The 60,948-nt window shown below is 44.4% G+C and overlaps 1 long non-coding RNA gene across 4 annotated transcripts; it reads left to right on the top strand.

Moving 5' to 3' along the window:
- Nucleotides 1-707: 707 nt before the first annotated feature.
- On the top strand, nt 708-51,189 carry LOC128898860 (uncharacterized). 4 transcript variants are annotated; one of them, XR_008463000.1, is made up of 8 exons: nt 708-920; nt 23,075-23,155; nt 25,549-25,616; nt 26,441-26,636; nt 38,740-38,890; nt 39,748-39,962; nt 41,637-41,755; nt 51,049-51,189. It is a non-coding gene; the product is annotated as an uncharacterized LOC128898860 (long non-coding RNA). The 4 variants fall into 4 exon arrangements; XR_008462998.1 differs by lacking the exon at nt 708-920 and adding an exon at nt 16,461-16,493; XR_008463001.1 differs by lacking the exons at nt 708-920; nt 51,049-51,189 and adding exons at nt 16,461-16,493; nt 45,461-45,481.
- Nucleotides 51,190-60,948: the final 9,759 nt, after the last annotated feature.

Here is a 60,948-nt window from a genome sequence, read left to right as displayed (position 1 = left end):
CTGGTGCCTAGTGTTATCTGAGGGGGGCAGATGAGAAGCTGCTGGTTCAGTTAGTGCTGAATAAACAGCTTAGGGCAGGTGCCTAGCAGCTTGTGATCATCAATGGGGCATTTATTTGGGAGCAGAAAATATACTTACTTGAGCAAGTCTCTCGTCTGTCTTTGGCTTACCACAGACTTGCTGAAATTGGATGGGGTCATTTGCTGTCTAGTTCCAGATAATAAATCAAAGGGCTGAAGAAAGTGCAGGAGAAAGGGCATGAACTGCCCTAACATTTAGCTGATTGTAGTAAGCGTCAGCCCAGCCAAAGTGAAACTTTCCCAGCACATTTTCACTTATCTCAAACCCAGTTATTCCCTGGAGGCAGCTGAGTTGTCTAAGTAAATAGAGGTCACTTTACCTTGACTAAACAATGACTTTGCTATAGTCAGTGCCAGCTATGTCACAGTTACAAAATGTACTTTAAAGGCTCGTTGGTAGCAGGCTGCCAGGCTGAATGAACCAGTCAGTCTGGTCTACTTTGGGCAGGATTTAGGATGCTTAGTTAGATGAAGCTGTGGTCGGATCAGCTGATCCTGTTCTTTGAGTGGGGATATAGTATGCAAACGAGCAGCCGTGTATAAGGAGGAAGCGAACAGGAGCTGGGGGAGTGGAGAAGGGATGACTTTCCTCTGATGTCAAAAATCCCATCATTCAGTGCTCGCAGTGAAAAAGACAAGAGGAGAAGAATGTGGAGAGAGAGAGGGAGAGAGGGAGAAGAAATGAAGGGAAAGGACACAGTCATTTTTCTCCCTAAACCTGTAGGCTAACACTGTCCACCCTAATAGGATGGAGACATGAGCCTGATCCCGAGTGCCAAGTTCTGAACAGCCTTCCAAGCCCCAGGGATTGTTTCACAGCCCCATCCCGATCTGGACTTGGTTAGTACTGTCTTGATATAAATAATCAGGTAGATAAAGATTGTCAAGAAACTTACTGCAGTTTCCTCAGGGCTCTCTTTGTGTTATCTTTTATTTCTGGCAATTTTAATTTTCTGCTCGTTGTCTGTGTTTGTCAGAGGTGTTAGATCTCCAGCTCTCCTAGGATTTCTGCAGTGTTGTGGGGGAAGGACCAGAGCTGACTGCAACTGAATTAGATCGAGCACCAGGCGCAGGGGAGAGCTTGGGGTTGCCTGGAGCTCCGTCCAGGTTGCTAATTCTTCCTTCCGAGGGGGTTGGTTTCGAAAGATGCCAGATTCGTCCTCGGTGCGTTTCGCTGTGTGCTGTTGCCTGTAATCAGTTTCTCAACTGAAAAAGCTTTCTCAACTGGAAAAAGGAAAAAAAAAATGAAGAAGGAGGAAAGAAAGAAAAAGGGGGGGAAAGAGGGGAGGAGAGGGGGAAGCCAAACCCCCTCAACCCCACACATTTTTGGCAAAGGGTTGTTTTTCTAAGCAATTAATTAAGCGCTGATTTTAAAAGAATTTGAATGAATCCTCTTCCACTCTGTGTCAAGCATGGATTTGGTATTAATCACTACTTGCTGACTGAATAAGGACTGGAGGGGGGGGAAATAAAGGAGAGGGGAAAAAAAAAAGATGCATAGAGTAAAAATTTCCTCAGGAAATGAATCAGACAAGGAACCTATGCTTCATCTTGCCTCCTACAAAATGAGGAAAGAGAGGATTTTTGTCAATGGTGGGTCAGTTTACAAATGTGTCCTTTGCAGTGTGAGTCATAAGCAGTGATACATTTCACAGCAATGCAACCACAGATGCAGTTTAAATCCAGGAGCGAATGCCAGCTGAAGATAAATAGAAATGAATCCTCATGCCTGTAATAGTAATGGGAATGAAAATGCAACCTGTCAGATCTGCTTGTATGTCAGCCAGCTCTTGCTGCTTTTTAAACCAGTGTTCAAACTCTCGCTTTCATGGCAGCAGAATAATCCCTTGGGACATGGTCTTGTGATTTCCCTTTGCTGATAAGCAAGACAGAGATGTGGATTACAAGATGGAGATGGTAGAGTACCTACCCTGCTGTGGGCACCTTTGCTACACTGGAGTCTTAAGGAGAGGGGACAGCATTTCTGCAGAGTACAGTCTCCAGCGGAATGTGCATTGCTCCCAGGGAAGCATCACTTCATTGCAGGGAGGGGATAAAGGAATCAGGAGCAGGTGGGAAGCAGTGCTGTCTCTGGAACTGGCTGCAATGTGTTACTAGCACTGAGATCTCCAAAATGCTGGATGAGTTTTTATTTCTTTTTTATTTCCCAAGAGCATCAGCCTTTGTTAGTGTTAGAGCTGTTAAGAGATGTGTAAAAACTGTTGTCATGAAACTACTCTCAAGATTTGTTGTTGTTGTTTTAGCTGTGGGTGAGATAATGAAATTTAGCAGAAAATCTGAGCTGAAATACAGAAATTTGAATAGTTTTCCCTGCTGCCACTTTCCCCAGTGTTTCCTGAGACTAACTCTTGTGTGTTAGCGCTCATATTTTTATTTTGCATTACTTGAGTTTCCTTGTAGTCATCTCTAGCTCACCAGGCTTTAAAATGTTAGGTAAGAGAGAAGACATGGATCAGATTCTTAGTGGGTCCTCCAAAGTCAATGATCCTGTCACAACTGGGTGTCCAGAGAAGGGCCATGAGGATGATTAGAGGTCTGGAGCACCTCTCCTGTGAGGACAGACTGAGGGAGTTGTGGCTGTTCGGTCTGGAGAAAAGAAGCCTCTGATGTTTACCTTCCAGTATCTTAAATGGGCTACAAGAAAGCTGGGGAGGGACCTTCTAGGGTGTCAGGGAGTGATAGGGCTGGGGGGAAGGGAAAAAAAGTAGACATGGGTAGATTCAGATTGGATGTTAGGAAGAAGTTCTTCCCCAGGAGGGTGGTGAGAGACTGGCACAGGTTGCCCAGGGAGGTGGTGGAAGCCACCTGGAGGTTTTGAAAGCCAGGCTGGATGTGGCTGTGAGCAAACTGCTGCAGTGTGAGGTGTCCCTGCCCATGGCAGGGAGATTGGAACTGAATGATCCTTGAGGTCCCTTCCAACTCTAACAATTCTATGATTCTAATTTATTACTAGCCAAGATCCATCCATTGGTGTCCTAAAGTGTGATAAGATGAACAGCTGAGATGCTGGAGGTGTTTCTGTTGTTGTTGTTATTAAAGATAACATCCATCCTTGGAAAGCCCTTTGTATTAAACAAGATTATAGCCACAGATTGTAGTACATTTCTTTATTAGTGTATCTGTAGTCTCTAGGCTCAAAGGCCATCGCAGCTTGCAAATGTTGGCACATTGCTTTGTAAAAGTGATGCCACTGGGGTGGCACCAAAGCATTTTGAAATGGGGTGGAGCGGAGAAGGGCAGACCTGGAGTCAAATTGAAATTTTCTGAGTCACTGGCCAGCACTTTAACCGTAAGATCAGTCCTCTTCTCTTTAGGGTGAAGTGATTCTTCTTACACAAAAAAAAGAGAGAGCCAGAGGCTCTTGATTATCCATGCAAAACAGGCCAGGGCTTTGATTTGTAAGGTTTTGTCTGACACAATTTAAATGGATGAAGCTCAATTTAGATTCCAAAAGAAAAATCTAAATGTGATGGTTGAGCCATAGCCCCACTTTTCTCTCTTATCCTGAGGCACCATTCTCCACCCTTCCCCTTTCCTCCTCCTCCTCCTCCAAAGAAAAAAAAACCCCACCAAAATGATACCGCCTAATGCTTTGAACCAAGAAAGCATATTTCAAGATCAGTGTGGAACAATTAAACCAATGATCTGTATGCTTCAAGGAGAAAACTGAGCTGCAGTAGCTCTGCTTTGACAGGTCTTTGGAGGATTTCAAGGAAGTTACACCCACTTCATTCATGATAATCGGCTGTTTAACGCAGAGCAGCTCAGTGTTATGAATGAAAGGGAGCATGTTTTGGCTTGCAGAACAACTCACAAATCTAATGCTTCACTCATCAAATAACCAACCACATTTAAAAGGGGAAGAAAAAAAAAATCACCAAATAAAATAATTAAATATATCTGACTTCATTCTTGAAATGAAATTAATGAATGCAAGATTCAGTAAAAACCAACTCCCCCCCCCCCCCCAAACACCCCAAAACCAACAAACCACAACCAACCACCCAAAACTGCAGAGAGATCCAGAAACATTTTACCTTTCCCTACTGTCAATTTGTGGGTCACTGTGGCTGGACAAGCTGGGGGGTTTGGTGGGGAGTGTGTGTGAAATATGCAGCCTCTGAATGCAGCTTTTGATCAAGCCAAGACCAGGTCTTGGTGGGTTTTATGCATTTGATTAGAACAGGCTGAATTGCTGAATTTCATAACATTTTGGTGGCAAAGGGGAAACAGAAGGAAATAAAATGTGTATGGAGTATGTGGATCTATAGAAGTAATCTATTTTCATTGGGATGGGGTTGCAGGGGCTCTGTTCTGTGCCTAAATAGCCCTGCTGATCAGAAATCCATTGGTTTCTTACTTACTGAACCCAGCTTTCTGGAATACCATGCTTTTCCTACGTGTCTTGCAGCTGCTGGAGCTGCCCTGCATTCAGATTCATGCTTTCTGGCAGCACTGGGTTTATAGACTCTAGAGAGTCTTGGATGATAGCGGGAATCCTTGGAGGTTACTGTAGGTGAATTTCGTTTAGGATCTCTTGAATTAAAGGCAGGAGCAAAGAAGAGTTAAGGCTGTGTTTCTGCTTTCCAGTGTTCTCAGTTGCTTTGGTAATAAAATAGCTCATTGAAAGAGCAAAGTGCACATCCAGCCCACTGTCTCCTTTACCAGGCCATCATCTGCCTGTGCCTGGGCAGGAAGGAGCACAGTTAGTTGCTTTGATCAAATAAACACCCACAGGAGGTTGCAAAACCTTTGACGTGGAACTAAACTGAATGTTTGTTAATTGTAGTTTTGGAAGAAATGTTTATAATCATTTCCCTTTCTGGTTCTCATCTGGATTGGGGGGGGGAAGTGTCAGATTAATAGAGGTTATTTTGAATGGTATTTTACAAAGCATTAATTGTTTTCACTATCTCTCTCCTGAGGGAAGTATATCATCAAGTTTATCTGAGAAATACATGGTGATATAGGTTGATTAAGTGATTTTACCAAGAATGGGTCAGTGGTAAAGACTGGGATTAACTTTCTAATCCAAAAACCATTACAGCAGATGTGTCTTTTGAGCCTAGGAACATCAAAGCATATCTTAGTGCCTGGGTAGCTCCCAGGTCTGTAGTACTCAGGCACCCCACAGCACTTCATCACCATGAGCTAGGGCAGTGCTTTCTGTTTTACCTTAATAGATGGGGGACTGATACACCAGAAGAGTCCATGCCTTACCCAAAATCTTGGAGAGAGTCTGAGAAGAGGTAGTGTGGCTTTGATGGTCCTTGGATCCACCTGATTTCATGCTGCCCTTTTGTGGTCCAGTGTAGTAGTGATAATTAGTGTCCAAAATTAACAGCAAAAAAAAAAAAAGAAATGGGGAAAACTCCTAGAAAATGGGACAGTCCTGGAGCAGCTTAAAAAACTAAGGCCTGGGTTTCCCCACACTTCCATGTTAATTATTCATAGAGTCATAGAATAGTTTAGGTTGGAAGGGACCTTAATTAGGAGAATAAATGATTTTTCAAGACGTTTAGGAGAGTGGAATGTCTATTTTGGTGTCTGCTGTGCTGTCACTGCTGTGTCATATGGACAGAGATCTTGAGGGACCTCTCTTGCATCTGCAAAAATCCCAGAGAATCAGAACACAGAAGCAGCTGACTGACTTTTAATTATGCATACAGGGCAAGAGGCTGAGAAGGTGCAGTTTGCCTGTAGGTTAGAATGATGGGGGAACCATGCATCCCTTCCTACTTAAATACTCCAAATACTCAAATCCAACTCAGGCACTGAACATTATGCTTCCTTTTCTTGAGCTGACCTTTCTCTGCAAGAGTGAATTTTACTCAAAAGGAAGCTTAAACAAAATCAATGGGAGAAAAGTCAATTCCATGTCTGGACCTTTCAACTTTGTTCAGCAGCAGAGAGTTGCTGCTGGATGGTGGGAAAACAGTTTCTCTCATCCTTTTTAAACCAAAATAATTCCCAGACCAATATTCAGCTAAAGCCAGGATCTCACTAGAGCCCTTTGCATTTAGCAGTACAAAAAAAAAGCAAACCTAAAGCAAATAAAAAAAACAAACCCAACCAAACCTAAAGCAAGGTGCCCCGTGGGGAAAATGGTGAAGGCAGAGCAAGGCAAAGGTGGGTTGGATGGTGCCTAGGTGCCTAGGAAGGGAAAGAGCATGAGGGATCACTTCTTTGTCTGCTGCATACAATAAACTAATGTCCTTCCTTCTTTCTTTTTTTTTCCCCCTTTTTCTGCTCTATAGAGCTGTGTTTGGGGAAATCAAGAACTGAACAGATCCTTTTTTATTTCCACTCATTTTCAGGGTGAGTGAACTCTCTTGTCTTCACTACTGCCATCATGTCCTCTGCAGCTAAGAAGTGTGACTTAAGGTTCAGGGGAAAATCTCTCCTTTTTTAATCTTTGCACTGATAACACTGTGCTTAATTTAGCAGCACTGAGGCAGAACATTTGGATTTTGTCATCCGTTTCCAAAACTATTGTTGGCTTATTTCTTTGTTCCTACCCTACTCCTTGGTTTAGCTTTACATTTTAGTGTAGGTGCCAAAAGATAAGTTATTGCCAGGGTGATGATGAATTAACTAATACTTTCCTCTGTCCTAAGGTGGAAAGCCTTTATCTAAGCAACCTATTAATTATTGTTTTATTTATTACTGCATGGGTACATCTAAATGGATTTCAGTTCTGCCCTCCTGAGAAATTTGGGCAGGAATTTATAGTCACAGGGTGAAAGAGCACCAAAGGAACCTCAAACTTGTTATCAGAAAGTGTGTCTTAATGTTGGGATAATGTTTATCTCTATTTTGCAAGCCCCGAGCAATCTATTAGTGTCGTTGTCAAAAGTGACTGGTAATAGTCCTGAGGCTTTCCAGCATGCTTGGAAATGCAAAAATCAATACAGAGCTTGGTTTTCAAGAGGCTGTGAGAATTGCTCAGGCATTCTAAAGGTATCTCAGCCTAGCTGCCCAAGGTTAGAGACAAGCTGGAGAAAAAGCACTCCTAGGAGACTTCCAGCCTACCTGACCTATGCCATGAGGATACTTTATGTAGGTGTCCTTACCAGGAGCCTCTTCACTGCTAGTAGGTGGTACAAGTGCCTTCTTTCATGAGCTGGTGACTGGCAGCAGACATCTCATCACAAGTTAGTGTCTTTCCAGCAGGAGATTTGGGACTCAAGATGGAGTTCAGAGCTTCCTCTCACTGTGGGAAGCGTTATTCAAAGTGTCATAAATGCAGAGCATTAACAGCAGACCATAGAGGGGAGTAGATGAAGAGGAAGGAGGGAAACAGTTGACCCGGCAATAAATTTATTGGTGGTGAGATTGGTTACCTCATTCTCTTGAAATTAAGGTTAGACAGTAGGAATGAGGTAACTGCTTACTTCATGGCACTGCTGAGAGTCTTGCCTATGGGCAAAAATTAATGCTGTGGAGGTGAGAGATATTGCACACACCAGGAAAAGTTCCCACCCTGAAGAAATGGGAGGACACGATGTAACAGCCAGTGCTTAAGGCTTACAGGAGCACTGTAAGGTGTACATAAAGGTGAACTGACCCAGACAAACCAGTTTGGGGGATTTGACATCCTTCTCTTTGCATTGAGGTTCATCCCCTTCTGCTTCTCCACTTATGTATGTTCTAAAAGATGGAACACATGTCTAATTGATGTCCCCAAGTGCTATTGCAGATTAAATATTCAATGCACACATGCCTGCTATGTAACACAGTGAGTGACACATATTGGTGGAGGTAGCCTGACAATCACAGAACTGCTTTGATTGGAAAAGGCCCAACCATCAACCTAACACCACCATGGCCATTAAAGCATGTCCTCAAGGTGATATGTCCATGTTTCTTGAACACTTTCAGGGATGGTCACTCCAAATTGATGGCTTGCAAACTGCATGCCTCTAGAATAAGCATAGCAGCTTTGTTCTGCTGCTGTTGAATCCTGGGCCCAAATGCCTTCTGCTTTTGGCAAGCATGAATACGTTGGCACCTGTTAAGCTGCCTACATTAGAAGTGTACCAAGCTTTCAGAAGTCTTATAGCTACTCTTGACTTCAGTGGGATTATTCTATTCCTGCATGGGGTGAACAATGGGCTGGGTGGTGGGTAAGGGAGACCAGTAGTGGATTCAGGAACTTATGGCAGAGAAGTCTACCATTTCTCTTCTCCCCAAAAGAAGATCTTTTACAACTACACCATTTTAAACTCATCCTTACCATAATATGTTTGCCTGAGCTTTCACAAAGCAAAATGCAGAGCTTTAAAGACTGGATTTGACAAGATGAAGGAAGAGAGATAGACAGCAGCAGCAGTCATGGTAGCATCTTCATTTCATGGAGTGTCTCAGGAGTTAGTGCAAGCACCTAAGATGTGGGACACCCCGGTTCAGTTACCCTCCCCTGCCTTTGGGAAATTTGAATCACATCCAGCTTGCAGGAATGTGTGCTCAGCTCCAGCCTACCTTAATCCTGTTCCACTTTGCATGAATAACTAAGTATTGAGGGTGGGTATTCACCTTCCTTCCTCCTCCAGTGGTTGTAATGATCTGACTAGTGAATTGCTTTATTTCAGTGACTATTCATATTGAGATTTGAGGACTGTTTGTGTATTTAATTGCTGACTACGTAATACAGAAGGGATATGTAGCCCTTGAAGCAGGGATTGAAGCCCTGCTGAAACTTCTGAGCCCTTTCCTGCACCAGTAGATGGTGAGCAGAACAGCAGTGCTTGGGAGAGATCTTCCACTGTGATTGAGCAAGAAAGTTTCTGTTCTTCCTGGTAGGGAGAAACAACTCCTGTTGCAGGAGTACAAGTACCTCTGTGATGATGTTTTTTGGAGGTATCTAATTCAGGTTTGAGGTGTACTTTTGGGGTGAAGTGGGGATTAATCAGGGAAGGGAAAGCCTGAGGAAGAACTGCTAAGGGGTTTGATCAAAATGTCAGCAGGATCCCATGAGCCTTACCAAAAGGATGAGTCTCACCAAAAGGATGAGTGTTAAAGCAGCCTATTCAATCCACTTCTAATGGAGAAAGCAGACAAAGAGATGGGGCTCCAGAGAGGCTTGCCTTTTTTGAAGGGGTCTTTGACCAGGAGGAAGAGGTGGAGATGGTAGCTTGGGATCCATCTGAGACCTGTCCAAGGTCTACATGCTCTCCTAGGGACTTAATTCTCTTGTAGGAACCTGTTCTCTCTCCCTAGGTCTATGATCTTTCCTACGCACCTATCCTTTGCCCCTAAGCCTGTGCTCTTTCCTAGAAATCTACACTCTGGATTCTTCTCTTGCTGAGGATCAGCTGAGCAGGCTACAGTAGCACAGAGCATCATCACTGTTAGTGTATTTACAACATCAGAGAGAGCAGAGTTACACACTGCAACAGCTATTGAGGCACACAATTATCAGGACATTTGCAGCATCTGAGAGAGGAGGCCTGTGGCTGCAAAAACTGGACAAGACTCAAAGTTATTAGCATCTTAATAGCATCAGAGAGGAAGTTTGGAGACTACAATAGCTGTGGAAGCTCACCATTACCAGCACATTTGCAATATGAGTGAGGCAAGGCTCATGATGTTTATTATATTGCCCATCAGTCCGTGTCCTGATACTGCTCAGTCATGCATGCTAGGAACAGCTTATCCATGGTGCTTAGAGAACAGTATGCTAAAATCCTCTTGTAGTCCATCAGCAAGGCTGTCAGAAGACCTCACAAGGCTGTAAAAGGAACAAAACTATATTAGTACCTGTCTCTCCTTTTCCTTTCCAACAAGTGGGGGTATTCACTGCGATTAAATTGTTGGGGCTTTGTGGGAGGTTAAGAACTTAACAAAGGGACCTTATCACACAAGATGGCCTGTCAGGAGAGATTCCCCAGAGAAGATCTCCCTCTGAGATGTTCACATACCTGTATTCTGGCTGTCACAAGCCCATCACTATACAGTCCTATCCAATGGAAGAAGGAAAAGCACATTAAGTTTGTCAGCAAGTCACATGTGGTTTGGTTTTGGTTTTTAATCTCATTCCTTGCTTGTGGAAATAAGATGAGAGTGCCACACATGAATTTTATGCTCCAGATTTCAGAACAGAATACAGAATACAGAACTAACCAGGTTGGAAAAGACCTTTGAGGTCATCGAGTCCAACCTATCACCCAACACCATCTAATCAACTAAACCATGGCACTAAGGGCCTCATCCAGTCTCTTTCAAGTGAAATAGTCTCTCTGGGCCATGCTTCTGAGCTGTCTGCATGCCATAAACTTTGTGCCTTGCTTGTTTGTCAGTGAGTTTTCCAGTACCCTTTGAGATAGATACTGAGAGGACAAGCACACTTAGTGCAGCAGTCAGGTATGGGTGCGGGACCACAGAGACACTCGCCAATAAAGAGCCTCCAGTTCAGCTGCCTTTCAAATGAAAGACAGACTTCCAGCTTGTGCCTGAACCACAAGACTGAAGGGAGGTGAGAGTGTATGTTTTATTTGAGCCCCTTGTTATGTTGCTGGCAATGCATTGCTAGTTTCCATCCCTATTTTTCTGTTCTCTTAGCAAGCCATTTGCTTTCGCTGCTTTCTTCCTCACTCAGCCGGTAATCAACACACTCCGAAACACAATGGATTCCTTTTTGTGGCGAATCCCCTGCTTGATGCAAACATTTGCTGCCCTCATTTCTTTGGGGTATGTTTCAATGGGAAGAAGAGGGGAAAGTATTCCTTGTTCCTGGTGAAAAATTGCACTGGCAGCCTGGGTTATTTTGTCGGACGTGTGGCTTTAAGTGACGCCTTTGCCATCTGTTCCGTCTGCTAATTATGAATGCAAAACAAACGTAGCCCACAATTGCTTCATTTAGAATAAGGGAGATGGCAGTGACCAAAATAGTTTTATTTTGGTGTCAGATGCTCTTTTTATTTCTCCTGTCTCTTCCTAATCTAAAGCAGGTCTGAAAGCGCTTCTCCCTCTTCCCGTTTGCAGCAACAGGCATCGCTGTGCCGAAGGAGAACATCTTCTCCCTGTTCATCTTTCAGGCCTTTTTAAGGGACAGTTCCACACCAGCAAGGAAAGGGAAAATTCTACATTTCTTCAGCTGTGAGCAATGCTAACAGATTTTTTTTTAATTTTTTTTTAACTTCAATTATGCTGGTCTAAGAACTGCAATTATCTCTAAGAGAGACATCAGGATATCTCCAAAAATTTTGACAGCAGGGTGTGAACCACTCTCTCAGTCTGTTCCATCCCTGTTACCTCTTGTCAGAGGCAAGTTCCACCAACACTGGAGGTGTTTAAGAAGAGACTGGATGAGGCACTTGGTGCCATGGTTTGGTTGATTAGATGGTGTTGGGTGATAGGTTGGACTTGATAATCTTGAAGGGCTTTTCCAATCTGGTCTGGTCTATCCTATCCTATCCTATCCTATCCTATCCTATCCTATCCTATCCTATCCTATCCTATCCTATCCTATCCTATCCTATCCTATCCTATCCTATCCTATCCTATCCTATCCTATCCTATCCTATCCTATCCTATCCTATCCTCATACTGGAATAGCATGGTGGCAATGAATGATGCATTCTCCTATTGCTGTGTCCAGCAGGCAAAGAGGTGAATTCCTTTTGATTGTGGGCCTGAAGGCTTTCCTCCACCAGGAGAGGTTTAGGCTGGATGTTAGGAAGAAGTTCTTCATAGAAAGAGAGATTGGCCTTTGGAATGTGCTGCCCAGGGAGGTGGTGGAGTCACCATCTCTGGTGGTGTTTAGGAAGAGACTGGATGGGGTGCTTGGTGCCATGGTTAAGTTGATTAGATGGTGCTGGGTGATAGGTTGGACTCGATGATCTCAAAGGTCTTATTCCACCTGGTTAATTCTATTGTATTCTATTCTGTTCTGTCCTGTTCTGTTCCTCAAGTGAGCCATGGCTGAACGTAGGTGAACCATCTCCTTCAGTGGCTGTGTGGAGACAAGGTTATAAGAAGACCTCTCCATTTGCTAGTGAGATGCTGCCTAATGTTTGGCATTTCCTAAGTTGCTGCTGACTTACTTCAAGCCAGGGCTGTGGCAAATCACAGACATATCACTAGTAGCACAGCCACAGATTGAGGTGACCTAGATTTAGAAAATGGAGATGAGATAAAATGCTCCCTGCACTCTGTTCTAAGGGGACATGCAGCCAAAAAAGCTGAAGTGCTGGAGCAATTTCTCTTTGAGTTGTCTGAAACTGAAAGAGGTAGGTTTTTTCCCCATTAGGTGGCTCTATGACGTGTGCTAAGCTGTGACCCCATTTGTTTCACTTGTCCTTTCTCTAGTCTCAGGCCAAAGAGGAGATGAACAAGCAGCCATGGGTGTCATGTGTGTGTGTGTCCCACCAGCAAGACTGGCTGCGTTCAGATATACATCTGCTTTGTTTCAAGCCTCCTTGCTTTGATATTGAGCATGTAGACACATGTCTCTCATCCCTCCTCCTTTCCCTCCCCAGCCATCACTCTTGTGGTGATAATCAACATGTTTCATTTTATTTTCTGGCTGCTTCTGTGTTGAAGGGAAATGGGATTACATTGTTGTCATACCTACTGAAAAGCAGTGGTTCTGCATGGTAGTAGTCCTCCCTTCTTCCTCCCTACAAATCTTCTCCAAGAAAACTTGTTGGTTTGGTGCTTAAATATTTTCTTTCCAAGTGATTTTGAAACTCCACTCACTGCTTTCCAGTTTTCCTAAAGTTCTCATCATGTCATTTTTTTCCCCATTTGAGGCTGTCCAGTGGAGGAGAGCACAGGCTCTGAGTGAGAGAGAATTGATCCAGAAAAATCTCTTTCATCATTTTCAGCTCCCAGCAAACTGTCACAGCACAGCTGTGGCAGAAATATGTGGGCTTCCACGTCATGTCCAGGGTGTGAAATGCCCAAGTCAGATATTACAAACAGTGTGGGTTCTCATCCAACAGACAGGGCTCAGGCTCTTTCTCTCTGTCTTTGAACACTGGGCAGTCTGATGAGGATCCTGCCCCAGGCCGGAGGCCACCTCTTCTGCAAAACAATTATTGAAAATTCTTCAGGATCTTACTGCATGGGAATTAAAGACTGTGTTGATGTCCTAGGCCTGAAGGATGATCTTGTGGTTTAAGCATTTGGACTAGACCCAAGAGATGTGAGATAAATTCCAGGCTCTGTTGTGCACTTCCTCTGTCAGCTTCTGAAAACCACTTCTCTCCATGCTCCCATTCTCTGCCTGTAAAACATCACACTCTGCTCTCCCAATTTCACTGGCAAACATGTGACACTGAAAGCTCCTGATTGATGACACAGGTAATGTTCTGAAAGTCCTAACTTCAGGGTTATAACAGTGCTCTGACCCCCATGCACCTACAAGGGGGAATCCATTTGAAATGGGAAAGTAAGGGCACAAAAGCTCAGGCAAGTTTGAAGGACACAATGATTAATGCTATTTACTTAGCCTGATGACAGTGAGGAACAGCCTGGTTCTGAGTGGTTGAGGGGTAGCAAAGCTGGGAAAGGAAGGTAGGGTACATTTATCCCTGGGTTCAATTAGATGTCCATGAGCAACACTAAAAGGCTGGTGAAGAAGAATCACTTTCGTATGCCCACATAGAGATATTTTAGTAAGCTTTAAATGCAGCAGTTCTAATTGTTGGGATCCATTTTTATGGAGAAGTGCTTTGCAAATGGTAGTCACAATCTGAAGGAGAAGCCTGAGATGAAGGTTTATCTCATTGGTACCTGATGGGGAAATATTAAGGGAAGAGGAAATGAAATTACTGGAGACTTCTAGTAGGTGTGTCAATATCTATTATTCTGTGGTCCTGTGATCTATTTTATACTAAATGAATATGTACTTACTTGCAGATTTCTGTATCCAGAGTAACATACAGTTGTCCTGTTTTGAATTCAGCATTTCTTGTTTCAAGCTTTGGAGTCACATAAGCATGACAGCAGCCTTTAACAAATCATCTGTCTCTCACAATTTATATCTGACTTTCAAATCTGATGCCATGCCAGTCAAACTTTTTTTCCTTTGCACTGACCCTCAGAGGGCTGCTTTGCTTGGAGCTCAGTGATTCAGTGGCCAAAGGAATGAGCCTTCCATGGAATAATGCAGAAGGAATGTGTAGGTGTGTGCACTCGTTCTTCCCGGGAGGCACCGGCAGGCAGTGGCAGCTCCTGGTAGGGCTGGGCAGCCTGGGTGAGCTGTATGTGCACCCACTCTGGTCTCAGCACCCTGCACACCTCCTGATCTTAGCTAGGATGTGCTCGGTCCTAAAGAAGATGCTTGTCCAAAGGGCTGTCCATGGACTGACATGTTGTGACTCAATGTAGCTCATTGTCTTCTGTCTTACAGCCCAACCGTGAACCAGTTTCATATACCTCTTTTTTTTTCACTCCTTGGTAGAAACAGAACTCGCTGTGAAAAGTGTTTCCAGTGAAAGCAAATATTTGCACAGATTTTGCTAGAAGGCTCTACCTTGACTACAAGCTAGGAACAACCTGTTGGCCTTCCCAGAGATGTTGTATGGAGAATGTGGGTTTATGGCCATAGCAATGGTTGGACTTGGTGATTTTCAAGGTCTTTTCCAACTGAAACAGTTCTATGATTCTGTTCTCTTCTGCTAGGAATTTATCCTACTCTTTGGATGCTTCCAGTTTCTTTTTCTAGGTGACTTTAACATCTGACTTATAAAAGGTTTGCTTTTCCTTTCCTTGGGGGTGCACTAGTTTGTGCCAAATGGTAGGTATTATCCCAAAATATTTGCTTCAGGGGAAGCAATTCTCAACCCCCCTGTAAGGATTTTATCTCCTCATCTTCAAATTACACAGTTGAAATACACAGATAATGACACATGTAATGACAATGAAATGTAAGTGTGACTGCACAGAGTAACAGTTAAAAATAATGAGATCCCTCTAACTAGGTCTTATAAAAGGAGGTCTTAAATAGCTAGAGAGAAACAGATGCTTTGAGGGACTTGTGGATAAAAATAGTGGCTTCCAGTTTGCAACCAAAACAAAACTGTAGCCCCACTTAGTCAACCTCAGCACCAGAAATTCCGAAAACCTTAGAGCCCAGAACTGGGAGAGCACATGATTCACTAGTTCTGCATCTGCAGATCTTGGCCTCTTCTGCTTTGCCTTACTACTTCAGTTTGTATCCATGTTTGTTCCTTGCAAATGCCCTGTGTCACTGGGCCTGGTGATTTAATAGGTGTCTAGTGGTCTGAGAACTGTGGATTCTGGTTTCTTTGGAGAAACACTGCAGTTGTGTGCAGGTTCTGCATGCAGGGTTTGCTGCTTGGTGGTCAGTATGGATTTGGACAGAAGCAGTGCAGGTACAGTCAGTCACTTTGCTCAATGCTGAGCATGTTCCTTTAGGCAGGGCTGCTTGGGGCTCCATTGTCTACCTCAGTGATGAAAGACTAGCTCAGCCTCAGCAGAGCTGGGTATGTCTGCTCTGCAGTGGAGATTTCCAAAGGCAAGTTACAGATGGCTCCTGGGTTGGTCTCTTCTCCCAGGCAAACCAGCACCAGAACAAGAGGACACAGTCTCAAGCTTCACCAGGGGAGGTTTAGGCTGGAGGTGAGGAGAAAGTTCTTCACATAGTTGTTAGCTGTTGGAATGTGCTGCCCAGGGAGGTGGTGGAGTCACCATCCCTGGAGGTGTTCAAGAGGGGATTGGATGTGGCACGTGATGCCATGGCTTAGTAGTCATGAGGTGTTGGGTGACAGGTTGGACTTGATGATCCTTGAGGTCTCTTCCAACCTTATTGATTCTATGACTTCTATGACTAGGAGAAGGCAAATATCCTCTTCCCAGCTTAACTGCACTGGTTAAAGGTTTGAATGTCTGCAGGCAGCTGTCCCCACTGCAGCTCACCCAGGGCAAAGAAGAGTGTGAGCAGTCCCTAATCTACTGCAGTGACTGGTTAACCATCTCCTTTGCTGGTTTGAAGTTAAAATGACTCATTTTTCAGTGACACTTGTGAGAAGCTGTGGCCTGATCCCTTCTCTTGGCTCTGCTGTAGAAGCAGTAACAGTAAAGGTGCAACATCTTAAACCTCCTTTCAGCCATGTGTAAGGATGTGGACCCTGAAAACTTGGTGTCCTGAAGGCAGCTGCTTCTGCCCTGTATTGCTGGGCTTGGAGCATCTATCTGTACAAAAGAACTGAGCAAGATAGGGAAAGGGAAATCTTTATTTTATGTGCTTTTGTTTAACTCAGAAAAACACCAGTGACTGAGGAAGAATGTTTTTAATGAGGAGTCTTACCTTCTCACTGTCTCCTAGGGCAAAAGCCAAAGCTTTCTCTTAAATTAATAGTTTTAACTTGTTCATTTGGTGTTTCTGTTTCAGGTGGTTCTTCCCAAACAAAGATAAGCAGTCAGGTGAGTGAAATGTTTCACTTCCCAGCAGATGTCTGGGAAAGGGATGAGAAATGATGAGTGGAAGCAATGCCAGACACTTCTGAATTTCAGGGAGTGAAGTTCAGGGTGGCTCTATAGCCAGCTGAGCACTAACCCACTGGGAGGCATTTTTTCAATCCATACCTCACTCTCTAGCTTCTGCACTGTGACTCTGCAGCCACCTGCTTTGGAGCCCAGATTTAGTGATTAGAACTTTGTAATTTTCTCCTCTGTTGGTAATGCCCCCACGCTGTCATTTGGAGCTGCCAGAACTGGCCCCACCAGGTGCCATGATAATAGTCTTATGAGTGAGACTGTCATTAGGTTAAGTGGAAGATACCAGTAGAGTTGTTCTTGATGGCCAGCCTCTGCTTTCTCCACGTGATGCTCGGAATCCAACTGTACCTTTTCTTTCAGATTTCCATTTTGTCCCTCCTTTATGCTTTGTCAAGAGTATTAGTCACAGTTATCCATTTGCATCTTACATTGCAGCTGAGCCAAAGCCCATGGGATATGTGGCTGCTCAGCACCCTCACCCCTGCTGTAGCACAGGGTCTGAGTCCCTCACGTGAATAGCAAGTACTGGGGCGGGGAATGAGCATCTGATCCTATACACCTGATGCATGGTGATGCTTCTCCTGGATGGAATGTAACCGTGGTGTGGCATCAGCAAAGCCGAAATGAAGGCTCTCAGATCTGGCATGGAAGCCTCTGATGCTGAGCAAGTAGACTTGCTTCTCCTGGGAGTTTGCTGGCCTCGCTATACAATGAAGATGATGCTGGTTAGGGCAGTCCAGGTTCCCTTTCTGGACTTTCTACCTTCAGTGAGAGCCCTCAGTCAGGCCTGAAAGCTGGGTAATGCTCTAGGACTAGCTCCAAGGCACAGCCCATGAAATTGGCTTTTCCTGTATGTGCTGCTGTTGAATTTGCAGCTTACTGGGTTCCTCATGTGAGGATTGAAATCCTTGTCTTGTGAAATGCTGTCTACAAAAAAAAAAAAAAGTAAGCAAAAGGCAGGTGTTGAATGATTGTACCGAGCTGCCTGTCAGTGCAGAGGATTTGAGATTGTAAGAGATGGAAGAATAGCTTAAAGAAGGAGATTTCCTGCACCCAAATAACAGGGAATGGGGCGGGGGCCAAGGGGGCGACACATTTGTCCCAGCTAAGACCTGGTGCATTGTCACTGAGAGATTGGTTGTACTGTGTAGCAGCAGTCATCTTCCACAAACAGTTCAGGCTTTGATTTTAATCTACCCTTTGCTACAAGCAGAAGGTGAAAACATTCTCTCTAAATGTATGGTTTAGGACCACGCTCATCAGGGACTGGGGCGGGGGGGGGGGTTGGAAATAAAATTTCCATCTTTGTTTAATATGTATTTATGACCCCACTGTGCTGAGAGAATGAGCTAGTCTGCAGCCCCAAACGTCTGGTGGCTGCGAGTGGGTCCGACATTGTTAGATCTGGCAGGGTTTCAGACATCTGCCAGGGGACGGATGGGGGATTTTGTTAGGAGAAGTGGGAGAGAGAGAGAGAGGAGCAGGAGAGACAGAGCGAGGGAGAGACGCAGGAGAGCTGGGGAAGGCTTGCAGCTTTATATATATGCCTGGATAACACTTCCTCTTTAAAATTCCCTTACTAAGCTCGGCTCCTATATTTTATATTCAGCACGAAGGTTCCCGCCCCCCCTTCTCTCCCCCACCCCCTCCCCACTCCAGCCCTCCCCACCCACCACCACCCTCTCTCCCTTTAACTTGTTAAGTTTGAAAGATGATATATACACACAGTTTGCTTTGCCAGTCAGCCCGTTTAAGGCCAAGATTAATGCAGTGCATTGGTGCAATCGTGCCGCAGTGGTGCGTGATCGGAATACGAGATGGAATATAGGGGGAAAGGCCAGAAATGTGCCTGTATTCTGAGTTTACACAAGTCTCCTTAGCAACTTGTCTGATTTTTTTTTTCCCCCTCTTATTTTTTTTTTTTTTTCTCCCCCTAATTTTCTGTTTTGGTTTGGTGTTTGGTTGAGTGGGTTGTTTTTTTTCATGGGGGGGGGCTGTGTGCATTTGTGCACACGTGGGAACGTTGTCCCAAATCACCAGTGAATAAAACATTCCCTGACTTTTTGAATAGCTTTGCTTGGTGGACTTGTTGTGGTTTTGTTGGGTTTTATTTTTTTTTTTTTTGCCTCCTTCTCCTTTTCCTTTTGTTAAATTAGGGCCTAAATTTTTTTATTTTATTATTGTAATTTGTTTTGTTTCAAACCCCTCCCTGGAGGCAGGAGGGTACAGGCTGCGGAGGGGGGAGACCCCAAAAGGGATGGCAGTGGGGCTGGGGGTGGGGGCACCGTAATAGTTCTCATTGTGACTTCTAGAGAGTTGGTTTCTTTCCAGTGGTTCACATCTCAGCATGTGGAATTATTGTGCTTTCTCCTGATTTGCCACAGAATTGGCAGCAGACTGACTCTGTTAGCCATTTGAATTGTGTTTTGGAGCTGGGTTTTTTAGTTGTTTATTTAGTTAGTTTGTTGTTGCATATTTATTTCTTTCGAAGCAATTTCTTTTTTTTTTTTTTCATTTTCCAAATATGCACAATGCATTTTCTTAGGCTGTAAAATGGAGGAGAGACCAAAAAGGGGGGTGGTGGGGGAAATAACTAAAAGAGGGTGAGAGGATTGTGGCAAGACTGTCTCCAGAACCATCCCATTATTCCCCTCCCCGTACAATGGGGTTTTTTTTTAGTTGCCTACTGAAGAAACCCCCTCCCTCCCTACAGGAGGGAGTGGCCTATTAGTGATCAAGGTAGGTTGGCTTTTTTTTTTTCCTCCTTCCAGTTTCTGTGATACTTTATTAATAGCATGGGGCAAGAGAAGAGGATGTAGGGTGGGGAGAGCAGGGGAGGAGGTGACGGCGGCTGGAGAGAGAGAGAGAGAAAGAGGAAAGAGTTATCCTCGAAGTACTGTACCTTGAAATAACTCAAGGGAAAATAGTTGCTGCCTCACTTGAGTCGCTTTCAAAATCTTGCTGTGCACTTTTTCTTTTACTTCTGTTTTCTTTTTTTGGTGGGGGTGGGGAGGGGGTGTTTGGTTTTGGGTTTTGTTTGTTTGTTTGGGGATTTTTTTGTTGGTTTGTTGATGATTTTCTTAAAGAAAAGCTTTCTAGGGGGAGGGTGTAAGGGGGGGGGGGGGGAAACCAACAACAAAAGAAAGAAAGAAAAGGAAAGGGGAAAAAAAAAGAAACTGAGCCAAAAAAATAAATAAATTTGAAGGCTTGATCTTGGCTTCTCTACAAACAGATGTTGCCTGTCATTCCGTTGTTAAGCAGGCAGCAGACTGGAGCAAGCAGCAGCAGTTTAGGGGGAACCGCAGCAGAACTGGAAAGTGGGGGAGATATAGGTATAGAAATATTTTTGTTACTGTTTTCTTTGTTCTACACATAAATATTTTTTTCCCTCCCCCTGGAATTCTCTCTAATCACAACATCTCTATTTGAATTCTTTTTTTGGTCTTTTTTTTTTTTTTTCCTTTTTCTTCTTTCTTTCTCTTTCTTTTTTCCTTTTCGTTTTCAAGTGGGCAAAACAAATCCAAACCAAAATGGAAATAAAGCTCTGGGAACTCTCACTCAAATTCTACCAAGGCAGCTATTTTTTGAGTTATTTTTGAGAGCTTTTCAGTTTACTTTTTTTTTGGTTGGTTTGTGCTTTGGGGTTGTTTTATTCAACATAGCTGAACATGTGTAGGAAAAGGGGTTATTTTGGAAGTGTGTAAGGCATTCTCGGTAAGTGGATGTTTGCAATGAATTAGGTCAGGGATTCGGTTGTTTTTCTTGCTGGTAACCCTGTTTCTGTTGGGTTTGCCCCTGAGTTCTTGCTGTACGTGGAATTGTGAAGGTTGAAGGCCTTTCTGTCTCCTTTCCAAGTTATAGCAATGTTGTAAGAACAAGAACCACGTTGTTTATACAGTAGAAGTTCTAACGAAGCACCGATACGCTCCATATCGTGGCTCTTTTGTGCTCTGCATGTGCTTGTGGGTTTAATTCCCCCATTTTTTTATGCTCTTTTTTTGCTTTGGTTGGTTGGTTGGTTTGTTTGTTTTTATTTCCCACTTCATTTTTAATGTCTGCTTTCTGATTTGATCGTAATGTGCTTGGGAGAAGAGAGGAAACAGCAAAACACGGGGAGTTTTGAGCCGAAGGAGTTAAAAGTTTCTTGGCACCAGAGCAGCAGTTTAGCAACAGATCAATTCATTTAAATGAAAGAAATCACAGACCAAGCCATCTGATTTTGAAATTTCACATCTTATGCTTCCACTTTAGAACAAAGCTTCTGTTTTTCTCCCCCCACCACCACACCCCCACCCTTACTATTACATGCTGCTTTTGTTTAAGACTGTTGGTTTTCATCGAAACTTGAAGTTGTCTGTAGTCTGCCTCTCTTTTTTCCCCCCACCTCTTAAAATATTAAATACAGGAGGGTATTCATCTCCTGCTAGCTGCAGTTAGTTCTGCTGTAAAGTCAGCCATAAAGCTCTGCACATCCAACAGCTGGTGTCAGAGCTGTTTGCACCCTCGATTATCCTATGTTTGAAACAGCTTCCATTTTCCGTCTCACAGGCTGTATAAACAGTCACCTATGTACTGTGAATAATAGTCCTATTTCCAGCCATTCTGCTTACCCTGCCTGGAGGTCTGGGGAACTCAAGGAGCCATGTCTGAGGGGGAATTTTCTTTACACAGATAGGAAGTCTATGTCCCTCCAACATCTGCAGCCAGAAGCAGTCGTTCAGACTGACTCTGCGTGTGTCTGATGAAAGAGGTCTATCATTCTGTACTGTAGAATGCATACTGAGCATCAGCCATCATCATGCTTTTAATAGTTAAATTCTGAGGAGGATCACAACTTTTTGCTGCTGCTTGTTCATTTAGATGCATATGAGCTTTGATTCCAGTCCAGCAGTCCTATTGCTGCATTGGGTCAGATAAAATAAATCAGCTCATAGAGAGGGAAGTTAGGGATTTGTAGAAATTGAGTCTCACCTTCCTTTTACACAATTGCATTAAAAAAAAACACAAAATAAACCCAAAACAAACCCAAAATCAGTTGCTTACAATAAATGAAAGTGTTTGATGAAAGAGTTCGCAGCCCCAGACTGAATTTGGGTGGAAGCTTTGGCGCCGTGGTGCTGAGCCCCTCCATGGTGGCATCGCGTCCAAAGAGAAAGGCCGCGGCGTTTGGGCATGGGCGAGCTCCTACCAGAGGGAAGCGGTGAAAAGGTGGTGTAGGAGTCCATGTGCGGGGGGAAGTCCTTTTGTCAGGCCGCTTCCCTGCACCCCCTGGAAGAAATCCTCAATGAGAAAGAATGGTCTTAAATCCACAGAAAAGTGGATTTGAAAAAAAAAAAAAAAAGATAGGTGGGTGGTGGTGGTGGGGTTGGAAGTCTCAACCTCCACCACTAACGTGACTACAGTTGGTCGCAGGTCTGGATGTTTTTATTATTCCCTTCCCTTACATCAGATCCCAACCGCGTTGTAGGGAAGCGCCAGGGTTCTGAGCGGCGAGTTCATCCCCCCCAGGATTGGAAATACTTCTGTGGGTGTCGTTGTGGTTACATCACAGCGCGCTCCTTCCTCATCTCCATTCTCCTGCAAAATTCAAATAATTCCCCCCCCCCCCTTCTCTTCCCTCCAATCCCCCACCCCCCCCCCCCCAACAGCAGCTGTGCATGGGTTTTTTAAGTCGGTCTTTAACGTTGCGAAAGGAACAATAAAATGAAAGGCAAAACCGGCATCTTAAAACTTGGCAAGTGAAAGCAGCTTGGACTGGCAGCCAAGAATCCTGCTGTGGTGCAAAAAGAATAGCATCCACGAAGCCACCACAATCCGGGGGTTTCTTCTTCTTTTAACAATCGCATCGGCAGAGAGAAATAATTATTCCTTGTATCAGTGTTTAAAAAAGAGTCAAAAAGCTTAAAAAAAAAAACCAACAAAAAAAAAAAAAGCCTTGCTTGGGGGACCTTCTCAAAAGCAGGTAACGATATCCTCCTCTTTGATTCCGTTTTATCAAACTTTAATTGGATAAGGGAGCTGTCTCTGATAACTAAGCAGTTGAAGAAGTTGAAGCGTTGGTACTAACTAGCAAGGATTGCCTTTGCTTGTTGCAAGCCTCCACGGTGCTTTCTTTTTGCTTTTCTGGCTTTGGTGGGAATAGAATTGGCAAACTTCTGAACCGTTTGTGTTACAAGAAAATGTTTTTCTTTCCACAGATTGAACTCATGGCGTTGGGGGTGGCGGGGGGGAGGGAGGGCAGGAGTGGATTGGGGGGGAGGGAGGGTAGGAGTGGATTGATCCAAGGTGGAACATGGAAAATAACCTTTCTCTCCCCCCCCCCCCCCCCCAAAAAAAGGGGGGAAAAAATAATTAACAATTGGGATATCAGGATGGGGGAGTAATTTCTCTCTTAGGAACTTGTCTGTTCCTTTTGCTTCTAAAGCTGTAGCATCTAGATGGATAAAGGTGGAATCCACTTCTTGATAATACACCATGAAAATAGCCATGAATATTTTGTCTTCCAGAATACCTTCCTCGAAGAGTTGGGCCTAGCAACATGGCAGCGCACGTTGGATAAGAAATCTCCGTGAAATGCTGCTACTCAGGTAATTTGGCTTCTCATACATTCTCCACTCAGTAGCTTCCTTTTCCTTATCATTCCTTAAATATAATTTGAAATACAGAAATCTATCGATACAGGTCTTTAAACTTAAGATGCAGTCTTTGTGTGTATACATATATGTATAGAAATATATGAGTATTTATAGGCCTTAATAGATTTTTAGGTTAAAATCAGAAGGGAAGGGGTGGGGGGAAAGAATGGGAATTATTTAGCAGTCGTGTTTCTTATTTGTCTTATTTTTGTGGCAGAAGTATGAAATGGCTGCAAACAGCTTTTTACTCAGGCACACAATGCATTCCATAATGATCGATTTTCCTGGACCAGGGCATTTATGCTTTGTGGTTTGCAAGAATACCACCCACAGACCAAAACCCAATGTTATGTCTTTAGAGATTTTAGTTCTCCATGTTTCCTTCTGTACTTCTTTGGCTAGAAATCTATCAAATGCCAGTCTCACACTGGATTAATACTAACGAAAGTGGATTACATTTTTTGGCCGTCCCAGGTTCTGGTACCAAAGCCTTATTGATCCTGTGATCAATGAAATATTGTAAAATTGATAGTGAAGCAAAGTAACCTTAGGATAAGGGTATCACAGTCCTTAATATCTGATCCTTAATGTACAGATTGAAACTTTCTATTTGTGATCTTAGCATTCAAGGCAACTAGAGTGTGAAGATGATTGATTTGTTTGCCTATCATGGATTTCCTGCCACTGTGTATATGTTCATCAGGTTTTCAAAAGGTACAATAGCTGGATGATTAATCAATGTAGGAAAATGTTTCAGAAGCCAGATCTTGTGATAATCTACACCTCTCTTTCAGTCTCCCTGAATATATTTGATATTAGTGAAATCCATCTTAAAAAAGGAGGGGGGAAAAAAGCAGCGCTCATTCCAAAAAGAAAAAGAAAACCAGCACCAAACCTAATTCAAACAATAATTCCCTATCCTTGGAAACATAAAACTGTGTGTGTTTGCTGCTGCCTTTAGCAGTCCACTGGCTCAAAAACTGTCCATGAGATTGTTTTCCCAAAATGTATGAAAAGGAGCAGGTTGGTTCCTGGGTACTTGTAATTTACAGCATACAGGTGCCACTAAACGGAATCTCTGTGCCACCGAGCTGCCTTTTCTGCCGGGCTCCCAGGAATGCAGAAGTGGTCGATCAGATTTATAGCAGGGACGTGCTCGCGTGATTTATTTGGCATGCATAGGTGCTTTGCTAGAAATAGCTGTTGCTGCTTTCTCTTTTTCCCCTCTTTCCTTTATTAACAACTGAAACTATGGCGATGGATCCTGCGACTCCTTCTTCCCTTTTGTTTTGTAAAAGCCAATCAGGTAGCAAGGGAGAAGGAGGTGGTTGCCCAGAACTGCAGCAGAGATCAGCCCTCCTTTAGGCAACTAAATAAAGGGCGTATTTTCTGTGTGGGTCAACACCTAACAGCTGCCCTTACAAGCATGTGATGGGCTCTCAGAAGGTCTGGCTTAGTTCTGTCTCTGAGAAGAGCTGCAATAATTCAGTAACAAGGAGCAGTTGCTGGAGTGTGTTGGGTGCCTGCAACTTCCATTCAGACCAGTCAGAATTGAGGACACGTGTCCTATACCACAAGGAGGTATGTAGAGGCCACCCAAATGCTACATCTTGGTTTCCCTCAAGGACTTGAACTATCCCAAGTGGTTAGAAAATGAGCTTGTGAGCTATTAAGGGGGGGAAAGTAGTTTTAGAGCTAGGAAAACCTAGTGAAAATATAACCTCCACAGGTTACAGGACTTCAGTGAGATCTCTACTTTTTCCCTGTCCCGTATGAAAGGACTAAAACCTTTCTTTGCCAGCAGAGAGACATGCAAATTAGCTTACCTTCCTATACATGCATTGCTATAAATAATATTATGCTCATAAAGAAAATACTCTGCCTTGCATGGTAGCATGAGAGAGACATGCAAAAAGCCTGATGGAAAAATTCCTTGCCATTGTAAGAAACACTGGGTACACGCAGCAGCAGCGGTCCTGGCTCCTAGTGCTGTGCCCTATCAAGCCCTAATAGAAGAATTAAAAGACAGTTTGAATTTTAATCTTAGGTTCCCTTAAATAAATGAGCTTTGTAGTTGGAGGGCTTGGGTTATTTTTGGTAGGGTAACATTTGTTATATTCCATTTGCAGTTCTGTTCCAAAGGAGTGCACAATACGTGTATTTGTGCAGGATGTGATTCTGTTCTGTCTGCAGGACCACGTGCTCCCTGACCCATTGCCTTGACCGCTGCACAATGATTGCAAGGCTAGAGCTTTCTGAATGCTGGGTGCTCCTAAATTGCATTTAGGCTCCAACATAAAAGTTGTCCTGATTTTTTGTTATTATTTCCACCCCCCTCCCCAAAGATGCTGAAGCTCTGCAGCTCCTTGTTCTTGGCATGAATTCTGAGTGCTGAAAACTGGACTCTTTTAAGGTAGGTATCGGGGTGTAAGCATAGGAATCTAAACTTAGATGATCACTTTTGCTAACCTTTTGGACAGATGGTGAAAGTTTAACGTCTCTATTGCTGGATGGGAACAGGAGTTTCTTGTGAGCCAGCCCAAGCAGCAATACCAATAAAGGAAAATTGTATTTTTTTAATTGCCTACTTACTAGGCTGGAAAGGTTGAAGTGATTTATTTTAAGAACCTGCACAAGAAGTGGGGAAACTTTATGAAAGCATCCAAATAGCAAAATTATTTTCCAAGTGTTCACTGGTTTTCATTTTATGGAGGATAAAGTTGGCTTGCATTAGTATAGAGTTTACCTTCTGAAGACAGGGAAGAGGCAGAAAGAGAAAAAAATGTGACACTTCAAGCAGCAATTAAACTCACTGATTTTGTCCACCAGTTCTACGTGGAGCATACAGCCAGATTGCTCTTCAGCCTAATTCCCCACCAGTTGCCCACCCAGTAAAATTTCATTAATGGGAAATGTTAGTTATGCAGGAAAGAAAACTTGGAGACTTCAGGGGAAGGAGAGGATGCTTCTTGCTTGCAGTGGTAAAACTTCGCTCGATGACTGTTTTTCAGACAGAAGGGGCCAAAAGAAGTTTTGTATTTGTCTCTTTTTAGCAAGAAATGCAGTGAGACAGCAGAGAGCTGGAGCTAGGAGACATTTCTAGATTGTTTAGCAGAGATAAATTTTTATTTTAATTAAAAAAAATAATAATAGAATGAAAATAGAACTCCAGAGCAGCAATAACTTCTCTGAAAGTTAGAACAACTCTTACCCAGTTGTTTCTTCTGTTTTAACCAGGCTGCCAGAATGGAAACAAAACAACTTATCTCGTGTGCACTGCAACTCAGATTACACACAAAATAACTTTGCTGTTGGGATGATTTGCTACACTGTTAGCTATGCACCTCCAATGCTGCCTCTCCGTTCTTCAGCCCCGTGTGTTCAGCAGTAATTCTGTCCAGCAAAGTGCCTACCAGAAAGAAACACAGAGCTGGTTAGTTTTGCATCTTTTAAAATGTCTTTCATTTTGCTGATTTTTCTTTGTCTTCAAAGGGTTGCATGGGAGTGAAGGAGGCTGTAGCAACAGAGCATTAATGTTATAAGCAAAGTCAATAAGAAACTCTTTCCCACCCCCCACCCTATCTTGCAAAGTGCTGAGGAGAATGAAGGCTGCTACTTACTAACAGCTCTGAAATTCCATTCGCAGAAATGTTTTTTTCCTCTTGGCATCTAAAATCAAAAGCCCAAAACCTAGCAAATTGCAGAAGAGATCCCTGCCTGTTGCCACAAACCCGTAGATCCGAACTTGTGGTCATACTCCACACAAGCTTGTATCTATAGGTATGTGTCTGTCTGGCAAGTGCACAAAGCCTTGTGTTGAAGCATTTAAACTGACAGCGTTCAAGTGCTGGTAATCTTTTGTCTAATGCCTTCTTCCTTCCTCCCCCAACACCCCCTTCCTTTTATTATTTTTTTTTCCCTTCTGAGAAATATAAAGTTAGAGCTGCAGCTCTTGTCCTACAATTATCATATCAGCTTTCAGCTTTGGTTAGCCTTCAAATACACTCATGCAAACCAGCAACTCATTTGTGCCTGTGTAGAATGGGCCGGGGCCGGGGAGGGGAGTTGTTTGACATCAGACCGGAGAAATGAAATCTCAGCTACGTTGTGCAGAAGTCTGTCTATGGAGACATGGCAAGGACTGTTCTTGGGTTGTTTTCAGCCTGAGGTCATTGGGAAAGCAGATAAAAATGGTTTCATTTGTCAAGTGATGTGGATCCATCCTTTCTTTGCTTAGTGGTGGCTGTGGGTTTGTGCAAGGAGAAGACGCTTCTGCTCTCCTTCCTATCATGTAACTTGGAATTGCTGAGAGTACTGCAAGCTCAAAGCTCTGTGTGTGCCAATTGCCCTCCAACTCTTATTCTCTCTCAAAAAAATTAGTTTCTTGCAGATTTCCATTCCTTCCAGTTTCGTGGTGTTTGTGTCTTTAAAAGTAGTTTATAAAGGAAAATAACCATACTGAAAGCACCAAAGAACTGGTAAAGCAGGGGGGAGGAAAAAAACCAACCTCGCGTAAGCAGGCAGCATAAAACCTGCTGCATGAAACTAACATTTTGAAAGTTGTGAAAGTGGAACAATTATTTTGGAAGCAGTCATTAAAAAAGAAAGAAAGAAAGAAAAAAACACCCCAAACCCCACCAATATACAGATTCTACATGAAAATAATTAGACTGTAAACTCAAAATAAACTCTGACTATTTCTTTCCAGCAGCTTTCAGTGTTAATCCTACCAGAGATTTGGTCTGCATTTCCACTTTTAAATTTCTCTGGGTTTGAACTTGGCTGCTGTGACGCACACTGCTGAAGTCCAAAAAAGGGTGGGTTTTTTTTTTCTCTCCCTTGCTGACTTTCCAGCGTTTTCTACGTGCTTTCTATTTACTGTAGAAGGCTTCTGCTAATAAAATTTTGGTTGAACTCCTCTTCTTTCTCCCCGTGAATTGGAAGTAGCTGTTGAAAAGGAGAACAGAATGCACAGTTTGGCATTCCGTGTGACCAGGCAGCTGGGGACAGGAACCAGTGGTCACTGAACCTTGAGGAGGGCAGATTTAGACTGGAGATTTGGAAGAAATTCTTTACAGTAAGGGTGGTGAGACACTGGAACAGGTTGCCCAGGGAGGTCATGGATGTTCCCTCCCTGGAGGTGTTCAAGACCAGGTTGGATGTGGCCTTTTGCAACCTGGGCTGGTGGGAGGTGTCTGCCCATGGCAGAGAGGTTGGAACTGAGTGATCTTCAAGGTCCCTTCCAACCCAAATTATTCTGTGAATCTATGAATCTGTTGCCCTCCCAGATATATAGGAAACTAAGTTACCAAAGCTGCAGGCTAGTGGATGTGTGGCTTCCAGAAGAACTTTGGCTGCTAGGCTGTCTCTAGGTGGTAGTATTTCAGGTGAGTGCTTACCTTTGCCATGGCACAGAACCAATGCTGGGCATCACCATTGTGGGTTCAGTCACAGAACTGTGAAAGGCCTTTGATGCCACGTCCACAAGTAATGCCTTCGCTCCTCAGAAAACAGACAGTAAGAGGTGACTGAAAAGGGGGAAGGATAAAGCTCTTTCACGTGAGGGTGGTGCAAGGCCACACTGAAACCTAGGTGTGGGATACTACCCAGGATATGGACCTTGCATCAAGATCTGCTTTGGGGTGTGGTATGGTTTTGCTTTTGCTTTGGCTTTCCTACTGGTCATTATATCATCCATAGTGGAATGAGTAGGGTGTCATCATAGAGTGGTTTGGGTTGGAAAGGACCTGCAAAGGTCATGTAGTACAACCTCCCTGCAGTCAGCAGATTAGGTTGCTCAGAGCCTTGTTGAGTCTGACCTTGAATATCTCCAAGGATGGCACCTCAATTACCTTCCTGGGCACCCTGTTCCAGTGTTCCACCACCCTCATGGTGCAGAACATCCAATCTAAATCTTCTCTCCTCTAATTTCAAACCATTGCCCCTCATCCTGTCACTGCAGGCCTTTGGAAACAGTCCTTCTGCAGCCACCTTGTAGCCCCCTTCAGGTACTGGAAGGCCACTATTAGGTGCCCCTGAAGCCTTCTCTTCTCCAGGCTGAACAACCCCAGCTCCCTCAGTCTGTCTTTTAGGAGAGGTATTTCAGTCCCTTGATTATCTTCATGGGTTCTGATAAGCAGAAGGATGAGTTTGCATCAAGTTGTGACAGTAAAAACTGTTTTGCCCAGAGGGGCTGTTAATATTCTGCATTGGGTTTTGTTGTGGGGTTTTGGCTGGATTTTGTTTGGAGGGTTTTTTTCAATGCTGTGAGTATTCCCTGCATTAGATTCCTATGGTCATGGCTATAAAGGAAGTATTGGCTCATTTAGTCTAACCACCAAAAAGAAGTGAGCTGGTCAAACACAGTTCCCAATATAATACATATTTTTCCCTGGTGGTGTCCTCTCTGCAAAGCCATTTGGAAAGATCAGGCTTCTGGCAGAATATGCTGAGAAAAGCCTGGAATTTATCACAGATGTTTCTAGAGGCTGGCACTTCAGGTGACGTTGCTTTGAGAGTGCCAAAAGCCCATGGCAGGGGAATTGGGCAGATGTTTCACAAAATGAGACACCACAGTTGGGTTTGGAAGCTTATTTTTGGATTAGAAAATCAATATTTCAAGCAAAGAAGAGTAAAGAGGAAACAGATTTTCTTGGTAAAATATGTTAGTGTAGTTTCTTACCATGTTGGGGCCTGCTAATCAATATCCAATCTGTGATGGTGAGACACTGGAACAGAATGCTTAGGAAGGTTGTGGGTGCCCTCTCCCTGGAGATGTGCAAGGGCAGGTTGTAGGAGACTGAGCAACCTGGGCTAGTGGGAAGTGTCCCTGCCTACGGTGAGGTGGTTGGAACTGGATGATCTTGAAGGTCCCTTCCAACCCAAACCATTCAGTGAAGCAAACTTCAGAAATGTGCAGTCAGAGATGGGAGTAAGATGCAGGCTCTTTGCTGCATTGTATTCTGAGGCTAAGCATGTTTTCTGGTTGCTGCTGTTTTTCTGCTGCTTGGCAAAGAAAAAAGGGTAGCTGTGCCACTGTGTGGGCATGTGTCAGCTCAGCCTGACATGAGCTTGGTGATGTTGTGGCCTCTGCTTTATGGAACAGGGTAAACATGCCCAAGGAAGCCTCTCGAGCACTGTTGTCTTCTGCAGCAAGAGGTGCAACGGTGTGACTGCAGAGAGGATGCCAAAATGGGCATTGGTAGAATCAGCACTGCTGTCAGCAATGCCTGCATGGCTTCTCTGAGCACAACAGAGCTGTGGTTTCTGCCACAACACTGCCTGTAATCTGAGTCTTTGTATTGAAGGGCTCCCTCACTCTACCTCTTCGCTGCACTGTCTGAGACAAAGTTAGTGCTTGGAATGGCCTGCCTCCAAATTTTGCCTTCCTTCCACTATCTCCTGTGCCTTTCTGCTCCAACTTCTTCCTTCCTGCCACTAGCTCATGTGCCTTTCTCCTTCCCTCCTTCTCCTTTTCATTTACTAGGTGTTATAATTTGTTTGGGGTTGTTTCTTGTTAAACTACCCCTCTTCTTTTTTTTGCCATAGCCTCTAATATTCCCTCCCACCCCTTTGTTTCTCAGCTCAGCCTTTTGAAAAGAACTGCATTGTGGTTTCAGCATTCATTTGTATTTCTTTTCTGTTGGTTGTATTCACTTCATTAAGTTTTAGAGTGAAACTGGAGTCTGACAAAACGATGTGAAGAACCTTGAAATGTGTCTTTGCTTTGGGATGGAAAAAAAAAACCTAATTGGAATCTGTGGTGCTTCTACCTGTATGTTCCTTATGAATTCTTTCTTTCCACCCCACCCCCCCCACCCCCCCCTTTGCTGAGAAGGAGCTTACATTTATGCAGCAGCTTTGATCCCAGTGCCATACAGAGTGCACGGAGATCTCTTCATCTGTCACTGAGGCACAGCGACTGCGTAACAGTGCACAGCCGCGCTGCAAAACTGCTCAGGGCAGGAAGTGCTGAACACTTCACCCAGTTTGATGTTGCTGGGGAACCTAAAGAAATAGAGAGCAGTTACTGTAGCTGGAAACAAATCAGAGCACCTGAATGTAAAAGTACCAAGAGGGCCCCAAGGACATGAAAAAAACAACCAAGCCAAATCCCAATATCCTCTCCAAAAACTGGGACCTTAATTAATGCAGTCCCTTTCTCTAGCAATAGGCAGAGTCATTACTTTGGTACCTCCTCAGAGGAAAAAATGCCTACATGGCCCTGTCTGCATCTGAGGAGGCTTTGCTGCAATTCCATTCCATTGGAGCAGAGTTACAGTTTGAAGCAGAAACAATAGTTCCTGCCTGAAGAAACCAACCAAAGCTTTTCCCAAGCAAACTCATCTATTCCTCCCCCCCCCCCCCCCCCCCCCGCTCCCAGATTAGATAAACCATATCTTTCTCCCTCAAAATAACACACCCATGTCTCATTTCTGTTACTGACATCATTCACTGAAAGCACCTGTGAGGTCTCTTGCAGACAAGTACATTGCATGGTATCTACTGGGCCATGAAAATGTTTACATTTGTGTGTTCCTCCTTTCTTTCCAGTATTGCCTGGTGTGGAGCACAGTGAGCCCTTGTCAGCAGAGGAGCACACAATAGCATTTGGGTAATTAGAGTAACCATATGCAGTGGCAAATGGGATGGATGATAAGCAGAATGGAATTGTGTACCCTGGAATTTGAACCATATCCAAATACTCTTATTCAGATAATCAAATCTGGTTAAACTCTTAAAAGACAGATAAATAACTATTCCAGTAATCTGATTTTTTCCCCCTCCCTCTTTGTTTATTTACTTTTAATCAGTAAGGAGAGGATGCTCTTAGAGGAGGAATCCAAGACTTACTTTAAGTAAGACACCTATCCTTGAGTCAGGAAGTCTCCATAACTTAGGAGTATGGAATAAGTAGTATTAGTCACAGGGATCTGAAGGAGGAGAGATGGGATCTGAAGGAGGAGAGATGAGCCCCAGGAGGTCTGCAGAGCCTTTGGTTGTAGGTACACAGTATCATGATGAAATGCAGCCTCACCATGCCACCCTGGAAGTGACACCAAGCTTCAGCACAGCTTCCTGGCAATCACCTATGAGCTCCTTTACTTTTTCAGTGTGCGTATGAAAGCAACCCTGCTCTGGCATCTCAACATGCTGTCCAGAACCCCAAACAAGAACATTCAGCCTGGGCTTACAGAGCTCACCAATCACAGAGCAGGCCGAGGCTAAGCAAAACTCTAAGTTTTGGGGTCATCTGGAGTCATCAGCCTTGCTATTTTGTGCCACCTTGCCCGCCAGCATCCCTGATCCACCCTTAGACCCTGCAAGGAGCATCTATGCCATGTGTGGTCTGACCCAGAGCTGATGCTGCACTCCAGCTGCTGACAAAAAGCAAGATGGTGTTCAGGAGTGAGAGCATGGCTACCCTTGCCCTAGAAAGTACCAGATACTGGAATGCAACATTGAGTAAATCTTCAGATTGCTGAAACTCCTGCTGAAAGTTGAGGCACAGACCACATTTGTAATGTGTTGAAAAATTTTGGATAGCTTTCAAAATGTTTGCTTGACCTCAATTTCAGCTGAGCCCAGATGAGACTTCATTCCTTGTTTTGCAGATTCTTGAAGTTCCAGCCCTGTTTAGTGTCTCTGAAAGAATTATAGGAGAGCTCTGTGAGCTACAGTAAGCCTTTGAACCTCTTGAGTTTCCTCATCACAAGCAAGTTCTAATAGCAAAGCTTCATCATGTAACGCTGAATGGGTGAGATAATCAGTAGGGATCATGTCAGCATTCCCATGGTAAAATCTCTTCTGTCTGAGGTTTATGGAAGTCAGCTGTGAAACAGATCACTCTGGGCTGAAATTTAACAAACAAGATTTCAGACCTCAAACTGGAACAACATCATTTGTGGGTTTGGGTATTTCATTTTCTTTTTTTCTCAATGACTTAAGGCAATATGTTTGCTTCTTGAGTGTTTGCTTCTTTCCACCCCCTCCTTGGCTAGCCCTGCAGTAGTCTGCTTGGGATCTGAAAGTGAAGGTGGCTTCTTCTGCCTTCACAGCCAGAAGGATTCAAAGTCAAGCTTCAGCTTGAGATTTTGCAGATGCTAATGACCAAACAGAATTCACTTTTCTTGAGCAATTCTGTGCTGAATTTCCATGGCTGGTACCCTTAATGTCTTTCTTGTGTCTGCAAAGTCAATAGGACTGGTCTGTAAATGCACAAGAAGTGTGGTATAGCTGCAGGAGATTAATGTGCGAGGCACTGATTTCTGTGTTATTATTTGGGAATACTCTGCCTTCTGAAACCCAGCTGTTCCCTGGATCATAACTAAATTGCTGCTTTGCATGAAGGGTGTTTTGAAAGAATGGAATATTCCTGCCATTCAATCCCTGAAAAACACTCTGGACTTGAATTCTCTCCTCTTTCTTGGGCAGAGATATGAAATTCAAGCTCAATGTAGTGTAGAGTAGGGGAAGCAAGTGTCTGAATTACCATTTCTGAAAAGGGGGTTCCACTTACAAATGAGGAGACACTTCTTTATGGTGAGGGTGATGGAGCTCTGGAACAGGCTGCCCAGAGATGTTGTGGAGTCTCCTTCTCTGGAGACTTTCAAAAGCCACCTGGATGCATTCCTGTGCAGCCTGCTCTAGGTGATACTGCTTTGGCAGAGGGTTGGACTTGATGATCTCTGGAGGTCCTTTCTAACCCCTGAAATTCTGTGATTCTCTCACTTGAAGTCCATGAAGGGAATAGGCAGTAAAATGTGTGATGCTCCTGTACAACTTCCCAGTCCTGACTAAACCTTGCACTGCGATCTCATGTCTTCAGAGGTCAGTGGCTTGGGCTGCTGTTAACTTCAGTGATAGAGACCCTTGATCTGCCTGGGAAGAACTGATGCAATTCCATTTCCTCTCCATTTGAAAGCAACTGAACCTGAATTCTGTCTCCTCTGTGATAAGACAGCAGTCTTTTCCAGAAAGGCAGAGGGCTACACTAAGGAAAAGGACACCAATTTTTGATGACACTGCTGCTTTACAATAAAACTAGCTGGGCTGGGGCAGAGATTTCCTTTTGTCCACAGAAGTGTGAAATAATTTCTGTGATTCTGAAGAAAAAGACAACCCAAGAGGCCTAAAAGGGTTCAGTAATAATAGGTGCTGGGGCACAAGAACTTCCATAGGAACACACAGCTCCCCATGTAATGCAGTTCTCCCTACCACAATATGTGACAGGAACTTTCCTGACACCAAGATGTATCGTAATTGAACATTGTCATTAAATGACATATTTACCCTAATTACATAATTAGGTATGATTGTGCTAATTGGGTAAAGACATAATTGACAAAAATCACCAGAAAACAAACACAGAGATTCATGCCACCAAAAGAAAGTGGCTTAATAGGGACTGGGGCTGTGGATCTCTCTTGCTCTCCTCCCAGCACAAGAATGTTTATAGTACACAGCTAGTTACCGGTGCCAGGCATTGATAGATGTTGTGAAGGTGCAGAAGTAACAGTAATTAGATGATTTCTGGTTTAATATTTGATCTCAATCCCTAAACTCACTACTTTGTGTCAGTAATAGCAGCAGATACTCTAACTGATGGAATGACACGGGGTTTTTTTCTGCTTGAAATTACAGTTCCTCTGGGATGTAAATACACTTTCATCTGTCCAAGCTTCACAGGAGCTTAAAGTGATGGGAACAAAATACCTCTAATTCTGAAACCAAGCTCTCATAAATGGGGGAAAATTTGCTAGGATAATCTGTGCAGCAGGCTGCACAGGAGGTGTCTAAAAATTGACCACAGCCTGAGTTAGGCATCAGGCCCCAAGACAGAAACCACTTCAGTATTTAGAAAATACTTTTGTCTTAAAGTCTTATTGCTCTCTACTACTACCTGAAGGGAGGCTGTAGCCAGGAGGGGGTTGGTCTCTTCTCCCAGGCAACCAGCACCAGAACAAGAAGACACAGTCTCAAGCTGCACCAGGGGAAGTTTAGGCTGGAGGTGAGGAGAAAGTTCTTCACTGAGAGAGATGTTAGCCATTGGAATGTGCTGCCCAGGGAGGTGGTGGAGTCACCATCCCTGGAGGTGTTCAAGAGGGGATTGGATGTGGCACTTGGTGCCATGGTTTAGTAGTCATGAGGTGTTGGGTGACAGGTTGGACTTGATGATGTTTGAGGTCTCTTCCAAGCTTGGTGATTCTGTGATTCTGTGTGTGATATTGCTCTGTGAAGCTAGAATAAGTTTCACAAAGGTCCATGTGAAAACTTCCTTATTACTAGGACATTTGTGCAGAGAGATGTTGGTGTGTGTGGGAGCTTGGATGAGAATATTTCCTCACCGAGGACCTTCTCTCGGCCATTTGTGCTCGGACACTGCCATGGCACCTTGGAGCAGGTCTTGGTGCTAGCAGTGGAAGCACAAATGGGGCACAGCTCCCAGGCTCAATATAGTGACGGGGGAGGGAGTGAGAATGCTCTTTGGATAAGTGCCAGCATGGAGCTGACAGCTCAAGGATTTGTAAATGTGGTGATGAAGAGGAAGCTGAAGTTGTGACGGAGGAGCAGCAAAGAGAGGTGGCGAGTCATGAGCGAAATGGTCACAGTGGCATTTGCCAAGCTGGGAAGAATTTAGGTTGTTTAGGCACAAGTTGAGAGTAAGGAATTTATTCACAATGAATTTTCCATTGTACTGTATCTATGAATTTAGGATGCAAATCATAGAATCATAGAATGGTTTGGGTTGGAAGGGACCTTAAACATCACCAACTTTCACCCCCCTGCCATGGGCATGGACACCTTCCACTAGACCAGGTAAACATTTCTTTCTCCACCTTCTATTTTAAAGCCAGCTCGTGGAGAATATTTTGCTCAGCTCTGCTTGGTCTGCAAGATGTGCCTGGGTTAGTCTCAAGGCAGTGGTGATGTTAACCATAGTGGCCTTAATTAAACTTATCAGATATAGATAGTCACTTTTAAATGTTTTAAATGTGACATCTAATATCCATTACAAGATTGAGATACAGGAAAATATTTGCCAGGCCAAACTGTAGGGGGGAAAAAAAAAGGGAAAAAAAGAGTAGCCTAGCTATGTGAGACTGAAATGATCTCATTTATAACTGCAGAAGATGGAATAGGATGTTTTCAAGGATTTAAAAGGAAGTTATGTCTCCTGTGTCATATAGAAATTGGGTGGGATTTGAGAACTTCTATCACCCTAAATGAGCACACAGGTTCATTGGCTTCCTTAGAGCTACCCTATTTCCACCACTGGATTTCATGTCAGAGGACAGATGTCCAGTGGACAAAAATGATGATGTTTCAGTAAAGAATTGGGATTGTTTAGGATGCTTTTAGACAAAGCTCCTGGTCAGAGTACAGGGCCAAAGAGCCAGATTTGTGGTTGGATCACAGCTCTAACTTATAAAATGGTTAACAGTGACTCTACTGTCAGGGTACTGTACTGTGCTGGTAACTAAAACAATGTGTTGCATTTCCACAGAGCCTATCAGGTCACAGTAGACTTTACCAAATATGGAGTCATTAGAGGCTCCACTGATGCTATCAACATCATCTACACTTAAACCTTGCACAAAGATTGGGGCCTTTCTCAAATATGCCTCTGCTGTTGCAAGGTGAGGTCTGCAGCGTGGTGCTGTTTCTCAACTCCCTCCTCTCTTTCTCTCATCAGGGCTTTGAAGGTAAAGGTGGATTTTTCATAGTCAGCAATGCTTTTATCCTAAGAAAATCAAACCAACCAAGGTGGCATCTATTCAGCACAGCTCAGCATTCATTCTGAGGGTTTGATTCCCTGGTAATCCTCTTCCAGCACGAAGCTGCTGTGCCTGAGGAGGCATTCACCTGAGAGGCAGGATCCCAGGACTGGTTTAGTTCCACTGTCTGCACTGGCATATTTTAAGATGCTAATCCCTGTTTGTAAGCCATCATAAATAGGCAGCATACTGTTTTAAGTAGTGCCTCGGTGGGTTAGGGGAATGACTCACAATGATAACATCCTGGGGTTTTTGACTGTGAACTAACACAAGTTTAAAATGTACCGTGTTCCTTGTTAAGGGAACACCATCTTATTTGGACTCCTGAGAAGAGGCTTCAGTGTTGCATTTCTCAACTCATTAATCTTAACAAGTCAGAGCTACGTGCAGGAGGAAAATTTACTTCAAGCTTTCTCCCCTTTTGCAGCTCTTCTCCTAATTCCGCTTCTGCAGACATTCTTTAAACATCCAGGAGCCAAGGTGCGTGTTCCAAGGTCAACATTACATGTGTTCACAAAGGAAGAGACATGCTAGGACAAGTTGCATCCTAAGCTTTCTTTAAGTGCTTTAAAAAAAAAATATATGTATGTGTGTGTTCTGTGCTGTAGTGCAGATGTGTCTGCTGCGGAGGGGGAGAAGGACTTTTTATGGCCAGGGACAAAATTCCTTCTTCTGTGAGACGTGACCATGATCTTGCCTACATCTAGCAACAATAACCATGACTTCTGGTGTCTTATCTATCAAAGTATACAGTGGGGGGGAGCTACGTTTGGCTTTGGTGTTGTGTTTTCTTTTTCCCCACCAGCAAATCATTTATTACTTCTAAATTAACACCCTGAGAACTTTGAGGACTGTTTTTAACTGGGCTCCCCCCTGACATTGTGTCTGCTGTGAAGTGGTGGGTGGCTTTTCAGCATGGTTTTTTGACTGCATGCATCCAGGTTGAGGTAGTAGGTTGTATAGTTTAGAATTACACCAAGGGAGATAACTGTACAACCTCCTAGCTTTCCTTGGGTCTTGCACAGAACGGCGTGAGGAGCGACCATAATTGCTCAGCAATCTTTGCTCTGGACACATGGAACAGGAAAGAGCAGGTAAGATGAGCTGGAAAATGTTTTGGTTTGTGGTTTTTTTGTTTGTTTGTTTTCTTCTGCCTCTCCAAAAGTTCAGAAATGTTCATTCCCTGAGCATTTGTTACCTGTTGGTGCTATATTACTGAGTACTTAGCCAAGTCAGTGGGCTAGTAATGCTTGTCTGTCTTTACCAGCATTTGAGCGGCACAAAGTGTAGGTTGGACTTGATGATCTCTGAGGTCTTTTCCAACCTGGTTGATTCTGAGATCCCTAAAAAGCACCATGGCAACATAGCTGTGTTATTGTCTTCATGGTCAGCAATCAGAAGTCTTCAAAGGTAACATGAAAAGCATCCTGTATTCTGTCTGGTATTGAGGTGTAGGGAAGCAGGCTTCCCTTTCCATTAGTCTTGGACTGGATCAGTTTAGGTCTGCACTAGGAGTTAAACAAGGCTGTGCCCTGTAGCAGTATGAGACCTGGCAGGCTCATTGTCTCTCAGGAAGCGTAGGAGGTTGGTGCTGATGCTTCCAGATAAAGCCTGTAAGGGGTTTTTTTTGAAAGTACCTAAATCTACACAGAAGTCCTCAGGAGAGTTGTTCTTAGGGAATATCCATTAGTAATCACTAAAACAGTCAGCTAAAACCATAATTATTTGGGGGTTTTGTTTGTATTTATTTTTTTCTAGGCTTGTACTGTTACCTTAGGTGTTTCAAAGACTGATGCTTCTGGACACATCCAATGCAGGTGGTCTGCTTCTCCCTCGCAGCATTTTGGATTAAGGAGCTGTGGAACCACCCCAAATTTTGTGGAGGAGCTGTGTGGAGAATGGGCACATGGTGAGCCAGCAGTTCTGGGCAAGAGACCACATTTCTAATGTATCTTACATCTCTAAACTGCAGAGAATATAGCAAATACACCTAGCTGCTTATAAGAGTTGCAATTTAATTTTGCTTAAGTATTTGAGGCCTAAAAACCTCTCTGAAACTCTGGCTTTTATCTAGCACAGTTTGAACACAAGAGTCAAGGCCTTCATGTCAGCAGAGCTCAGGTCCCCTGGCAGCCTGGAAGAAGGTGGTGGCTGTGATGCTTAATCAGAAGCCAGAACATGAGCTAGCTTACATCTTTTTACTATATATATGTTGAATTCTGGCAAGAGTTTTTGAGTTCCCAGAAATAAGAGAGACTGTTTGCTGACTTTCCAAGTTAGCAAATAAAAGTAAAGGGTAGGCAGAGGGTTCATTTTGTTAGGCTAATCTACAAGTGTGAAAAATGATAACACTAGTTCAAGGTACCTGAATAACCCAGGGGAAAAAAAATAATGGGTTTTATCTGGTAAAATAGCACATTAAAACTTTAATATCTTCAAATCCTTGTTTACTGAATGCAAAGAGAAGCTGCTGGTTTCTTGAGTGTGCTCAGTTATTAGTTATTGAAAGAGTGGATTAGTGGGATTTTGTTTCATCTTGTTTTCAGTGAGGTTATAGATATCACTACCATGGTTTATAGCTCTGCAGCTCCTTAGGACAAGGCAAGTATCCAGGCTAACACAGCACTGCTTCTGTGTTTCATCAAGGCACATGCATTAAACACATGCAGGTAGTGGGGTAAAAAAAAGAGGACTCTTTTAGGCACATTTTAGGCAGTGCCTTATTTCCACCCCCCCATAAATCTTTTCTTTTTCTTTCCTTTGCAGATGGAAGTGCAAATTTTCAGCTGTAAATCCACAAGACTCACATCCAATGTAGAGCTGTTGCATACCTAAGAGTTGATTTCTTTTTACCTGTTTGGTGCTTCTCTGGGAATAGATTCATGAATGGGTGGTGAAAACTCCCCAAGGAGAACAGTCTCTGTCCTTTTTGGTCTGTCCTGCAGAAGTCTTCATGAACTTCAGAAGGTTCCAAAACAGAGGTTAGTTATCTTGGCACACACATTCCTGTGGCTGTCAAACTTAATCATAGAATGGTCCAGGCCAGAAGGGACCTCCAAAGGTCATCCTGCCCAACCTCCATCCCCAACTTGATCAGGCTGCCCAGGGCCTTATTGAGCCTCACTTTGAATATCTCTAGGGAAAGGGCCTCAACCACCTCCCTGGGCAACCTGTTCCAGTGTTCCACCACCCTCATAGTAAAGAACTTGTTCCCAACAACCCAATCTAAATCTGTTCTTCTCTAGTTAGAAGCCATTGCCCCTCATTCTGTCACCACAGGCCTTTGTAACCAGTATCTCTCCATCCTTTCTGTACCCCCTTCAGGTACTGGAAGGCTGCTATTAAATCTCCCTGGAGCCTCCTCTTCTCCAGGCTGAACACCCCCAGCTCCCTCAGCCTATCCTCATAGCAGTGGTTCTCCAACCCCCTGATCATTTGCATGGCCCTCCTCTGGACCCTCACCATCAGGTCCATGTCCTTCCTATATTGAGGGCTCCAGACCTGTGCACAGTACTTAACTTCATGTTAAGTGTGTTAATTGTGTGATGTGCACATAAAATAATCTCTCTTGCTCCAAAGAACGAGGAATAATAGTTTAAAAGGAGAATGGTCAGTGACACATTGAAGCTGACAAGAAATGTAACTCAGTGTGCATATTTTCTTTCTGAACAAAACAGCATTCCAGCTCTCCCTGTGATGAGAGGAATGTATTGTCAATTAATTAGACTTCCATCATATGTCCTCGGATGCCCTTCTATCATATGCCTTCCATATGTCCTGATGTCATATGCCTTCCATATGCCCTCTATGTAATTAAGCTTCTATCATATGGCTTCTATCATATGCCATTTAAATAGATTTCCAGGAGAATATGGTGATGTTACAGTTATGGACCCCTTGCAATGAGTAAAGGAGCAGCTCGTGAACTGTAGATTAAAAGAGGAGGAAGCGAAAGGAAAGTGGCTTGCCCTGCACAGTTCCTCTAATTGCCAGTTTTGTTTCTCTCAGCTTAGGCAATGAATGGACAAAAGTGTCCTATTTTTCCTTGTTTTCCATGACTGCTTCATTCCCAGTTTTTATTCAGTGAAGCCCTGCGAACAGTCAGAGAGATAGCAACTGTTTTGCAGAGCACATTTCCACTGGAATGTAAAAGGAGAGGAGAAACAATCCACCTCCCAGAAAACTGTTTGTCCTACGATAATGAAATGTAAACTCTGATCTTATTTTTGTTCCCTTTGAGTCTGGAAGATGAAGCGAAGCACTAGAAATACCATGGCCAGAGAATTACTGAAAATGAGCTGGTTCACTTGCCTTAAGCACACATCCTTGTTCTCCCTCATGGACAATGGGTGCAGATGGGATTGTGCTTTTCTTGGCACGGTGATGGCTTGGTGGAGAGTGGCCTAACGTACGAGAACAGGGAGGGAAATGGATTTCAGATTTACTGGGACTTGTTAAGGATAAAGACCAAAAATAGGCACTGATGCTTATAGATGTAATGAAGCAAACTGCAAGCATTCAAGGAATGATGAGGTCTTGGAATGGTTTCCAGTGAAGAGACAGCTAGTGTGCTCCTTTGCCTTGTGTACATTTGTGTGTGCCTGTGCCTGCTTTCTTCCCAACCATTTCTGAGACTGTTTTCTAATCCCGATCAGATCTGATAGAGGAGCAGTAACTTCTGAGATTATTCTGCTCCAGCAAGCTTTCCAGAAATGACAGAAGTCACAGCCACGCATCCAGCAGTCAGGAAGAAGGTTGGAAGGACAAAGAAAAGGTAAAATGCTAACATGTGCTGAGCTATGAAAAGGAGAGCAGTTGGTAGCATATGCCAGTTTACCTGGATTAACTGCACCCAATGAAGTAATGAGAACAGTTCCAACAGCTTCCCACTGGCTGGTAACCAGTGTGTCCCTGAAGACTTTGTAGTCTAGTTGCTAAAGCATGCCAAAACCCATACCATCATGACTTCACTGCTATTTTTATGTGCTCTGCCTAGATTAAGCCAGAATGTACTGAACAATGCTCCTGTATTTTGCTGTGTAGGCAAACTGCTAGCCACTATTTGTAATATAGATGAATTCCTGAAAGATAAGGGGCAGGTCTTATTTTGTCTTAATCTTTTTCACTTTCAACTCAGTGCTCACTTGAAGCACACAAAACAGAAGCAGTCCATCTGCAAGCTCTAGGTCATTAGGGAAATGATATGGAAAAATTCATGTTGTGGTCCTGCACCATGATTAGTTTGCTGGTGCCACAGTTGTAAACTGCACACTAAGGGAAACCTTGAAGCCGCTTGTAGTATACCACTGAAATTATCTGTCAAGAATAATTACTGAAGTGTTGCATTCAGAGCTTTTTTTTTCCCCCTAGTTTGCTGGGCAGCATGAAAATACCATTGCAAATGCTCTTTTGCTTCTGTGTTTTCACATGGCTATGATACTTGAGAAAGAAGGTCCACTAACAGCCCTGAAGAGGGAACTCTGCTTGTCCACAAAATTACACCTGATGGATTCTGACCCCATAAGTGTCTTCTGACCATTGTGTTGTGCTCACAGTTCTACTTGGAGAGGGCCAGCCTGTGACAGTCATAGAATCATAGAATCAATAAGGTTGGAAAAGGCCTCAAAGATCAAGTACAACCTGTTCACCCAAGACCTCATGACTACTAAACCATGGCTTCAAGTCCAATCCCCTCTTGAACACTTCCAGGGATGGGGACTCCACCACCTCCCTGGGCAGCACATTCCAATGGCTGACAGCTCTCTCTGGGAAGAACTTTCTCCTCACCTCCAGCCTAAACCTCCCCTGGCACAGCTTGAGACTGTGTCCTCTCGTTCTGCTGCTGGTTGCCTGGGAGAAGAGACCAGCTCCCAGCTGGCTACAACCTCCCTTCAGGGAGTTGTAGAGAGCAATAAGGTCTTCCCTGAACCTCCTCTTCTGCAGACTAAGCAACCCCAGCTCCCTCAGCCTCTCCTCACAGGGCTTGTGCTCAAGGCCTCTAAGAAAGCTGAGGCAAGGGTGGCTTCCTGGCACCTATTCATATGGAAAGGCAGCTGAAACTCAGAAACTTTCACTGTTAGAGAGATGAGATTTGTTTGTTTGGTTTTGTTTAGTTTTGTTGGGGTTTTTTTTATTAAGAGAAAACAATTTCTTTACTCTTTTTCCACACCCAGCTGAAACTCTGCTTGCAACACTTCTGCTGCTAAATTAAATGCATTAAGTAGAGTCAAATTTGTACATAAAAGTTTTGTAAGAACTAGGAATATGAAATAGAATGGAATGCCAGAATCAGCCTTTGTTTAATGAATAAGGCCTTAAGTGTTCTATTGGTGCCATTTATAAATCTCTATAAAATGTATAGGATTCATGTCATAACTGGAATTCCAAGCACAGCAACCTTGTGAGCTGAATTATGATGATGACAGGATGCTGCTGTGCAAATTAATATGAACTCTAACAGGCTTCTGCTTGAAAACTGCTCAGACAGTTAAATAAAAAAAGAAAAAGGACAATTTCATTACAGAGATTCAAAGGTCAGACCTCAGAAATGCTGCTGCTCTCCCCTTGTGGAGTTGTAAATTACTGGAGAAATTCTTTTAGTGCATGTGAGAGCCAAAAGGTATAAAATACAAGGGAAACAGATCTCCTTTCAATGCGATGCAGATATCAATTGCAATGCAAGGTGCAGCTGGAAAAGAATTAGCTGTACAGAGCAGCTTAATATTTGGAGCTCTTCTGTCAGAAATGAACAGTCTGTGGTAGGTCAGAGCAGAGCAGTCTTATTGACTAACTGGAGCACGCAGCCCAGGGGGATTGTGGAGTCTCCCTCTCTGGAGATATTCAAAACCCACCTGGATGAGTTCCTGTGTGACCTGCTCTAGGTGACCCTGCTCTGGCAGGGGGTTGGACTGGATGAGCTTTTGAGGTCCCTTCCAGCCCCTAACATTCTGTGAACTTTTTTCTTCTCATTCTGGCTTTTCCCTGTCCATAGCTTAGTGGCTAAGATATGAAACAAAGTGAAGCTTGGCATTTCCAGCATGAGTTTTTGAGCCAAGTTCTACATCCATTCCTAGCTCAGTCAGAGACAAACTCACATATGTGTGGTGTTGGGCTACCAGGATTTAACACTGCCATAAATAGAATAGAGTGGAGTGGAGTGGAATGGAGTGGAGTGGAGTGGAATGGAGTGGAGTGGAATGGAGTGGAGTGGAATGGAATGGAATGGAATGGAATGGAATGGAATGGAATGGAATGGAATGGAATGGAATGGAATAGAATGGAATAGAATAGAATAGAATAGAATAGAATAGAATAGAATAGAATAGAATAGAATAGAATAGAATAGAATAGAATAGACCAGACCAGACCAGACCAGACTGGAAGAGACCTTTGAGTACTTCCAGTCTCAGCTGGAACAGAAAGGAAATCTGATGTTTGGAAATTTCCCACAGCAGAGGAAGATCCAAAATACTTTAGCTGGGGAAAACAAACAAACAAAACCAACCAAAACCACCAAAACCCAAACAAACAAACAAACAAAAAACCCAACCCAAACTAAACCAAGCCAAGACAAAACAACAAAAAAAGCCACAAACAAAATCCCAAACCCCTTCCTTTGTGTTTCTTTCTTTCTTAAACAAGGCAAAACTTCTACCTGTCCTGACTTCACTAATGCTCCAGACAGTCCCAGTTGCATAGATTTAGATTTCTATAGTCACCATATGAAATGTATTCTCCCTGAGCAAATAACTTTTTTTACATGCAATAGGGTGAAATTGGCCTCTTTGTACAATGTCATGGCCCTGTTTCTTGGCTAAATAAGTTCATGAATCAGGTTTCTGGGGCACATATGGAAAGAGATTGAAATTCTGCATTCTGTTTTACATGCAGTGGCACTTCCTTACCACCACCTCTCCCTGCTTCCTTCTCAAATTCATAGACAACAGCTTCCTCTCCTTAGGTGATCCATGGTTGTCTGAGGTGTACTGCAAATGAAATGCCACTGGCTAAAAACATTTCTTAAAAGCAGGAGGGAGCTGCTACTACTGTTATGGATGAAGTCACTTACCTATATGGGAACAGGCCAAGAGAGTTGGGGCTGTTCAGCCTAGAGACGAGAAGGCTCCAGGCATATCTTAGAACAGCCTTCCAATAACTGAAGGGGTCTACAAGAGAGCTGGGAAGGGACTCTATAAAGGCTTGTAGTGGTAGGATGAGTAGGAATGGACTGAAGCTTGAGGAGGGCAGATTTAGACTGGAGATGAGGGAGAAATTCTTGACAGTGACGGTGGTGACACACTGGAACAGGTTGCCCAGGGAGGTCATGGATGTCCCCTCCCTGGAGGTGTTCTGGGTCATGTTGGATGAGCTGGACCTAAATGACCCTCAAGATCCCTTCCAACCCAAACCACTCTATGAATCTATGAAACACAGCAAACATAAAGCCTTTGACTTCCTTTTTCCATCTACATTCTTGTAGGTTCCTGCATTCAGGCAGCCAAACCGCTGCCTCATGCAAGAGAGGAGCAAACATTGTGGCGCAGGGTTCTCCCTTGCTCCTCTCGGGTCACTGAGGATAAGTCCGCTCCAAGCGTGAGTCACCTTGCTGCCATTTTTCCTTCCACTCTTTGCCAAGGTCTGATGACAAGACTGTGATTCCTCTAAGCTTCTCTTTGTTACAGGTGTGACACACAGCTCGGAGGGTTTCATTATGGCTTTCATAATGTGTTAAGGAAATGTCAGGATCAAGTCATTTCTAATGAACAGCGACGTGTACCTGTCATGTCGAACACTTGTAGTGTGAGAGGATTTTTGTGAATGGGCCATATTTTACACAAGCAACTGTCAATGACCAAAACACCCCACCCCATAACCAATCAGGCAAATGTTTGGTAACTACAGGGTGGTTTGTTGTTTTCTTTTCATTTGTCTGTCTATTTACTCCTTCCTGAATTCTTGATAGGCAACTGGAAAGTTGTTGCTCCTAGATCCAGTACAGCTATAAAGCTCAAACCATGAATGGAAGCCTCTGTGAACATTTTGATGTTTGATCCTATTACTAATCTGGAGTGGGTAAACCTCTGCATAATACAGATGTGTGAGCACTGGCTGTATTGTTGAGACCAGAGACAGTAAGACCTGCAGCACAGGAGTTGTGCTACACGGTAATAGAATCATAGAGTGGTTTGGGTTGGAAGGGACCTTAAAGATCATCCAGTTCCAACCCCTCTGCCATGAGCAGGGACACCTCCCACTAGCCCAGGGTGCTCAAGGCCCTGTCAACACCTCCAGGGAAGGGGCATCCACACCCCTCCTGGGCAACCTATTCCAGTGTCTCACCATACTCAGTGGAAAGAATTTCTTCCTAATATCCAGTCTGGGAGAGAAACTGGAAGCCTTGGTCACTGTGGTCTCTCCACCTCCAAATACCCACTTGACAGCCACCTGGTGAGACCCAAAGCACCTCTAGTGTAAAAATATCTTTTGAAATTTTGGACAAATGCATTAAAAATTAAAAAATATCAGCAGCCTGGCATGGGCAGGGCACACAGATGAAGAGTGGCTTATAATCCATTGCCATTCATTCCAAAGGAATGGAATGGAATGGAATGGAATGGAATGGAATGGAATGGAATGGAATGGAATGGAATGGAATGGAATGGAATGGAATTAACCAGGCTGGAAGGGACCTCTGAGATCATCAAATCCAGCCTATCACCCAACACCATCTAATCAACTAAACCATGGCACCAAGCACCCCATCCAGTCTCTTCCTAAACACCTCCAGGGATGGTGACTCCACCACCTCCCTGGGCAGCACATTCCAATGGCAAATCTCTTTCTATGAAGAACTTCTTCCTAACATCCAGCCTAAACTTCCCCTGGCACAGCTTGAGACTGTGTCCTCTTGTTCTGGTGCTGCTTGCCTGGGAGAAGAGACCAACCCCTACCTGGCTACAACCTCCCTTCAGGTAGTTGCAGAGAGCAAGAAGGTCTCCCCTGAGCCTCCTTTTCTGCAGGCTAAGCAACCCCAGCTCCCTCAGCCTCTCCTCACAGGGCTGTGCTCCAGACCCCTCCCCAGCTTTGTTGCCCTTCTGTGGACACATTCCAGTAACTCAACATCTTTCCTAAACTGAGGGGCCCAGAGCTGGACACAGCAGAACTGGTTTAGGAGGTTTCAAAGTTTAGGACGAAATACAGCAGTTCAAGACTGGGGCTGGGGGGGGGGGAACAAGAAGTGGGAAAAACAGCTCTTGGTTGTGGCTGCAGCAGCTCAGGCTGATGCTAGGTTTGGGGAGACTACAGTCAGTCCCCTGAGGAGTGTAGGCAGACCCTTTGTATTCCTTAGCTTAAGTGAGATTTAAGGAATTGCTGTAAATAGCAGGTCAAACCCATTCCCAGCTTAATGCCACTGCTGGGGCTTTCTTTGAAAGTTTGCTTTTCTTCAGTTTGAAGTGGCCTCTCAAGCAATAGGAGTTGAGGCAGCAGGGAGTGGTTTGCAGCAGTGGTGGCTGCAGTCTGTCAGAGGCCACTGTTTCCCCTTGGCTTTCCAGCTCCTTTCATAAGTGAGGCTGTTAGATTTGGAAGACAGAATTTTTAAAAAGAATGAGGAAGAGCAGGGAGGAAAAAAAGGAAGGAAATGGGAAGGGAAGGGAAGAAAGCAAAACAGGATTGCTCTCTGCTACAGATCTTGTGGTTTGAGTTCAATTTGAAAATTGCCCTTCCAATAGCTTTTGAAATGTGAAAGGAGAACTTGTAAGAGCCCTAAGATATTTCAGTCAAGTGTTTCCCTTCATTTACTGCATGAGGAGGTAAACACTCAAGTCTTAATGGGAAAAACAAATCAGAGTCCACTACTTGCTGCGTTAGTAACGATCTAGATGCTGAACCATGAGATCATCTAGGGTAGAAACTACTGGTCAGCAATCTAGAACCATGCTGCTGTCATACATTCCAAGAACTCTGTGCTGGTTGCTGCATTTGACAAAGTGACTACTCAGGGCTTTGCATCAGAAGTGAAGAACTGTAGTCTCCTCCTCCATCACTAAAAGAGGAGGATATCCATACCCCACTAGCAGAATTGTGAGTGCAAGGGGCTCTGTGATGCTCTGGGTTGGTTTTTTAAATTCCAGTAGAGGGGCAATTTTTAATTGCAAAATACACATCCACCATCTCATCACATAATGCATGCAGCCTCTCAGGAGGTGTGGACACCAGCTCCCTGCTGTGTGGTTTAGAAGAGGTGGGGATCTCATAAGACATTCTGCCTTGGTTTGCATACATGTTTGTCACATGCCTGTGAAGTAGCACAATTGCACACCAGAGGTGACTAATGAGTTGAAGAGCCAGAAAAGGTTACCTGGAGCAAAGGGAAGTGTGTGGTAACTTTTCAGACTAATAGGATGCAAAGTCCAAGCCTAACAGACAGTCTGTGTGCAGTGAGTTGGTCCTACCCCAAAACTGTGTCAAGAGGTTAGGAGGGGTCCCCAGAAATGGTCCATCCATGAGGATGATCAGAGGGCTGGAGCACCTGTCCAGTCTGGAAAAAAGAAGGCTCCAAGGTGACCTTATTGTGGCCTTCCAGTATCTGAAGGGGGCCTACAAGAAGGCTGGAGAGGGACTTCTTAGGATATCAGGTAGTGATAGGACTAGGGGGAATGGAATGAAGCTGGAGGTGGGGAGATTCAGACTGGATGTGAGGAGGAAGTTCTTTACCGTGAGAGTGGTGAAGCCCTGGACTGATTGAGGCCCCATCCTTGGAGGTGTTTAAGACCAGGCTGGATGAGGCTCTGGCCAGCCTGATCTAGTGTGAGGTGTCCCTGCCATGCATGGGGTTGAAACTAGATGATCCTTGTGGTCCCTTCCAACCCTGACTGATTCTATGATTCTATGACGTGGGGTGCTCAGTGGTGCAGTTCTGTCAGCTCTCAGTACCAAGGAACTCTCAGTCATGCTGCAGTGAAGGACTAAATATTTAATCCATAAATTAGTGCTCAGAATTAAGAAAGACTACTTGACATCTGAAATCACAGGGAGGCTTTTTTTCTGTGTAATAAAAAAGCCTCTTCAAATTATTTAAAGCATGCTTCTCCTGCATTTTAAATCTGGGGGGGTGGGGGTGGGGAAGCTGTGCAAGTGAGATGGGGCAGTTTTTCTCTTGCCTAGTAATAATTTAGTTCAGACAGATGACAGCAGGATTTTTCTCTTTGTCCTGCCAGGGCTTTAAAAGGAGCTAGATTGCAAAGAAAAGGCTTCCAAGCTGCCATTTCCACAAATCTGAGCCTCACTTATAGAATCATTGAGTTAGCTTGCAGGCAAGCACTAGGCAACAGGACTCCAGCATATCTTTAACAGCAATTGCTCAAGTAGAGCCTTGAGACCTAGGGAGGTGCTGGATTCTGATGTAACTCTTCACATTTTTGTTTGCCTCTTGCCTGACGCAGTCCTAAGACTGCAACAGTAATTTGCCAGAGTAACAATGAGGACAACATGAATCTCTCTCTTTTTTCTTTTGGCCTGGGTATCTGAGTGTGGCAGGTTTAGGTTTTAATGTTGGGGGTAGAATTTCAACCCACCACACTGAGGGAGCTTTAAAAACTCCGAACTGGGCAGAATCCACTTGGGAAGTTCAACGTCTGCAAAGCGCCTCCCTTACTTGCTGCGAAGTTCTCGGTCTGCCTCGTGCCACATTGCATTACATCTCAACACAGGCTTTGCATTAGAAATTAATGTAGATTTGTCCTCAGATACCCTACTGTGGAGAGGCCATTTTAAAGTCTTTAATAGGGCATTAGAGCAATTTGTCTGCGATTTAGTTTTAAGTGGGCAAGGAGAGTGGTGACAAACGAAGCTGGGAGGCCCTAAAATTCTTTGAATATTCCATGTTTTCCTGGAACTGTTGGGGAAAGGCTGCCAGAAAGGTCTTGGCAGGTTTTCTAGGTGGCTGTCCAAGTCTGAGGCAGATGTGGATAGTGAATAGGCTAATGCAGTACACAATGCAGTCCAAGTATGCATATATAACATAAGTTTTTTATTTAAGAAATCCCATTGCATGGAGGAGCAAATGTAATGCTAATACATCTTCCTGAAAGAAAATAGCAAGGGAAAAAACACTGTCATCTTGTAACAATAAAATGAGGGATCTTTTGCCCTTACTTTTTAGGGACTGTGTGTTGTCAGTTGAAGAAGAGAAGCCTTAGGAAATGAAATCAGTAGGCAGGCAGTGGCTTTCCCATGAGGGCCCCCCATTAATCAAGAAAGGCTTACATGGCAATAGTTTGTGTCAAAGAAAAAAGCCAGAAGTTGTTCAAAGAATGGATTTCCTTTGCTAGATTGACTTTTTGTTGTTACCATGCAAGTAATTAAAAATAGCAATTAAGCAGGGAAGTAAACAAATTATGACTTGGGACCTGCTGCTGCAGTTGGTTCCATGAGGACAGATCGTTCCGCTCCCAAGCATGAGGCCACCTGTTTGGGTGGGTCAAATGGTAAGAATGCAGTGCTGCTGCTGAATCATCCCAGGTACAGGCTGCTTTGGGAGGGCTTTCTCTGTGCACCAGGGTCAGAACCATGGGGCTCTGCATCCAGAGAACAGGATGTTTACATTGAGGGTGTTTAGGAGGAGACTTGATGGGGTGCTTGGTGCCATGGTTTAGTTGATTAGATGGTGTTGGGTGATGGGGGTTGGCTGTGATGATCTTGAAGGTCTCTTCTAACCTGATTAATTCTATTCTATTCTATTCTATTCTACTCTACTCTACTCTACTCTACTCTATTCTAATGGCAGGTGAACAGATGTCTATGAAGAAACATTTCACAGGGACTACCTCCATGCTGACATACACCTACACAAAGTTAAAACTGACAATGTTTGTCATCTAATATTACTTTTATAGAAGCACAATCAGCTTACAAAAGTTTACTATTACGTTTTAAAATCCTAATTAAATGGTTTTTTTTTCCCCCCTGATCACAAGTGATTTGATATTCAGCTTTCTCCATGTTGTATCTTGCAAAAACGTTGCACTGGCTTCTTTTTTTCACATCATAAACCCAACTAAATTGAAGTTTTAAGGTGTATTGGAGCCTGCAGTGCAACATTAAGTGATGTGGAAGTGTGGCCTGGCACCAGGAGTGTGGAGACTGGCTGCTGTGCTTGCGTCCCGCTGCTATTTCTGGCATACTGAGACTGAGCAGTGTTTGATGGGCCAAACGTAAGTCCTCAGAGGCTGCCGTGCCATCCTTGCCTTCTGACGCTCATTCTGTCTGTCACATGCCTCTTGATATGTGGCTTTCTAATTTTTAATACACTCTCCACTGAAAAGAAATTCCTGTGTAGTAAGACCTCTGCATCTGGTTTCACAAGAGATAAGGGCAACTGGACTTGCATTCAGCTTGCCCCTGTGTTTATGTGCCCAAGCCTGTTATTTCTTTGACAGCAATACCTAAATGGCTTGGCATCCCATAGATACCTTGTGAGAAGAGACTCCCTGTCCCCAGGAGCTTGAAGTCTAAATAGATAAGGCAGGCAGAAGAGGAAAAAAAAAGAGATGGAGGGACTTGCCCAAGCCACTTAGCATGTCGAGCAGCAGGACTGGGAAAAGGAAGAGGTCTTTTGAATTCTCACCGCTATCATCACCACTGATTTGGGATTCCTCTGCCTGGTTCTGTGCCAGCTTCTGCCTGTCCCTGTACAGGAATCGGTGGCTTGGGCCCACCAACCAGCTGGAGAAAATATTTTGGTGCCCTACCTTGTGGTATAATTCTTAAGCAGGTTTTTTTGTTTGTTTGGTGGTGGTGGTGTGTTGGTTGGTTGGTTGGTTGGTTGGTTGGTTGGTTGGTGGGTTTTTTTGAGGGAAATATGCCCTCAAGTTGTTTCTCTTTTTCAATTGTGTCAACTGCAGGGAACTCCATAGCTGAAGTACAGGTTGTTTAGCCTGGAGAAGAGGAGGCTCAGGGAAGACCTTATTGCTGTCTATAACTACCTGAAGGGAGGCTGTAGCCAGGAGGGGGTTGGTCTCTTCTCCCAGGCAACCAACCCCAGAATGAGAGGACACAGTCTCAAGCTGCACCAGGGGAAGTTTAGATTCAAGGTGAGGAAAAAGTTCTTCACTGAGGGAGTTGTTAGCCATTGGAATGTGCTGCCCAGGGAGGTGGTGGAGTCCCCATCCCTGGAGGTGTTCAAGAGGGGATTGGATGTGGCACTTGGTGCCATGGTTTAGTCATGAGGTCTATGGTGACAGGTTGATGATCTTTGAGATCTCTTCCAACCTTGATGATTCTGTGATTCTGCTTTTCCTGCCAGGTCAGATTCCCAAAATGTCCTTAAACTTTATGCATGCTTCTGAAGCTGACTTCAGGTTCAGCGATTCAAATTCTAGTTGAATATCTCAAATATGTAACTTTTTTTTCCTGGCTTTTTGAGGAAAAAACCAAAAAGGAAGGAAAAAGCTGAATGAAGAACATCATCTCTTTTTTTTTTTTCCTCATGCAAAGATACTATTGAAACTTCAAGTAAATTCCTTAAAAGCATTAAAATTTGACCAGAGAGAAAGCCTTTGTAGCGACCTTGTAGGTTAACATATTAATAGAGTTCCCTCACTTAGGAAGTGGAATATTTCATGATTTGACAGATTTTTCTGTATGAAACCTTAAGCTGAGCTTAAAAATGATGGCACCAGCACAAAACAGGTTAGATTTATCTGAGGTTTCAGTGAGGTTTTTGGAGCTTTCCTTGTGTTTCAAGTGAATGGAGTCTTAGTTGAAAATTTTGGTGGACCTGAAACCATGTGAAATATGAAGGCTTTCAGGTGCTTTGTGTGATTATGGAAATGGCAAATCATGCCAGAGGAGATGTAATACATTTTTGTGTGTGTGACTTCATCTACATAAATTTGAGTCTCACCTGGAGTTTCAGAGTTAAGTCTGGTATGTAGAGGAGAGCTCACGGAGAAGGGCAGATTGTTAACTCCCCACAGACAAAACACACATAACTCTAGGTACTGCATTCCCACTTCTCATACTCTTTGATAGCAGACAAATTCATCTCTGTAACCTTTCTTTTCAAATCCCTCTGTTATATTAACTGAACTTTTGTTGAACTCTTCTCATTTCCCTAAACTTGGTTTTCCATCAGAGCATCAAATGGTGCAGTACTCCATAGCCTTGCATCAGACTCTGGTCACTAGGAGGTGAGCAGCACTGGTTTACTTTTGGTTGCTTTACTCACTTTGGAATTGTTTTATGGCTTGCTCACCTTAGTATTTTCATTATTCTCCATTATCCTTGGGATTGGTCTAGTTGGTACTCAAAGATATTTCAGGATAGTGGTTGGGTGAGGTAATTTCCTAACACATGCCTTGTTGGATTTGGAGGTGAAAGCTGGTGGGTGAGTCAGCTTAAAAGGATTTGGTGGTGAAAGGGAATTTACATGGTCTTCAACCACATTCCATCCTCTGTGTTGACTAGCAGGGTATGAAATGAGGATACCAAAAGTAATCTGGACATAGCAGTTTTCTTCCAAGGACCTCCAAACACTCCAAGGATAAGGTAAGCATTGTCATGATGATTCTATGTTATGGGGAAGCAAGGTAGGAAGTAATTCTTTCATCACTGACTTGGTGTGGAATTGGACAATGGGGTACCAAACAGTGAGGTTCAAATAAGAAGCTTCTGTTTGTCAGATTCCTCACTTGGCAGAGCACTGAAAACATTTGATTTGTTTGCAAACTATTCTCCTATATTATCATATATGCAGTCCATGGAGCTGAGATAGAACTCTCATTTTAAAGATGTTTCCTAAATGAGGTCTGTATAGTTTGCCTAGAGGGAAGTTACTGAGTTGTCTCAAAAAGGCCTTAAGTTTTTATAGTTAATGCATAGATCCCTAAATCATCCTCTCTGGCTGAGCATCCCTTCTCCTTACATGTCTTCTTTGAATTGCTGATTCCAGTTGGTCTCAGAATAATTAGTAATAGTTTGTCTTCCCTCTGCTTTCTGCTATAACTGTGCACCTTCCAAGGTCTCTTCTTCCTCTGAACCTGTCTCCATGATTAAAATTCATTCTTCCTTTCTGTTTTCCAGCTTCTCTCTGCAAACTTCTTCTCACTCCATTTCTGCAAGGACTTCTCCTGCAAGCCAGGTCCCTAAGAGGATTAGTGAAGGGGATACCAATGTATTTATACCCACCTCAGCACGGTAGCAGTCAAACATTACAAGTTACTGTAGTGCATGAAATACGCTTCAGTCTTCAGGTGCAGTTCAGAGTGGACAAGTATCTACCTCAGGGCTGCTCTGAACTTAGCCCCAGTTCCAGTGTTTGTGTTTTTCCCTTCTTAATGTGTTCACATTGGCATGCTCAGGATTAAGTGGGCAGCAAAGCCATGGCCTCTTTAAATATGAGAACAGTTTTCAGGCCCCTTTCACTTGCACTTATTTCGGTAAAAACAACACCAACGAAAGCCCCAAACAAACAAAAAGCCAGAACGAAAGAAAAGCACAGATGAGGTGTGGAAACCCCTCAAGCTTTCCCAGTTTAAATTCCAGATTCCTGGTGGTTACAGTGCCAGGTGATGTTGGCATTTGTGTTTGCTGCTGGAGTACCTGAGTCGAACAATCCCAAAGCAGCGAGTTAAATACATGGCTACGATCAAAAGAGAATAATGCCTCTATTTTATTTTTGGTGGGTTTTTTTTTTTGGGGGGGGGAGGTATTTTTTTAATGCCAGCCTGGAGGCCCTTAGGTTGTGGCACTGAGTCTTTGAAAAAACAAGGTTACTGGACTCTAATAAAATGAAGTGTCCGGATGTTAGTGATGATTCATAAAAGCAATTAAAAAGGGAAAGTGCTTTTCCGCTGAGCGTAATGTCTTGGTTTGAACATGCCCTTAAAGAGTGTGTGTGTGTGATGCTGCAAAGAGTGGTCAGTGGATAGTGACCACTCTTTAAGACTATGACTCTCTTTCCAGCATAACACTTCTCTTTTTTTCTCTCTTTTCTTTTTTTTTTTTTCTTTTATTTTTGCAGGGTTCTGATGATCAAAACCATTTTTTAATTCATTATTTTTTCCCCCTAATTGAATCTTTCTTATTTAGCTTCTATTTCAAAATAGTTCCCATCTCTTCTTAAATCTGTGGAGGGGAAAAAAAACCCAACCTACTGAAGATGCAATATTTTCCGTGGGGTTTGCAATGTAAATACTGGAGGTGGCAGATAACTGAAATTCATCAAATATGACTTACTTTCCCCCCATCCCAATGCTACTCTCTTGCAGGTCAGCCCTGACCTTCCACAGGCACAAAACACCTCATTTGCAAAGCTTTCAAAGCAATTTGCAAGAAGCAAGACTGAACTCAGCGAAAACGTGATTAGGGTTATTGTTGTACACAAAGATCCATCAGCCCAACCACATTACCTAAGCAAGAAGTAGACCCTGAGGCATGCTCTGCAAGCTTCTTCCTAGGTGGCTTTTCAAGTCGTCTCAACCAACCTGTTAGCTGTTAGTGATGGCTGTTAGGCTCTGCTGCTGTTCTAGAGCAAACACTTCCAGCCTTCCTGCCTTCTCCCATTGCTTCTCTTGGGACCTTTGCGTATTCCAAAGGCTGGGCCTTCAATTTGCTTTGCCCTCACCCATCGCCCTTGGCTAGTTCATGAATATATGCTAAGGGAAGCAAAATAGTTTAGTGATGTATCATGGATCATTAGGTGGAGTATACTATTCTTAAAACATCACTGGTATGGATACAATAATTAGAGATGTGCTTTTGTTAACATTGCCAGCCTCTACCCTCTTGTACGGTACCCTTGGGTACTAAATAATTACCCACTTTTGTGTGGTTATCTAGCTCACTAATTACCCACAAAAATTGGGGTCAGGTGTTAACTGCTCGAAATAAGTATCCTCCAAAGACTTGGTTACATGGCATAAAGAAATTATGCATTTGCAACAAAACTTTAAAAGGAAAAAAAAAGGTCTAACAGGTTGGGGGGTGGGGAGGGGGGAAGGAAAAACAAGGGAACATGAAAAGGACAATGGAGGTAGATTGCTCTGTGCGGTGGCAAAATCTTGCAGGCTGCTGTGATGGTGAGGGAATCTGCGAGAGGAGTGAAAGGATGGTTGGCAGATACAGTCTCTCTAATCCAGTCTACTTCTCCCAAAGATTAGATCCTTCAGCACACAGGGTTTGATTCTTCCCCTATCTAGGCTGATGTCAATCAGGATTATGTTGGTATAAATAAGAAAATTTGTGTCTATGGGTTTCTGGGCTGACTTCACTGCGTAATCCCATCTCTCCCATCACCTAGGAACCTCTGCATTGCACCCAATAATTTAATTAGCTATTATATATTTATTTCCCTGCGTTTGTTCCAGTTGTTTCCAACTCTGTAGGCATGCAGAATTTCATTCTAAGGCTGCTGCTCATAAAATGTAGCTTGCTTTGAGTAATAATTTAATTCCTGCGTTCAGGGAGTTACCCCAGTGAGTCAAAGATTTCTAGATAGCCCCACCCTCCCCAACTTCCCGAACACTTACACTGCAGTCACTTTCTCTTTGCCAGACCCACACAAGTTGTCTAACTAGCCAAAATCCCAACGGGCAGCATCTCCTGCCTCCCCCATACGAGCCCCAGAAAAACCAGGAAATAAAGCCACAGGAGCCCTAAAACACCCAGCACATGTAACAGAGGGATATTTAACAGCCCATCTTGCTCACCTGCCCTCCTGCATAGGTGCTTTCTGTTTTCCGTACAAAGGAAACAGATTTCAGGGGAAGCTAAGAAGGTGTTTCTGAAAATCCCACTATGCACCCATCAGGGTCTTTGGATTCTCAGCCACCTTGAAGTCCTAAGCATCTGTGCAGCACACAGCATAACAAAGAAACTGTCTTCCCTACTTATTTCTGTGTTCTGCATTAGGTGCTTCCTCTCCTTTATAGCAAGTACCACCTTCTGTTCCCACAAGCACCTTTTTGAAGCTTATGCAGAGTCAGGCATTTAGGCGTTACCAGCCTCGGCTCCCAGCCCTAATTTCCAACGTGGGGGTTCAGGTAAGGCCCCACATGTTGGGTATGTGCTGTCTTTGGGGGCATACCTGCGCTCCACATTGTGTAGCACATCTCTGGAAAACGCAGGGATCAGCCTCATAAAGCACAATGCAGATTTAGTCGTCATCTTTGTCTCCCCCTCCCTCTCCTCCCCCCCCTAGCTCCCCGCTGATGTTAACTGTCTGTATTATTATTTATTGTTATCAAGGGATTTGGTTTGATCAATGAAGTGTATATGCGTCTGACGGACATTGGGAGAGGAAATGCTTGGAGAATGAGTAACATGTCTGCAGTGAAGGGTGTGTGTGAGGGAGAGAGAGGGAGCATCGGTACTAGAAACATTGACTGATGAGTTCATTTTAAAATCCAAGGGCATATAGCTGGTAAATTAGCACATATTGCAAATATAGTCTGGTGTGAGAGGCAGCAGTGCTGCCATTGAGCAGAAAGGGGGGGGGATCGGGGGGGGGGGGAGGGGGGGGGAGTGCGTCGAGGAGAGGAGATTGTCAACTCTAAAGTCATCACGGGCATGAGCCAGGCAGTCTGCCTGCCTCTATGCAGACGTGGGGCGTGCGATTTCCACGGGCGGCTGCGGGCTGCAGTGTGGCGGAGGGGCGGAGGGGGGGAGCGGGGGAAAACCGAGATAGCAGCGGCGGATTTTATTGTTTTAAAATCCAGATCCAGGCAGAAGGATGCTAGGCGAAGGGCTGCGGTCCCACCACTTTCCCCCACCCCTTCCCTTCTCAACCCTTTGCACCCCCTTAGGAGGGCGGCTTGGGGCTGCAGCGGGTGTCCGGCTGCCCGGAAGGGTCCCGGGGCCGGTGCCCGGCGGGGACGGGGAAGTCACTCCGGGGATGCGTCGGTGGCCGCGGCGACGGGTTTCTCCCGAGAGTTTAAGAGCTTACTGGGGAGGGGTGAGTGGGGCTGGGGGTGTGTGTGTGAGAGAGAGAGGCTGGCGGCGGCGGCGGGGGGAGCCAAGTCCTTATTCTGTTAAAGATTTAAGTAGGCATGCAAGGAATCTCTAGGATAGTTGGCAAAGGGCGAGGGGTGGGGAGGGGGGGGGAAGGATCCAAAAGAGTCTGTAACCAGACACTGAAGCTTTCCAGGAGTGAGAGTGTGTGAGAGAGACGGAGACAGAGCGAGAGGAAGAGAGGGGGCAGTGTGGTCTAGTACATTTTCATCTGGTCGTTGATTTGAGCCTGATGCTTGCTGTCCCTCAACAGCCTCCCTTGCCTGTATTTTTTCTTTCCCCCTCTCCTCTCCTCTCCTTTCCCTTCTACTTCATCGAAGCCTAGGGGAGCCAGTAAAGATTAAATGTGCTTTCTAAAAGGCAGCCACTTCATGCAGCTATGTCTACTACCCACCTCCCCCCTTCCCCCCGCCAGCTACCCCCCGTACTCCTCCTTTTTGAAATAATAATAAAAAAATAAATAAAAAGAAAACGAAAAAAAGAGGGAGAGACAGGGAGAGAAGGAGGAGGAAGAGGAGGACTATAGTTTAATGATATCGGGACTGGCTGATCCAGAAGGAGGGGGAAAAAAAAAAAAAGGAAAATGTTTGAGATCCTGGACGAGGAAGGACTTTGGTGAATGGGCTCAGACTCCTGAGGTGAGAAAAGGACCGAGTGAATGATGATGATGATGGTGATGATGATGGTGATGATGATGATGATGATGATTCCGTAATGGTGCCTGTTACCGCTGCCCCCGGCCGTGCGGTGGCGGGGAGCGGCGGGGCGCGGAGCCGAGCCGGCCGCCGTGCGGGGCTGGCCGCCGTGCGGGGCCGGGGCGGGGGGGACCTGCTTTCGGCAGCGTCGGGCCAGCAGCCGCGGATATTTCGCATTTTTAAACTCGGGCCCTCCGGTACGTTTCGGCTTCTCCCCGCTTATGCCGCTGGGCCTAGAGCGGTTGCAGAGATGGGTGGAGGGTGCAGATCCATATTATTTATTTGGGGAGGGTTGGGGGGGGGTGGGGAGTTTGGGGGGAAGGGAGGGGGGGAGGTGGAAAGAGGGAGGAAAGGGAGGGAGGAAAGGGAGGGAAAGGGAGAAGAGAGGAGAAGGAGGTGGCAAGCTGGGGACGAAATCCTGCTCTCGGTTATGGCCGGCGTAAATTTCCATTGGCTGGGGTTGCACAAGGTGCTCGGAGAGGAGTCGGTGCAGGATGGAGTCCCTTTTGTGTGTGTGTGCGGGTGTGTGTGTGTGCACGGCGCTCGGGGACCCTCCTCTCCCGGGGAAGCGGGTTTTTCTCCAGGTTTTTCTTTGAAAGCCCGGCCGGCGGCTGGCAGGGGAGGGCGGCCAGGCTGCGGCGGCGCTGCCCGCACCCTCCCTCCGCCCTCCTGCTGACAGTCGGGGCTCGCCTTCCACCGGGCTGGCCCCGACTCCAGCCGCCCCCAGCTGATGCGGGACTTGGAGCGGGCCGCAGCTTGCAGACCCCCAGCCCCGTCTCTTAATAATAATGATAATAATAACAGCGACAGCGGCGGCATTGGTGGGAGCGCGGAGGGAGGAGGGCGGCTGGCGAGAAGCTGCAGAGGAATTCGGTTCCTTTTCCTTTTCCCCCTTTTCTTTTCCTTGATATATTCCCTTAAAAAAAAAAAAAAAAAAAAAAAAGAGAGAGAGAGAGAGATGTTTTAAAAATGCAAGCGGCTTGCCCAGCTGCACACACCCACCCTCGCCTCCCTCCCCCGGCTTGCGCACACCGCACGCTCGCACTCGCTCGCTCGCCCGCGCCCGCTCGGGTGTCAAAACCCGCCGGGCACCCAGCCTGGTTCGGGCACTGCCCCTGCCCCAGCCCCTGCCCCGAACCCGCCCGGGGGTCCCGCCCGCCTACCCCCCCCACCCCCCCCCTTCCACCCTCCACCCCCCATCCCTCCATCCCCACCTCCCCACCGCCGGGCTTTTCCCCCCTGCTCTTGGCGCTGAAGATCGGAGCCTCCCCCGCTTCCAAATGGTGAGTTTCTACCTGATTTTCTCGAACTCGGGTTTTTTCTCCATCCCCGCCGGCCGCGGGGCTGGCGGAGGGGGCGGGGAGGCAGCGCCTTTATGCTGCTGCATGCTTTGTGCCAGGCGGCTGGAGGGAGAGCCTGCATATTCCTGCTCTTATTTCTGCATTCCTTTTCGTTGAAACAATGAAAATAATTCCGTCACTGCCCCAAACTTCCCTTTCTTTCTTCCTCCTCGTTTATTTAAATGCGGAGACTTTTCATATATTTGTCGCAAGCGACCTTGTGGGGAAGCTGTAAGGAACCTGCCGCGCCTTGTCATATATTTTTTTTCTGTATAAACGATTAAAAATGGAATGTATTCTCTCAACAGAGGGTCCTTAGAGAAGCTCTTTCCTTCCACCTGTCTGTCCTGTTTTGTAATCTTGAGTCATGAACTGAACTTGCCTGCTATTCTTTTCCTCTTTCTCCTTTTTTTTTTAATCTTTCATTTTTGATCCCTGGTTTTTTTCCTAGTTTTGGGGGGTTCGGGATTTGGTGTGGGTTTGGTTTCTTTCTTTTTGGTTGGTTTTTTTGGAGTATTTTTTGTTGTTGTTGTGTTTTGTTTTGGTTTGTTTTGTTGTTTTTTTTTTTTGCAAGAACTAGTTTGTTGCGCCCCTCTCAATCCCTGAGACCCTAACTTGTGATGTTTAGCTTTTAAATCCACGGGTTAGGCTCTTGGGAGCTGTGAGTTGTGCTTTGACATCTTTATTTTATTTTATATAAATATATCCTCTCTCTACGTGTGGACAAGTGTGCCTCTGTGTGTGTGTAGATATATATATAGAGAGAGACGTATACACACGCATACAATAGTGTTTAGTAGACCTTTTAAGGGAAAAAACAACAAAAAAAAGTGTCTCTCTCCTCCTCAGGGCTGCTCGGCTCGTAGGAGGGCGGTGGTTATGGCCATTTACTGTAAAATAAACCCCACCACCTCATCTCAGAT

Source organism: Dryobates pubescens, chromosome 34 (genome assembly GCF_014839835.1).
Source record: "Dryobates pubescens isolate bDryPub1 chromosome 34, bDryPub1.pri, whole genome shotgun sequence".
In the NCBI taxonomy this organism is placed as follows: Eukaryota; Metazoa; Chordata; class Aves; order Piciformes; family Picidae; genus Dryobates; species Dryobates pubescens.
Note: the sequence above shows the minus strand (reverse complement) of the source record. Positions and strands in the feature narration are given on the sequence as shown.